Here is a 72,089-nt window from a genome sequence, read left to right as displayed (position 1 = left end):
GAGCAGATTGTCGCATAAGAGAGATTGGGTAGAATGGGCCTTTATTCCATGGGGTTTAGAAGAATGGGTGGTGATCTGCTTGAAAAATGTAAAGTTCTTTGAGTATTTGCCATGGTAGATGCCGAGAGTCTCTACCCCCTGAGTGTGGTTCTGTGTAGGTCCGGGGGCTGGGGGCGGTCGGTGGATACAGCTCAGGATAAGGGGTCGGCCATTTCGCACTAAGATGGTGAAGGCTGTGTATCTTTGGAATTCCTCACCCCCGAGAGCTGTGGTGCTGAAAATATTCAGACAGAGGTCGATTGGATTTTTGGTACTGAGAGTTCCAGAAGATGGAGATAGTACAGGAAGGTGGAATTGAGGTCGAAGATCAGTAATATCTTATTTCATGGGGTGCAGGCTGGAGAGTTCGAATTACCTCCTCGTGCTCCTATTTCTTACGTTCTTATGTTAACTTGCAGTTGCATGGCGCCTTTAATGCAATACAACATTCCAATTTGTGTAAGACACTGTCGATCAACATAAGGAGATATTAGGAGAGGTGACAAAAAGATTGTTCAAAAGTGTTGGTTTTAAGGAGTGCGTTAAAGGAGAGAAAGAGAGAGCGAGATTTTCGGGCGGTGTGGTGGTGGGCGTGAACAGCTGAAGGCACGGACACCAATGGCAATTCGATCAAAGTCAGAAGGGGTGCGATTGTCTGCATAGAACAGGCCAAAATTGGAGGAATACAGAGAGCTAGGACGGCTTTAGGGCTGTAGGAAGTTGCAGAGAGAGGGACATTTTTAGGGGCTAGAGGGATTTCGAGAGATCGGGTGGGTTGCAGTGGCTTCTGGTGAAAAGCGAGATAGAGAGGTTTGGAGGGTAGCGAGATGTTACCGAGTTATGGATGGTTGTAGGTGCCGGAGGATGTTAAACAGGTAGGAAGTGGTTGTTGAGGGCTGGAAGAGGACACCGAGATAGGGATGGATGGAGTGACTGGAGGCGTTTACAGAGATAAGAATAGTTTTAGAGGCCGGAAGAGGTGACAGAAATAGGGAGGGTTGTAGGATCTGGAGGAGCAAACAGAGAAAGGGAGCTTTGTAAAGGCTGGAGGAGGTTTCAGAGATGCAGAGTGCTGCAGGGGCAGGACGAAGTTAAAGATATTTGGAGATTTGTAGGAGATGGAATAGGTTACCAAGAAAGGGAGGGTGGTAGGGATTGTAGGAGGTGACAGAGATTTGGGGAGTTGCAGGGGTAGGAGGGGTAGACAGAGGTATTGTGGCTTGTCGGGGCTCGAGGATCTTACAGAGATAGCAGCCTTGTAGGGCTGGATGATGTTACAAGGATATTGTGGCATATAGGACCTGAAGGAGGTTACAGCAATATGGAGGGGGTGAGTGATCCTGGAGGGATTTGAGCACGAGGATAACAATTTTTAAATTGAGTCATTGACACACGAAAATGAGAATACTGATCATTAGGATACTGCACAGCATATAGTTGGAGGAGTTGATGATTATGGAGAGTGCAAAGTGAGAGGCCAGTAAGCATAGAATTGGAAACGTCAAGTTTGTCGACAACAAAGAAATCGATGATGTCAACAGCAGATGAGCTGGGGCAAAGGAGAGGACGGGCACTGTAATGGAGGTAGAAGTAGACAGTCTATAAATGTTACTGCAAGTCAGGGACAGAGGTCAAATGAAAACTGAAAATTTCCACTCTGCTTTTATTTCCATTTCTCCTGCCAGGTGGGCAGCAAAGTTCAAGATCTCATGATCTAGTTTACGAAAGCACGCCTGAGAGAGGGACGGGTATGGGATGTGGAGGTAGATCCCGGGGGCAAGGGACCTGTTGGTGTGGAGGTGGGGACCCAGCCTGACTGAAACGATTAGTGGAATAGGGGGGAAGTAATTGGGAGGGGATATTTGTTCAAAATTTGTTCAATTTGTTCAAAAAAAAAGGATATGGAGATAAGCCAGTCAGTTTAACTTTGGTGGCGGGGAAACTTATCAAAAGTATAATTCGGGACAAAATATACAGTTGCATGGACAAAAGCATGTTACTTAAAGAAAGCCTAAGGGAAAATCATGTATAGCTAACTTGCTAGAGACTTTTGAGGAGGTAACAGAGAGGGTTGATGAGGGCAATGCAGTTGATGTGGTATAGATGGACTTTCAAAAGGCGTTTGATGCTGTACCTGCGACAGACTTGTGAGCAAAGTTATAGCTCATGGAATAAAAGGGCAGGGAGCCACGTTGATACTGAATTGGCTGAGTGATAGAAAACAAAGTGTAGTGGTTAATGGTTGCTTTCAGACTGAAGGAAGGTTTCTAGTGGTGTTCCTCAGGGATCAGTGTGGGGACCCTTGCTTTTCATGATATATATTAATGGCCTGGACATTGGTGTGCAGGGCACAATTTCAAAGTTTGCAGATGAAGTAAAACGTGGATGCATTGTGAACTGTGAGGAGGACAGCGTCGTACTTCAAAAGGAAATAGACAAGTTGGTGGAATGGACGGACGAGTGGCAGATGAAGTTCAATGCAAAGTATTGTGAAGTGATTCACTTTGGTAAGAAAAACATAGAGAGGCAATATAACTCTACAGTACAACTCTAAAGCGGTTGCAGGAACAGAGGGACCTGGGTGTATATATACTTAGGCATTGAAGCTAACAGGTTGAGAGTGTTGTTAATAAAGCATACAGAACTCAGGGCTTTATTAATCGTGCCATTGCGTACAAGAGCAAAGAAGTTATGTTGAGCACGAGTTCGACCTTAGCTTGAGCAATGCATCCAATTTTGGGCGCACTTTAGGAAGGATCTGAAGCCATTGGCGAGAGTACAGAAAAGATTTACGAGAATGGTTCCACAGATGAGGAACTTCAGTTGTGAAGATAGATTAGGGAAGGTTGGACTGTTTTCCTTGGAGAAGGGAAGGCTGGCAATGGTTTGATAAAGGCATTTAAGATCATGAGGGACCTGGTCGGAGTAGATAGGGAGAAACTAGTCACATTCCTGAGAGGATCTAGAACGAAAGGGCACAGATTTAAAGTATTTGTTAAGAGAAATAAAAGCACCATGAGGAAAACGTTTTCGTGCAGCGAGTGGTTAAGGTCTGCAATGCTCTGCCTGAGATTGTGGTGGAGTCAGGTTCAATTGAAACATTAAAAAAGTGAATTAGACTGTTATATGAAAAGGATGAATGTGCATGGTTATGGCAAGAAGGCAAGGGAATGGAATTAGGTGAATCGCTGTTTCCGAAAGCCAATGCAGACACGATGCACCAAATGGCTTCCTTCTGCGCAAGAACAATTCTGTGATTTTGTGTATAAGGGATAGGGCATCCTTAACAGTACCGTGTGTGTGTGTGTGTGTGTGTTTTCGTGTTTGTTTTTCAACGTCACTGATCACATCACTTAATCAGCAGTCTCGTCTCAGCCTACCAGCGTCTATCCATTTGCCGTGGTGCTGCCGTGACTCAATTGGTGGAAAACTTGCTTCTGAATCAGAAGGCTGTGCAATCAAATCCCAGTTACCTGCCTTTTCCGCGTAGATCTGCATATTTTCTTTTCAGATAATTATTTGGTTCCCTTTTGAAAGCCACGATTGTATCTTAATTCTTAAGCAGCTCATTCTACATCCTCATCACTTGCTGCATAAAAAGGTCTGTCATCATGTTAGAATTAGAATTAGAATTAGAATATTACAGCGCAGTACAGGCCCTTCGGCCCTCGATGTTGCGCCGATCATCTGACCTACACTATTCCATTTACATCCATATGTCTATCCAATGACCACTTAAATGCCCTGAAAGTTGGCGAGTCTACTACTGTCGCAGGCAGGGCGTTCCACGCCCCTACTACTCTCTGTGTAAAGAAACTACCTCTGACATCTGTCCTATATCTTTCACCCCTCAACTTAAAGCTATGTCCCCTCGTGTTTGCCATCCTCATCCGAGGAAAAAGACTCTCACTATCCACCCTATCTAACCCTCTGATTATCTTGTATGTCTCTATTAAGTCACCTCTCCTCCTCCTTCTCTCTAACGAAAACAACCCCAAGTCCCTCAGCCTTTCCTCGTAAGACCTTCCTTCCATACCAGGCAACATCCTAGTAAATCTCCTCTGCACCCTTTCCAAAGCTTCGACATCCTTCCTATAATGCGGTGACCAGAACTGCACGCAATACTCCAGGTGCGGCCTCACCAGAGTTTTGTACAGCTGCATCATGACCCCGTGGCTCTGAAACTCGATCCCCCTACTAATAAAGGCTAACACACCATATGCCTTCTTAACAGCCCTATTAACCTGGGTAGCAACTTTCAGGGATTTATGTACCTGGATACCAAGATCTCTCTGCTCATCTACACTACCAAGAATCTTCCCATTAGCCCAGTACTCTGCATTGCTGTTACTCCTTCCAAAGTGAATCACCTCACACTTCTCCGCATTAAACTCCATTTGCCATCTCTCAGCCCAGCTCTGCAGCCTATCTATGTCCCTCTGTACCCTACAACACCCTTCGACACTATCCACAACTCCACCGACCTTCGTGTCATCCGCAAATATACTAACCCACCCTTCTACACCCTCATCCAGGTCGTTTATAAAAATGACAAACAGCAGTGGCCCCAAAACAGAACCTTGCGGTACACCACTAGTAACTAAACTCCAGGATGAACATTTGCCATCAACCACCACCCTCTGTCTTCTTTCAGCTAGCCAATTTCTGATCCAAAGCTCTAAATCACCTTCAACCCCATACTTCCGTATTTTCTGCAATAGCCTACCGTGGGGAACCTTATCAAACGCCTTACTGAAATCCATATACACCACATCCACGGCTTTACCCTCATCCACCTGTTTGGTCACCTTCTCGAAAAACTCAATAAGGTTTGTGAGGCACGACCTACCTTTCACAAAACCGTGCTGACTATCGCAAATGAACTTATTCTTTTCAAGATGATTATAAATCCTGTCTCTTATAACCTTTTCCAACATTTTACCCACAACCGAAGTAAGGCTCACAGGTCTATAATTACCAGGGCTGTCTCTACTCCCCTTCTTGAACAAGGGGACAACATTTGCTATCCTCCAGTCCTCCGGCACTACTCCTGTCGACAATGACGACTTAAAGATCAACAACAACGGCTCTGCAATCTCCTCCCTGGCTTCCCAGAGAATCCTAGGATAAATCCCATCTGGCCCAGGGGACTTATCTATTTTCACTCTTTCCAAAATTGCTAACACCTCCTCCTTGTGAATCTCAATCCCATCTAGCCTAGTAGGCTGTATCTCAGTAATCTCCTCGGCAACATTTTCTTTCTCTACTGTAAATACTGATGAAAAATATTCATTTAACGCTTCCCCTATCTCCTCTGATTCCGCACACAACTTCCCACTACTATCCTTGATTGGCCCTGTTCTAACTCTTATCATTCGTTTATTCCTGATATACCTATAGAAAGCCTTAGGGTTTTCTTTGATCCTATCCGCCAATGACTTCTCGTGTCCTCTCCTTGCTCTTCTTAGCCCTCCCTTTAGATCCTTCCTGGCTAGCTTGTAACTCTCAAGCGCCCTAACTGAGCCTTCACGTCTCATCCTAACATAAGCCGCCCTCTTCCTCTTGACAAGCGCTTCAACTTCTTGAGTAAACCACGGCTCCCTCGCTCGACAACTTCCTCCCTGCCTGACAGGTACATACTTATCAAGGACACGCATTAGCTGCTCCTTGAATAAGCTCCACATTTCGTTTGTGCCCATCCCCTGCAGTTTCCTTCCCCACCCTACACATCCTAAATCTTGCCTAATCGCGTCATAATTTCCTTTCCCCCAGCTATAATTCTTGCCCTGCGGTATATACCTGTCCCTGCCCATCGCTAAGGTAAACCTAACCGAATTGTGATCACTATCGCCAAAGTGCTCACCTACATCTAAATCGAACACCTGGCCGGGTTCATTACCTAGTACCAAATCCAATGTGGCATCGCCCCTGGTTGGCCTGTCCACATACTGTGTCAGAAAACCCTCCTGCACACACTGGACAAAAACAGACCCATCTAAAGTACTCGAACTATAGTATTTCCAGTCAATATTTGGAAAGTTAAAGTCCCCCATAACCACTACCCTGTTACTCTCGCTCCTGTCAAGAATCATCTTCGCTATCCTTTCCTCTACATCTCTGGAACTATTCGGAGGTCTATAGAAAACTCCCAACAGGGTGACCTCTCCTCTCCTGTTTCTAACCTCGGCCCATACTACCTCAGTAGACGAGTCCTCAAACGTCCTTTCTGCCGCTGTAATACTTTCCTTGATTAACAATGCCACACCCCCCCCCCCCCTCTTTTACCCTCTTCTCTGTTCTTTCTGAAACATCTTTGGATCATTTGCCAGTCACCTGAAATCACCATCCTCTCGTGCTCGCCCCTTCCACTGGTGGGAATATTCTTTTCCCCATCGACCCTGACTATACTCCTCATAAGATTCAGCACCCCTATCAAATCTCGTCCCAACCTTCTCTACTCTAAGAAAAGCAACACCAGATTGGCCTAGCTATCCACTTAACTCAAGTCGCTCACCCCTGGAGCTATTCTCTTTTGCACCAACTCGAAAGCCTTCACCTCCTTCCTAAATTGGGGAACCCTGAAGTAGACACAATACTCCAGTTGGTGCTGAAGCATAGTTTCCTAAAAGGCTGTCATAAATTCTTTGGGAAAATAAAAGCAAAGTACTGCAGATGCTGGAAACATGGAAAAAAACAGAATGTGCTGGGAATACTCAGCAGATCAGGCAGCATCTGTGGAGAGAGAAGCAGAGTTAACATTTCATGTCTGTGACCTTTCATCAGAACTGACAAAGGTTAGAAAAGAATTAGGTTTTAAGCAAGTGAAGTGTGCGGGTTGTGGAGGGGGTTGTTGGATGTTGTTGGGGTGAAGAGAACAAAAGAGAAGGTGTGTGATATGGCAGGGGATAGGAGAGATTAAATAAAAAAGCTGTCGGAGACAAAGGCAAAGGGTGTGTCAATGCTTGTGGTGAAAGACAAAGCATTAGTCCACAGATAGTGTTAATAGCAGAATAATGAACAACTCTGTCCACATGAAAAACAGGCACTTGGTAAAAAAAATGACATAATATGAAATAAAATATAGAAATATAATTTTAAAAAAGGCCAGCCGCGCTCTGCTACTGCTCCTCGAGCTTGTATTGATGCTCACTGGAACACTGAAGCAAACCAAGGACAGAAATATGAGCAAGAGAGCGGGGGAGGTGGGGGGGGGGGGGGGGGGGTGGGTGGGGGTTGGCGGGCGTTGTGCTGGTGGTGAAATGACAAGCAACTGGAAGCTTGGGGTCATGGTTCTTATGTTCTTGTGTTCTGATGAAACTTCACAGACCTGAAATGTTAACTCAGCTTCTCCATCCTCAGACCTTCTCAGTATTTCCAGCACTTCCGGTTTTTTTTACTACTATTATAAATTATTTGCTTGTCAATATTGGGGATAGAACAACCCTGCCAGTGCAGTGCATGTGTTAGTGTGTGTGACAGGAGGCCCGGGGAAAGGTTAGTGTGTGTGGATTTGCTTTTCAATGACACTTTATCACCAGAATTCAGGCTTCTCATCTCAGCCTGCCACCTCCAGCCCCTGTCCACTGATGTCAACTATGGCTCAGTTGACACCATTCGCACCTCTGCTTCAGAAAACAGTCAGCTGAAGTCACAGTCCAGGACCTTGACATAGGAGTAAATTTTGACACTCCAGTGCAGTACCGAGAGAGCATTGCACTGCCAGAGGTTCCATCTTTTGGATGAGGCCTTTAACTGATTTACCGTTTGCCCATTGAAGTGAATGTAGGAATTCCATGACACTGATTTGATGAAAAGTAGGGGAAGTTTTCCCCTGTGCCTGGGATCCAACATTTATCCCTCAACCAACATCACAAAGGGAGATGATGTGGGTCATAATCACATTGCTGTGTGTGGGAGCTACGAGTTGTGCTCAAAATGACTGCCACTTTTCCTACATTAAAGCAGTGAGTACCCTTCAAAAATATACTTCATTATCTTTAAAGAGCTTTGAGACGTCCAGTGTTTGCAAAAGGTACTGTATTATTTCAAGTTTTTCTTCAGGGTTTCATGATTCCATAAAATAACCCAGAGGTCTCAGTGAAGCCTGTCACCCCATCTGCTGTGTGTCTCATGGTCCCCTGGTACATTTCACACTTCTCAGATTCGATATTAAAAGAGCTAAATTTAAACAGGAGGTCCTCCAAAGACACAACAAGAGATGTTGAGCTACATTTTAGAGCATGCACCTTCTTGTTTGGCCTCAGCTTCGGCAGAGAAAAAAATTTGCAGGGCGATTGGAAAAACAGGGGGGAGGGGCGGTGTTGGACTAGGTGAGTTGCTTTTCCAGATATCCAGCACGGACACAATAGCCTGAATGATCTCCTTTTGTGGTGTAACCATTAAAAAGGTTTGCCCATCCCATGATCTTTACTGTGCTTTGTCACATTTGCATTTTCCAGGCACTGTTTAAGCTTCCATAGTTTTGCGCTGTTTGCTGCAAATACCTATGATCCCGTGTGCCTGCGATGGGCATAGTCTAATACACTTACACAGACCAAATTTTCTATCTCCATTGAAAAATAGGACCTCCTCTCTCTGGTCCAGTTAACAGGAAGTCCCAGCAGGTGGGATTTTCTGACTGGAAATCACATTCCATCTCAGAATCCAAGTCAGATTTATGCACTAACATATTGCAGGGTGACCGACGAGATTGTCAGATTATCAGCGCCAAATTGTACAATTAACGGATGAATATGGCTTAAAAATTTGATTTCTGCTCTATCTGCCATCAAGGACTCCAAGGATCACTGGGTTAGAAACAAAGTTACGCTCCCTCTGCACTGTTTCCATAAAGCATTCAAAGGGCAGGTACAGCACGGGTAGATATAGATTGAAGTTCCCTCTGCACTGACCCATCATGAACTCTCAAGACAGGTACAGCACGGGGTTAGATACAGAATGAAGCTGCCTTTACACTTTCCCATCAAATGCTCTCAGAACAGCACGAGTTACATACAGAGTGAATCTCCATCTACTCTGGCCATCAAACACTCACAGGACAGGTACAGCATAATTGAAACTCGCTCCACACAGATTGATTCATCATCTGAATACACAAAGGACATAATAAGTGTTAAGTGCAATCGCCATTTTACATTCGTACACTTGTTCCACAAACTGACTCCAAACTGGCAGACATATCGGTTGTACACAGGGATATATATTACAGAGTCCGAGTCCACACTCTGTTGATCATCATTGTACACAGTGACACATGTTAGACACTCCAACTTCACACGGGGGAAGCATACACTGTATGCAGCGATACTTTTAACCGAATCCAACTGCATATTGGAAGATACCCATGTTGTACACGTGGGTACTTCTTACAGATCCCGATTCAACATGAGCAGAGACACACACTGCATACAGGAACACTTGTTACAGAATCCGACTCCACACAGGGAGAGATACACATTGCACACAGTGAAAACAAATATACGAAATGAAACGCAGATACATGGCTGGACATTAAAAATAAATCTGTTTTGGTCCCACGTTGGCTAGTGGGTCGGGCAGAACATGAAGCTGGACTGAGTTGCGATGCTTAAAAGTCTTCAGTTCTTCTCATGATTTAATCAGTTTAACAATCAGAGTAAAGGGATAGTTCAACACTTTCTCCAACTGCTCTCTAAACTTTGCCTGGGTCCCGGCTTAAATAATGGTGTTTGTGCATCAACTCTGGAGCTGGAGCATGAATCCTATATTTTGAACAAAATAAGGCCAATGTGCCAGATAACCCAAATCACTTATTCGATTCCACATGGAAACCATTGCAAATACTGACCATGACAGGATAATATTCCCCTAGATAACAAAGATAAGTAAAATGATGGATTTCCTTCAGCTATTCATCTCTGGATCTCTGGTACCCTCCACACTGCTGTGACCCTACATGTTCTGCTGGCCACTAAAATAAGATTGATAGTTAAAGCATTATCAGCAGATTCAGAATAAATTGTACACAAGGAGTGCGAATATAATGAAGCATTTCAATTGATCCCCACAACTCTAAATTACTATCAGGCAGATCTACATCACACATCGCGGGACAATGCTGCAAACAATACACCCCCAGATATATAAAATAACCAGAAATTGTTCATTAAACGGTTTATCACAGTCATTGTTCCCAGAACCAGAGCTGCCATTTTCTCTGTGCAATATTTAGTTTTCAGCTTCTGACAGCAAATAGCCAAAAATCGATCAAAGATGAAAGTGACAGCTAACCAGACAGAACAGTCTGTGGCTGCATAAAGCAGGATGGCGTGTATATTACGCACATGGATGGATTTCAGGAACAGACACTGCTCTCGGTAAAGAATCGGGATGTGGCTCAATATCAGTTGGAGGATAATGACCAGTAGATCTGCCGCTGTCATGGCCACCAGGTAGAGAGTGACACATTTGGCAAGCATACACCTTCCCCCAGAGAGGATTGCAATTGTCACTACATTAATTGTGATGGAATGGGAATAAGCACGAACTTATATATTTGGCTTGAAGCAAAAACAACAGTTTCATGGAGTTCGTTTTGAAACATGCAACTCATCACCAATATTCAATAATAATTTCGGATTTCTTACCTGTGCAGCCGATTACAGCGTTTAGTACAAGAATAATAGGTACTGCATTGTGGAATCAATACATGAATGGGAATAAATTTTTGAAAAGTAAGTTAACATATGTTTGGTCAATGAAAGCTGAAACCAAAGCACGACCTTGAAGACCAGTAGATTAAGTAACCCTACTTTGCCCAGGTCGTGAATGGTGATGAATGATTAAGCCATTTCCATCATAGCCCTGCTTTTGTATTTCCTTTCCCTTTCGAGAGTTACTATTGAATCAGCTTCTATCACGTTTTCAGAGAGTTCATAACAACTTGCTGCATGAACAGCATTCCTGTCATCTCCGCCCGGCTCTTTTCCCAATTGTTTCCAATCTGTTTCATTTTGTCACTGACAAGGCAGCCAAAAGATAAAAAATCAGTTTCTCCTAACTTACCGTCTCACACCCACACACCACACCCATCTCCCTCATAATTTTGAACACTTCGATTGAATCTCCCCTGAACATTCTCAGCTGTAAGGAGAACCGTCCTTGGCTCTCTTGTTTCCCCAAATTTATGCTGTCAATATCTTATATTCTCTTCACACTAGTGCAGGGAATTGCATATCTCCAAGAAAGGACAGTCTAACCACCTCCATCCGCAGTCAATGACAATTACATCGTGGAAACCTCCACCATCAACATCCTAGGGGGCACCATTGACAGAAACACAACTGCACCAGCCACATGAATGCTGGTCCAGTAAGATGAGAGAAAAACTATGCCCATTAGCTGATGGTGCAGGAACTAGGGCCAGAGGATGAACTGAGGAACAACATTTTTGTGCAGAGAGCGGTAATGACCTGGAACTCACTGCCTACGATGGTGCTGGAAGCAGGGATGATGAATGACTTCAAAAGGAAATTTGATGGGAACTTGAGGGAAATACATTTACAAGACTATGGTGATTGAACCGGGAAACAGGAATGATTGCATTGTTTTACAGAGAGCAGCAATGAAGTGATTGACCGCATGGCCTTCGTGGAATCATAGAAGGTTTGTGACTCCAAAAGAGGCCACTTGTCCAATCCTGTCTGTACTGGCCTAAAATCCATCCACCCATTCTAATTCCACCTTCAAGCATTTGGTCCCTAGCCCTGCAGATTATGACACTTGAGGTGCACGTCCAGACTCCTTTTGAGTGAGCTGAGGGTTTCTGCCTCAACTATCATTTCAAGCAGCAAATTCCAGACCGCCAACACCCGCTGGATGATTTTTTGCCCTCACCTCCCCTCTAATATTTCATTCTCTTCAAATATATGCCCACTTAGTCACTGACCTCGCTGATAAGGTAAATAGGCCCTTCACCTCCACTTTATCCAGGCCCCCAAAATGTTGTGCATTTCAATCATACCTCCCCTCAGTCTACTCTGTTCCAAGGAGAAGAAAAGCAGTCTATCCAGTCGTTCCTCTTCGCTGCATTTTTAATGTCCCAGCAACATCCTCAAAAACCTCCTCTATACCCTCTCTAATGCAATTACATCCATTCTGTAAAGAGGTGAGCAGAACTGCACACGGTATTCAAGTTGCGGTCTGAACAATGACTTATACAGTTCCAGCATAACTTCCCTGCTCTTTCTGTTTATGCTTCAGCTAATAAAGTAAAGTATTTCATTTACCTTCTTAACCACTTTATCAAGCTCTCCTGCTACATTCAGGGATCTGTGGACATTCACACTTATCAGTTGTCCCCATTAATTGTGCATCCCTTTGCCTTGTTTAACCTCCTCGAATGCATCACCTCACGCTTCTCCAGTTAAATTCCATTTGCCGCTGCTCATATGACCAGACCATCAATATCTACCTGCAGCCGACAGCTTTCCTCCTCGCAATCTACCTCACAACCAATGTTTGTGGCGTTTGCAAACTTCTTGATCCTGCCCCCTACATTTACCTCCAAATCCTTAATAGATACCACAATGAACAGGGCACCCGGTACTGAAGCCTGCAGAATGCCACTGGAAACAACACTCGAGTCTCAAAAACAGCTATCAACAATTACCCTTTGTTTCCTGCCACTGAGCCAATTTTGTATCCACGTTGCTGCATTTCCCTGGATCCCATGGGGTTTTATTTTTTTAACTAATCTGCCATGTGGGATCTTCTCAAAAGCCTTGCTAAAAGCGATGTAGACCGCATCAACTGCACTAACCTTATCTATCTTCCTTGTTAGTTCTTCAAAACATTCAATCAAGTAGATTGGAAAAGATCGTCCCTTAACAAATCCATGCTGACTATTCTTGATTAATCTGTGTCTTTCTAAGTGATAGTTTATCCTGTCTCTCAGAACTGATTCCAAAAAATTGCCTACCACTGAGGTTATACTGATTGGCCAGCACAGTGGCGCAGTGGTTAGCATCGCAGCCTCACAGCTCTAGCAATCCGGGTTCAATTCTGGGTACTGCCTGTGTGGAGTTTGCAAGTTCTCCCTGTGTCTGCGTGGGTTTTCTCTGGGTGCTCCGGTTTCCTCCCACATGCCAAAGACTTGCAGGTTGATAGGTAAATTGGCCATTAGCAATTGTCCCTAGTATAGGTAGGTGGTAGGGAAATATAGGGACAGGTGGGGATGTGGTAGGAATATGGAATTAGTGTAGGATTAGTATAAATGGGTGGTTGATGGTTGGCACAGACTCGATGGGCCGAAAGGCCTGTTTCAGTGCTGTATCTCTAAACTAAACTATTCGGCCTACCCCTCGCCCCATTTTTAAGCAGAGATACAACTTTAGCAGTTATCCGAATTTCCAGCAAAGAATATCAGAGCAGGGAGGGTATGATTGAGCTGTACAAAACGCTAATTAGGCACAGCCAGCAGTACTGTGTACAGTTCTGAGCACCACACTATAGGAAGGATATGATTGCATTGGAGAAGATGCAGAGGAGATTCACCAGGATGTTGCCTGGGCTGGAACATTGCAGCTATGAAGAGAGACTGAAAAGGCTAGTGTTGTTTTCCTTAGAGCAGAGAAGGCTGAGGGGGGATATGCTTGAGGTAGACAAAATTATGAGGGGCAGAGCGCAGTTGGAATCTGTAATGCACTGCCTGAAGAGGTTGTCGAGGCAGGAACCATCACAGCAGTTCAGAAGTATTCAGATGAGCACTTGAAATGCCATAGCATACAAGGCTACGGGCCAAGTGCTGGAAAATGGGATTAGAATAGGTGGGTACTTGATGGCAGACACAGACACGATGGACCGAAGGGCCTGTTTCTGTGCTGTATGGCTCTATGACTCGATGACTCTATGACACACCTGTGCCCAGGACTGGAAAATAATGGTTATAACTGCCGCCATTTCCTCTATTGCACTCCATCGATGAACCATCGCTTTTCTCAGTATTCAGAACTGAATACCTGTTGGAGAGTGAGATGCAATCAGGGGTCTCCTGTGTTGTTTCTTTTTGACTGCCAGGCAGTTACCCATCCACTCTCACCCTGCATACTGTTAAGCTGTGGCGTGACCACATCTATAAATGTGCTATCCATGTAGCTCTCATACTCACAGATGCTGCTGCAATTGACAACACTTCCTTCACAAATGGTTCTCCAGGATATGGGAAGCATCTTGGAAAACCCACATAGCACAGGAGGTGCATTGTCTAGGTAAAAGCGACACTGTCATTCCTTTATTTATTCGTTGACCCTTTGCTACTGCTAAAAGAAAATAAATATGGCCAATACTAAAACATCTTCAAACTATTAATAAAACCTTACTAGAACTAGAACTAGGTATTTACGTCAATTATTTTATTTTAGTTGTTACTTATTTTATGTTCTATTATATTTTACTTATTTTATTTCAAAGTGTTTGCTCGTTTCATAGATCTACCTTAGCTCTCGTGTCCTAAGCTAGCTACTAACACAGAACAGTAGACTCATCAGCTTCCCTTCTGCCTGTGTGCCTTACTTAATTATAAGGTAGTTACATCAATTTAAATTTTCAGTTTTTTTAATAATTTGTAGCTATTTACACACGCACCCTAAGAGTAGTGTACTAACCTAGTTATTTACAGATACTCCCTAACAGCAGTTACTCACCATCCAATCACACTACACCTTTCCTGTGATGTCACTTCAGTTTTTTCAAACACAGGCGCACCTGGACTCCTCTCCTCTGCTCTCTTCGAAGGCAAGTCCTGTCGGTCGCGATCCTCGGCCTTTGTTCAACTGCTTCCCACTCTGTGTTCCTACTGCAGTATCCGCTCCTGTCCGCTGCTCTCCCAGAAGGTGTCTCTATGACTCTATCTTCATGTTACAATGTAAATCATTTGATCACAAATAAACAGTTATACTGTATCATATATGAGTTGAAGTGTGTTGGGTTGTGTACCAAGTAAGCCCACGTTATGACTCAGCTCAACTACCCCTCTTATATTTATCGAATGTAAATTGTAGTAATCTAGCAAGGCATATAATATGGAAAATTTATTCATGTGATTAATATTACGGCATTCCATTTAAACATATTGTGATCCTGCTCACTTTCAGCATCTCCAACCGCTGGAGTGCTGGAAAATATATTAGAAGAAGTCAGATAAAGAGTCAAGGCTCTCTGCTCAGAGAATGTTCTGGTATAACAGGGGAGGTGGAAACAGAATTATTGGCATACAGTTGGTCCGGAGGTAATTGTACAACATTGCGTGAGCATATCCAAAAAATGTAATTCGTCTTAAAGTTATTTCTATGTTTTACAGCAACGAGCTTACTACATTACAAAGGCTCCTTTCAATGCATGCTTTTAAAAATTGAGTATGAAAATTATTATTTTTTTAATTCCAGGAATTCGGAGGCCTGCATTTGAAAAGATTACACTGTTTGGAAATATATTGCACATTTAAATGTATTGTGTGTGGAGATAAATTGGCGTGGACAGCATGGATTGTCCAGAGCACGCTCTGCGCCTGCTAATATCAGGTTTAAAAAATAGACATGGAAACCAGCATAACGTTGGAGAAATCAGCCCAAACTCTCAAACTGCAGTTTGCTGCTGCTTTATAGACCGACTTGGCGGGACCATCACCATATACTTCTCTGGAGCCCATTGAGGCAAAGGGCAACCTCTGTTTTTTAGTGCAACCGTGCATGACAGAGGTTGAGGTGCCATTGCAGCACTCAACAGCAGCGTCCGTCTCAGCGTCCACCGCTATTGCGATTGCAAAATCAGGGACATTACAACTTTATTCACCTGTGCATCAATTATCATGGCAAATTTGGCATTTAATTGCACTATCAATCCCCTTTTGCATTGATTATCCTGACCAATCTAACGATTAAACGTAATTTTATACACTGTGTCCTCATTATTATGACCATCTACACAGTTAACGTAACATTATTCCGCCGTGTCTGCATTGTCATTTCGAATTTATCAACTAACAGTAGATTTGTAACCCATAATTCGCTATCAACAAAAAAAAAATGACAATTCATGAGTGTTATCAGCCAGTGCGTTCATTAAATGCATTGGAACAATTAACTGCAATTTTATTCCCCTCTGTATTGGTTATGTGCTGAGTTGAAATTTAACTGCAACTTTATACTTTTGTGCACTTTCTCCAGCGAAGTGTAATAATTAACTACAAGTGTCTACTCCGTACATTATTTATCACGCCCAATCTAACAAGTAACTGTAACTTTACACCCTGTGCGTTGTTTATCATGCCTATTGTAACAAATAATTGCAACTTTATTCCCTGCTATCATTTCCAATTTCACCTTTAACTCAAATATTAGTTCCTTCAGCAGTTTTAATAAGCTCAATTTAACAATTTCTGTTAACTGCATATTAGTTATCAGCCCGATTTTAGCAATTATTCGTAGCTCTGTACACTGTGCATTCGTTAATACAAACGGTATAACAACTAATTGTATATGCAGTGCATTAGTTATCAACCCCAATATAATAATTAAGTATAATATAATATTCTATGTATTAGTTATCAACACCAATGTAAGTAAAAACTTGAAATAAGAACAAGAAACGCTGGAAATACTCAACAGGTCCGGCAGCATCTGTGGGAGAGAAGCCGAGTTAATGTTTCAAGTCAGTGACCTTTGAGACTCTGCATCTCTCTCCACAGATGCTGCCAGACTGGCTGATTATTTCCAGCGTTTCTTGTTTTTATTTCAGATTTCCAGCATCCGCAGTATTTTGCTTTTGTTTAAGTATAAACTTACTTTTATTGTCCTGTGTACTGATTATGAAGCCCAATTTAAGAATAACTTGCAATTTATTCCCCTCAGTAATGGTTAACACGCCCAATCAAAGTCAGCTTCATACATAGGCAAAAGCAAAGTACAGTGGATGCAGGAAATCTGAAAAATAAACCTTTCCAATGAAAGGTCATCAACCTGAAACGTTAACATTGTCTGCCTCCAGAGATTCTGCCAGATTTGCGATAGTCAGCACGGTTTTGTGAAAGGTAGGTCGTGCCTCACAAACCTTATTGAGTTTTTCGAGAAGGTGACCAAACAGGTGGATGAGGGTAAAGCCGTGGATGTGGTGTATATGGATTTCAGTAAGGCGTTTGATAAGGTTCCCCACGGTAGGCTATTGCAGAAAATACGGAAGTATGGGGTTGAAGGTGATTTAGAGCTTTGGATCAGAAATTGGCTAGCTGAAAGAAGACAGAGGGTGGTGGTTGATGGCAAATGTTCATCCTGGAGTTTAGTTACTAGTGGTGTACCGCAAGGTTCTGTTTTGGGGCCACTGCTGTTTGTCATTTTTATAAACGACCTGGATGAGGGTGTAGAAGGGTGGGTTAGTAAATTTGCGGATGACACGAAGGTCGGTGGAGTTGTGGATAGTGTCGAAGGGTGTTGTAGGGTACAGAGGGACATAGATAGGCTGCAGAGCTGGGCTGAGAGATGGCAAATGGAGTTTAATGCGGAGAAGTGTGAGGTGATTCACTTTGGAAGGAGTAACAGCAATGCAGAGTACTGGGCTAATGGGAAGATTCTTGGTAGTGTAGATGAGCAGAGAGATCTTGGTATCCAGGTACATAAATCCCTGAAAGTTGCTACCCAGGTTAATAGGGCTGTTAAGAAGGCATATGGTGTGTTAGCCTTTATTAGTAGGGGGATCGAGTTTCGGAGCCACGGGGTCATGATGCAGCTGTACAAAACTCTGGTGAGGCCGCACCTGGAGTATTGCGTGCAATTCTGGTCACCGCATTATAGGAAGGATGTCGAAGCTTTGGAAAGGGTGCAGAGGAGATTTACTAGGATGTTGCCTGGTATGGAAGGAAGGTCTTACGAGGAAAGGCTGAGGGACTTGGGGTTGTTTTCGTTAGAGAGAAGGAGGAGGAGAGGTGACTTAATAGAGACATACAAGATAATCAGAGGGTTAGATAGGGTGGATAGTGAGAGTCTTTTTCCTCGGATGAGGATGGCAAACACGAGGGGACATAGCTTTAAGTTGAGGGGTGAAAGATATAGGACAGATGTCAGAGGTAGTTTCTTTACGCAGAGAGTAGTAGGGGCGTGGAACGCCCTGCCTGCAACAGTAGTAGACTCGCCAACTTTAAGGGCATTTAAGTGGTCATTGGATAGACATATGGATGTAAATGGAATAGTGTAGGTCAGATGATCGGCGCAACATCGAGGGCCGAAGGGCCTGTACTGCGCTGTAATATTCTAATCTGCTGGGTATTTCCAGCAGTTTCTGTTTTTTGTTTTTTTATACATGTGTATTGGTTATCCTATGCAATGTAGTAGTTATCTTTAACTTTATCACCCTGTGCATTGTTATGAAACTCATTATATATATTTACCAACGGTATTACAAAACTATGAGCTTTTGGCTCCAATTGAACAGCGAACTATAATGTTGTCATTCGGTGTAATCTTAACAAACCGAATATAAAAACTAAACACACCATTTTACTCTGCGTACTAGTAATCATATCCAAATTACAATTGCCTATAACTTTTTCGCCTCGTGTATTGGTTTCACATTCAATTTGACAATTACCTGGAGCTTTATTTACCAGCATATTGGTTATCAATACCAACTACAAAGAATTAAATGCCAATGTATCCTTCGAATTATGAACATGCGAACATATGAATTAGGAGCTGAGTAGGCCACTCGGCCCCTCGAGCCTGCTCCACCGTTCAACAAGACTGATCTGATTGTGACTTCGACGCCACATTCACGCCTACCTCCAATAACCATTCACCCCCTTTCTTAGCAAGCATCTATCTACCTCTGCCTTCAAAAGAAACCAAAGACTCTGCTTCCACCGCTTTTTGAGGAAGAGAGTTCCAAAGTCTCACGACACTCTTGGAGAAAGGAAAACCATTCTCCTCTTCTCTGTCTTAAATGGTGGACCCTAAATTTTTAAACATAGACACCCTAGTTCTAGATTTTCCCACAAGTGGAAACATCCTTTCCACATCCATCCTGTCAAGGCCCCTCACGAACTTTCATGTTTCAATCAAGTTGCTTCTTACTCTTCTAAACTCCAACGGATCTAAACTCCTGTATCTCTAATCTAATCTACAGGTGGGGATGTTTGGTAGGAATATGGGATTAGTGTAGGATTAGTATAAATGGGTGGCTGATGGTCGGCACAGACTCGTTGGGCCGAAGGGCCTGTTTCAGTGCTGTATCTCTAATCTAATCTAATCATGGATACAAGCCTAGCTTGCCTAACCTTTCCTCATAAGAACACCCGCCCATTCCAGGTATTAGTCTAGTAAATCTTCTAACCGCTTCCAACTCATTTACATCCTTCCTTAAATAAGGACACCAATGCTGTACACAATACTCCAGGTGTGGTCTCACCAATGCCCTGTATTGCTGAAGCATAACCTCGCTGCGTTTGTACTCAATTCCCCTCGCAATAAACGATAATATTCTATTAGCTTTTCTAATCACTTGCTGTACCTGCATGCTACCCTTTTTGCGATTCATGCACTAGGACACCCAGATGCCTCGGCATCTCAGAGCTCTGCAAGCTCTCAACATTTCGAAAATATTCATATCTTTTATTCTTCCTTCCAAAATGGACAGTTCCACATTTCCCACATTATAGTCCATTTGCCAGATCTTTGCCCACTCATTAAACCTATCAATTTTCCTGTTTAGCCTCCTTATGTCCTCTTCACAACTGACTTTCCTACCTATATTTGTGACATCAGCAAATTTAGCAACCATACCTTCGGTCCCTTCATCTCATTTATTTATATAAATTGTAAATAGTTGAGACCCCAGAACTGATCCCTGTGGCACACCACTCGTTACATCTTGCGAATTGTATGCAAGACCAATATAACAATTAACTGTTACTTTTTAAAATGCGTATGGGTTCTCAAGGCCAATATAACAAGTAAGTCTAGATTTATACTTTGGTATGTTAGCTATAAAAGTTAATATAAAAATTACATATGGTTTTATATCCCTGTGTCTTGATGATCAGGTCGCATTCAAAATTTATCTATTACTTTATACAATATGTATTAGTTATCATGTCGCACTGAATAATTGGCTGTATCCTTACTACCATATGTAATCGCCATCGATCCCAAGTTAACTATACATTGCAACTTTATTCCCCAGTGCATTAGTTATCAACCTCATTGCTATTATTACCGATGCAGCTGGTTCCTAAGTGGGTTATGAAAACTTCATAGTTCCACTCAAACTCCAAGCTCTTCTTCAGCCATGGGGGGATGTGCTGAAACCTGGCACTGGGCAAGCAGCACAACCTCTGGAACTCCCGGTTGTGGCTGCAGAGAACAGTATCTGTCCCTGTCAATACTGTCACATCTTATCACCACATTCCTTTACACTTAGGTAACTTGAGTGGCCACCTGCACCATGTTGATATGGCCAGTTTACTCATTCACCCTGCAGAATTTTCCCTCATCCACACAGGCAGCAAGAACATCGTAGCTGTTAGATAAGATCAAACATCGAGGTGCCTCCAGTACTGCACCTGGGGTCCCATTACTTGCCTGACTCACAGTCAGACCCTCCAGCCCATTCCTCACTCACCAGACCTGTACCCCTTTCAAACCAAAGGGGTGTGATGGCATCCTGTAACTATGTGTCCAGATAACACACCCTCTCCCTGAAGCCCCACAATGTCTATAGCTCAGACTGCAGCTCAATCTCTCTGAGAATATGTTGAGATTCCTTAAGATGTGGACACTTATTAAAATTACATTTGCCTGGGATCGCAATTTCTTCACAAGCTCACACCTACTTGAAATGTGGCACTTCACCTGCCCTGCCATGTCTATATAACCTGGTGGCATTTCTTTAATTAATTCACCTATGCGCTTTATCAGTTTATTAAAATTATAAAATCAGGTGAAGTATTTTTGTGTGTTTCTTCTTTCTTTTGGGCCTCCTTATCTCGAGAGACAATGGATACGCGCCTGGAGGTGGTCAGTGGTTTGTGAAGCAGCGCCTGGAGTGGCTATAAAGGCCAATTCTGGAGTGACAGGCTCTTCCACAGGTGCTGCAGAGAAATTTGTTTGTTGGGGCTGTTGCACAGTTGGCTCTCCCCTTGCGCCTCTGTCTTTTTTCCTGCCAACTACTGTGTGTACATCATACAAAACAGAAGTGCTATTCCACACTCAACCAGCGAAATTACAACCCATCATAGATCAATATCGATTTTGGAAGTCTCAACAAGGTTGATTAATTCAGATATCTGAGCAGCGATATTTCAAATGATACCTCCATTCGCGAAGATATTGGCAATTGCTTGTCCAAAGCCAACAGCTCTTTTGGTGACCTCTCTAAATGAGTCTGGAAAAATCATCAATTGCGCACTTACACGAAAATCTAGGTGTACAGAGTTGGTTTCATCACTAACCTTTTGTATGGCTCAGATTATTGGGTCTGCTACAGTCAACAAATTAAGGTTTTTCAACGCTTCCATCAGCATTGCTTACGTTCCATCATGAATATCAAATGTCAGTTATACATTACAAACATTGAGGTCCTTGGAAGAGCAAATTTGCCAAGCATTGACGGCATTTTCCTACAAATACAGTTGTGTTGGACAGGGCATGGACGATACCAGAACGCCAAAAGCAGTGCTATACAGAGAAATGTGCCTCAGTGAGTGGTATCAACGTGCTCAGCGAATATGCTTCAACGACCAGCTGATGAAACAATTCTCATTGGATGACATTAAACAAAAGATGCGGAATGCAGAAGATGCTGACAGGAACAGCTGTTGATCAAAAATACAGGAATGTTACGTGCAGGTATGTGTCCTTAAGACACGAAGCTGTAGGAGAGAAATGTAAAAAAACAGAAGGCTGCTGCTTCTACCCGGGCTGCCCCAGGTCAAGAATTCCTGTGCCTGAAATGCTCAGGAGCCCAAAGCTCTAGAATTGGGCTGTTTAGCCACGAGCAAGTGTGCTAAGATCCATAGAGCCAAATCTTACATTGAACTTCGTCTGCGAAGAGCTAGCCATTACATATCATAACATATACAAGCAAACGCTTTTTAAACTAATTATTTGATCTAGATTAAGTTATTAAATCAAATATTTCCCTTAACACAAACCATTACGAGGCAAAGAAAAACCGTTTTCCCATTTGTACTGAATGTCAATCAACATATTCCAAACTTTTACAGTCTGTTGTGATGCACTCCATTTATTCCCATTCTATGTTATGCACTGGGGAGCCTTGTTCAGTTCTGGTCACCACGTTACAGGAAGGATGTGATAGCACAAGAGAGGGCACACTGGATATTTCCGAGAATGTATACAGGGCTGGAAACTTTTGGCAGTGAGGAAAGGTTGGTTACACTGCGATTGTTTACGTTGGAACCCAGAAGGCTGAGGGGAGATTTAATTTAGGTAGAGACAATTATGGCGAGCCTTGAGAGACTGGATAGGAAGGACCTAGTTTCATTAGCAGACAAGTCAATAACGAAGGGCCATAGATTTGAAGTATCTTAGAATCATAAAATTGTTGCAGCGCAACAGGAGGCAATTCAACATTTCATGTCCGTGCTTGCTGTCCACAAGAGCACATCATCTAGCCCCGTTACCCGGACGTTTCCATGTCGCCATGCAGTCATTTGCCCCTTAGGTGATTATAAAATAACGTTTTGAAAGTCACGATTGAATCTGCGTCCGCCATACTCTCAGACAGTGCTATTTAGATCCAAAACAGTTGTCCAGAAAAAAAAAGCTTTTGTGTTTCCCTCATGTCGCTGTTGCTTCTTTTGCCATTCACCTGAAATTGTTTTCCTCTGGTTCTTGATCTTTCTGCCAATGGGACCAGTTTCTCCCCACCGACACTGTCCAGGCACCTAATGATTTTGAACAGCTTTATCATATCTCTATCAACCTTCTCCACTTTAAAGAGAGCCACCCCAGCTTTCTTATGATTTGTTCTTGGGATTTGAGTGTCGCTGGTAAGGCTAGCCTATGTTGCCAATCCTTGAATGCCCTTGGGCTGGTGATGGGGAACTGCCCAATTAAACCACTGCAGTCCACCTGGTGTAGGTGCGCCTACAATGCTGTTAGGGAGAGAGATCTGTATTTTAACCCAGCGACAGTAAAATAATGGCAATAATGTTCCAACTCAGGATTGTATATGAATTTTCAGGTGCTGGTGTTCCCATGCATCTGCTGCCCTTGTTCTTCAAGGTGGTAGAGAGCGCGGGTTTGGAAGGTGCTATTGAGTTTCTGAACACCTCTTGCATACGGTACACACTTCAACCACTGTGCACCGGTGGTGGAGGGACTGAAAGTTTAAGGTGGTGGATGGGGTGCCAATCAAGCAGGTTGATTTTCCTTGAATGATGTCGAGCTTCTTGAGTGTTAACGGAGCTATTCTCATCCAGGCAAATAGAGAGTATTCCAGCACGCTCCTGACATGTGCGTGGTATATAGTAGACAGGCTTTGGGGAGTCTAGAGGTGAGTTACTCACGACAGAATTCACAGCCCTTGACCTGCCCTTGTAGCTGTAATATTTTCATTGGCTTGACCAGTTAATCTTCTGTCAAGCAACGGGATGTTGATGGTCATTGATTCAGTGATTGCAATGCCGTTGAATGTCAAGGGAACTTCGTTAGATTTCCTGTTGTTGGAGGTGATCATTGGTTGGCACTTATTTGGCACGAATGTTACTTGCAACTTATCAACATGAAAGCATGAATGTTGTCCAGATCTTGCCGCATACTGGTGCACACTGCTTCAGCATCTGAGTAGTTGTGAATGGTTTAGAATGCTGTGCAATTATCAGTCATCATCTCCACCTCTGACATTAATTTGGAAGGAATATCATTTATAATGCAGATAAATATGGTGTGGGCTACACTACATCGAGCAAGTCCGGCAATGATGCCCTTGGAATGAGATGATTAAGCCTCAATAGCCACAAACATCTCCTTTTGTGCCAGGTATGACTCCAAGCAATGGAGGAAAGGGTAAGGCCTATCAGAGATGTACAAGGGAACTTACACGTGGATGAAGACGATGCAGGCAGGGTTCTTAATGAATTTTTTTGCCTCTGTCTTCACAAAGTAAAGGGAAGATGCAGACATTGTCGTAAAACAGGAGGAGTGTGAAATATTAAATACGATAATAATAATGAGAGAGGAGGTACGAGAGGGTCTGACATCCTTGAAGGTGGAAAAATTGTCAGGGCCAGATGGATTGCACCCCAGGTTGTTAAAGGAAGCCAGGTAGGCTATAGTGGATCATCTTAAAATCCTCACTGGATACAGGTGAGGTGCCAGAGGATTGGAAGTCTGCGAACGTTAGGCCAGGAATAGGCCAGTCAGTCTGACCTCAGTGGTGGGTAAATCATTAGAATGAATTCTGAGGGGCAGGATAAACTGCCACTTAGAAAGGCATGGATTAATCAGGGATAGTCAGCATGGATTTCGTAAGGGAATGCCGTGTTTTACTCACCTGATTGAGTTTTTTGAGGAGGTAAACAAGGAGGATTGATGAGCGTAGTGCAGGGGATGTGGTCTACATGTATTTTAGTAAGGCATTTGACAAGATCCCACATGGCAGACTGGTCAGTAAAATGAAAGCCCATGGTATACAGGAGAATGTGGCAGGTTAATCCAAAATTAGCTCAGTGACAGGAAACAAAAGATTGCAGTCGACGGATGTTTTTGTGATTTGAAAGCCGTTTCCAGTGGTGTTCCACAGGGCTCAGTGTTGGGTCCCTTGATATTTGTGGTATATATTAACGATTTGGACTTAAGTGTGGGAGGCATGATTGGGAAATTTTGCTGATGACACAAAAAATGGCAGTGTAGTTGATAGTGAAGATGATAGCTGCAGACTCCAGAATGATATCAATGGTTTGGTGGAGTGGGTGGGAAAATTAGCAAATGGAATGCAACCCAGAGAAGTGTGAAGTAGTGCATTTGGGGAGGGCAAACAAAGCTAGGTAATACACAATAAATGGGAGGATTTTGAGAGGGGTAGAAGAAGTAAGAAACCTCGAGTGCATGGTCCCAGGTTCCTGAAGGTGGCAGGACAGGTAGATAGAGTGTTGAAGAAGACATATGAAGTGCTTTCCTTTATTGGCCGAGGTATAGAATACAAAAGCAGGGATGTAACACTGGAACTGTTTAAAACGCTGGTTAGTTCAGAGCGGGAGTATTGTGTGCAGTTCAGGTCACCACATTACAGAAAGGACATAATTGCAATGGAGAAATTACAGAGGAAATTTTCAAGAATCTTGCCAGGGCTTGAAAGTAACAGCTATGAGGAAAGATTCGATCAGCTGTGTTTCTTTTCCTTGGAACAGAGGAAGCTGAGGGGTGACTTAATTGAGGCGTTCACAATTATAAGGGGCCGAGATAGCGTTGACAAGGTGACCTGGCGGAGAAGTCAGTTACCGGGGGAACAGATTTAAGGTGATTGGTAGCAGGATCAGATCGGACATGAGGAAAAGTTGTTTCACCCGGAGGGTGGTAGCTGTCTGGAATTTACTGCCAGGAACGATGGTGGAGGCAGAAACTCTCAACTCCTTTATAAGATACCTGGACATGCACATGAAGTATTGTAACCATCAAGGCTACGGACCAGGTGTTGGAAGGTAGGATTAGATTGGGCGGCTGGATTTTTCAGCTGGCGCAGACACGATGGGCTGAATGGCCTCCTTCTATAGTTCTATAGATAGTATTCCCTGTGGTTTCCATTGTCTTCAACTTTGTTAGGGCGGCCTGGTGCCAGACATGCTGACTTGGTATCAAGAGCAGTCACTCTCATCTTTCTTCCAGAAATCTGCTTCCTTGTCCACGTTTCAATCAAGACCATAATGATGTAAGGTGCTGAGTGGCCCTAGCGGAATCAAAACTGCGTTTCTGTGAACAGGTTGTTGCTGAGTAAATACCTCTTGATAGCGCTATCGAGCACACCTTCCATCTTCTTTGGCCTCCTTGTCTCGAGAGACAATGGGTAAGCGCCGGGTGGTGGTCAGTGGTTTGTGCAGCAGCGCCTGGAGTGGCGTAAAGGCCAATTCTAGAGTGACAGACTCTTCTACAGGTGCTGCAGATAAAATTGGTTGTCGGGGCTGTTTCACAGTTGGCTCTCTTCTTGCACTTCTGTCTTTTTTCTTGCCAACTGCTCAGTCTCTTCGACTCACCACGCTTTAGCCCCGCCTTTATGGTTGCCCGCCAGCTCTGGCGATCGCTGGCAACTGACTCCCACGACTTGTGATCAATGTCACAGGACTTCATGTCGCATTTGCAGACGTCTTTAAAGCGGAGACATGGACGGCCAGTGGGTCTGGTACCAGTGACGAGCTCGCTGTACAATGTGTCCTTGGGGATCCTGCCATCTTCCATGCGGCTCACATGGCCAAGCCATCTCAGGCACCGCTGGCTTAGTAGGGTGTATATGCTGGGGACGTTGGCCGCCTCAAGGAGTTCTGTGTTGGAGATACGGTCCTGCCACCTGATGCCAAGGATTCTCCGGAGGCAGCGAAGATGGAATGCATTGAGACGTCGCTCTTGGCTGATGTACATTGTCCAGGCCTCGCTGCCGTAGAGCAAGGTACTGAGGACACAGGCATTATACACTTGGACTTTTGTGTTCTGTGTCAGTGCGCCATTTTCCCACACTCTCTTGGCCAGTCTGGACCCATCACTTTCCTGACAAATGTGAGTGGATTGATGGAGCGACAATTGTCTGGAATATATTTGTCCTTCTTTTTGATGGCAAAATAAAGCTGTGCAATTTTCCACATTTTTGGATATGTGCCATTGTTGCAGTTGTACTGGAACAGTACTGATGCAACTAGTTCGGGAGCACAGGTTCTCAGCATCGAGCTTGGATGTTGTCAGGGCCCAGAGCCTTTGCTGCATGCAATTGCTTCAGTCATGTCTTGTTACCACAGAAAGTGAATCAAATTGTCTTAAGACTGGCATTTATTATGGTGGCGACCTCAGGAGGAGGCTGAGATGGATCATCCACTCGGCATTTCTGGCTGAAGGTGGTTGCACTTGCTTCAATCTTGTCTTTTGCACTGATGTGCTCCTATCTGCCATCGTTGAGGATGGGACCACAACTGGAAGCAGCAGGACAGTAGAGCTTTGATCTAATCCGCTTGTCGTGTGTTGGCTTAGTTCTATCAATAGCATACTGCTTCTGTTGGTTCAAATGTAGACCTGTGGTGTAGTTTCAGAAGGTTGGCTGATACTGCTCCAGGCATGCTGTCCTAAACTTCTCATTGAGCGAGGGATGGTCCACTGTCTAGATGGTAATGGTAGAGTGAGGGAGATGTCGATCCATGGCGTTACAGATTGTGATCGACTAAAATTCTGCTGCTGCTGATGGACCGCAGCACTTCATAGATGCACAGTTTTCAGCTGTTAGATCTGTTCTGAGTCCGTGCCATTTTGCATAGTGATGCTGCAATCTCTCCATCCATTTTAAGTCTCTCATCCCTGGAAGCTTTCTCCTAAAATGTTTTCTGCATCATCTGTAATGCGTTCACGTATTTTCTAAATTCTTGTGTACTGAATTGAAGACAATACTTCAGTTGATTGCAAATCAGTGATTTGCTAATAGTTCATCATAACGTCCTTGCATTTGTACTTTTGCCTACTATTTATACATCCCTGGATCGCTTATCATTTTCTGATCACTTGCTCAACCTATTGCACTGCTTTCAATGAAGTGAGCACATATATCCCCAGGTCCCATCTGTGCCATATATTTTGTATTGTGCCTTCTTATTCTTACTTGCGTTTCTTTGCATTAAGTTTCATCTGCCACATTTCTCTCCATACTTCCAGCATGCATAGATTAGATTAGATTAGAGATACAGCACTGAAACAGGCCCTTCGGCCCACCGAGTCTGTGCTGACCATCAACCACCCATTTTTATACTAATCCTACACTAATTCCATATTCCTACCAAACATCCCCACCTGTCCCTATATTTCCCTGCCACCTACCTGTACTAGTGACAATTTATAACTGCCAATTTACCTACCAACCTGCAAGTCTTTTGGCTTGTGGGAGGAAACCGGAGCACCCGGAGAAAACCCACGCAGACACAGGGAGAACTTGCAAACTCCACACAAGCAGTACCCAGAATCGAACACGGGTCCCTGGAGCTGTGAGGCTGCAGTGCTAACCACTGCGCCATTGTGCCGCCATATGTACTCTTGAAGTCGATCCATAACCTCCTCATATTTCACAATGCTTCTAAGTTGTGTGTCAACTCCACATTTTTTGATTGTGCCCTGTACACACAAGTCTAGGGCATGATTATGGATCATGAAGCGATGTGAGGAGCCACATAGTCTATCTTCCTGCAGGCTAAAAAGCAAGCGTTCATCACCACTCCCTGTTTCATTTGTCTCAGCTAACTTTTCAATTACGTTCCTGCTGTCCCTTTCATTTCACGGGCTTCAACTTTGCAGGAAAGTTTGTGCAATTGCACTTTATCAAAAGCCTTTTGAAAGTCCATGTAAACCGCAGCAACCACATTCTCTAACTTCATTTCGCTATCTCGTTGCTAGAGGCTCGTGAATCCTGGCTTAAGCCATGGTATCACTCTGGTTCATGAGGACGAGGTCGGTCCCAAGAACTACCTCAGCCCAAATGAGGATTGAATCTACGTTTTTGGCGTCATTCCGCACAATACTTATGTCATCCTGTCATCTGAGCTAACTGACCCCTATCAACCGCAGTACCTTCATCAAACCTTTCTGTTACCTCAGTAAAAACTCAATCAAGTTCACAAATATTCGTTTGGTAGTACAGAACTTGAGTATTTATGAAAATATAGACATGTTGTCGAAGCTATTCGTCTAGCACTCATCAGGACATTTGAGCAAGAGTACTGCTGTAAGAGAAAACAACAACTTTATAGTGTGTGAGAAGAGAGTACTGATTGGTTGGTAAGTGAACTCGGATTGGTAGAGGCGGTGCCATGGAGAATGCACCAGTTTATGGTGACTGTCAGTTCACTGCCAAGCTTTGTTTCAAATTTAAAGCAGACACCTCGACTCGGATTAGTCAAGCTACTGCTCTTAAGAATGAACCAGCAAATGGCTGTCACTTATTTTGTTTAGCTGAAACAGGTGCAATGTTTGTACATGTTCCTTATGCCTGCAAGGAACATGGCCCTGTGTATTAATATATGTAGCTTCCAGTATGTGCAAATGAGCCACACTGTGAGCCCTAATCACTATCTTAAATTGGTTACCACCATAATTCTTAGCACACTGAGGATTGTTTAGCAAATGTTGTCCAATTACGGAATCACATCTAATGTTGGACACTGTGTTTTGAGTTTTGCAAGCACGTGCCAGTAGGGTACGGCCTGTACCTTCTCATTGGGAACAGCAAAAGCGACATGTTGTTTGATATGATACGCCAGTCTTTGGAACGCACGGACTATTTACCTAGCATCACACTGGCATTGAAATTCATATATCAAATTACTCATTTGTGTGATAGGCAGAACGTCTTTTTGGCTTGATGGCAACATCCTGTTAGTGGCAAAGATCACACGTGTTGCTGCTGCAGAGTAGCATCGTGAAACAGATAGCTGCACCTTGCTCAATCTTTTGGAATATGTTCCCTTTCCAGGGTAATTTGAGGTAGACTGTATCCCAAAAGTTTGAGCTACAGGTGAAGCTAGCTTTTTCATGCCTTTCACCGCGATCAGGATGTTGTCATCAGGCCAAAAAGACTTCCCGCCTATAATACCAATGTGTAATTTGATATATGAATTTCAATGCCAGTGTGATGCTAAATATAAAGGCCGTACGTTCCAAAGACTGGTGCATCATATAAAACAACATATGCCTTCTGCTGTTCGCAATGGGCAACGTGCAGGCCGTACCCAACGAGCCCGTGCTTGCAAAACTCCAAACACAGTGTCCAACATTAGATTTGATTGCACGATTGGACAGCATTTGCTAAATAATCCTCAGTGTGCAAAGTATTATGGTGACAACCAATTTAAGATTTATTTGGAGATACAGCACTGAAGCAGGCCCTTCGGCCCACTGAGTCTGTGCCAGCCATCAACTACCCATTTATACTAATCCCATATTCCTACCACATCCTCACCTGTCCCCATATTCCCCTACCACCTACCTATACTAGGGGCAATTTATAATGGCCAATTCACCTATCAACCTGCAAGTCTTTGGCTGTGGAAGGAAATCGGAGCACCCGGCAAAAACCCACGCGGTCACAGGGAGAACTTGCAAACTCAGCACAGGCAGTACCCAGAATTGAATCCGGGTCACTAGAGCGGTGAGGCTGCAGTGCTAACCACTGCGCCACTGTGCATTGCAACAGTCATAGTCATTGTAACTGTAATAGTCATTAGGACTCACAGTGCATTTGTGCATACTGGAAGCTACATGTGTAAATACCCAGGTCCCTGTTTGTTGTAGACAGAACAAACATGTACAAACATTGCGCCTGTTTCAGTTAAACAAAATAAGTGACCGCCATTCGCTGGTTCATTCCTCAGGGCAATGCTTGGACCAATCAGAGTCAAGCTGTCTGTTTTAAATTTCGAACAAAGCTTGGCAGTGAACTGTCCATAAATTGTTGCATACTACATGGCAACGCCCCTGCCAATCAGAGTTCACTTGCCTACCAATCAGCACTCTCTTTATATACAGTATAAAGCTGTTGTTTTCCCTTACAATGGTATTCTTCTGGGTGTCCTGAAGAGGACAAGATGGAAAGCTTCGACAGCAGATCTCTATTTTCAGCAATACTCAATCAGGTTCGTTAAATACGATTTTCCTTTAAAACATCGTGCTGCCTTTCCTTAATTATTCCATACTTGACCAAGTGGCTGTTTTTTCCCTGGATTTTCAATTCTGAAATCTCTCCCACCACTCGACGTTAAGCTGACTGGTCTTAAGATAGTGGGATGACCATTACACTCCTATTTGAACAAGGGTATGACACTTGCAATTCTTCAGTCTTCTGGAACAACATCCTTCACCGCAGGGCCATCCTCCACCCACTATCCCCTCCCCCACACCTCTCCCCAAGCTCAGGGGCACTGGAAGGTTATGGCCAGTGCCTCCACAATTTGGGTTGAATGTGGCTTTATAAGCTGGCGGATCCGCATTGTTTGGACGGACAGTGAAAGATGGAGGTGTTGCATTCGTTTAAGGGGATGCGTCAGTCAGAGCGGCTGCGTAGGTTGGTGAAGCTGTGTTGGTTGGAGGGTCTGTATCGGTTCGAGGGACTGTGTTTGATGGAGGGGCTGTATCATTTGGAGGGGCTGTAACAGAATATCTATCAGTTGAGCAACAGAATCGGTTGGAAAGGCTGCATTCGTTGGACCGGCTGTATGAAGATATTCGGGGGGGTTGTGTCGATTAGTGAGGCTGTATTGGTTGGAGGTGCCCTATTGATTGGCAGGAGCGTATAATTTGGAGGCGCTCTATCTATTAGAGGGAATTGATCAGTTGGCCCAACTGCACTTGTTAGACTGTCTGTGTCAGTTTGAGGGGCTGTGTCGATTGGAATGTCTGCATTGATTGGAGGGGCTGTATTGGTTGGAGCTGCTGTATTGTTTCAAAGGGCGACATCATTTGAAGAATTTATAATTGTTGAAAAGTCTGGATTGGTTGAAGCTGCTGTATCATTTGTAGGGGATGTAGTAGTTGGTGGGTTTGTATTTGTTGAAGAGAGTATATCAGTTGGAGGTACTGTGTCGATTAAAGGGACTGTATTGCTTGCAAGAGCTCCATAGATTGAAGAGGCAGTATTGTTATAAGGTTCTCTACTTGAGGTGCTTCATTGCTTTAAAATGTTGGATTTTTGAAAGGTATATCTTGAACTCAGATCAGTTTGTGATGTTGAATTAATTTCAGATGCTGCATTTGTTGAATTCAGCAATGCACAGTCACAAGTAATACACTTTAATAACTCAACAGAATGTCTACCATCAAAGAGGGCACCCACATCCTAAATTGCATTTGAACAGCCTGAGAAAGACACACTCACATTTGGAATTTAATTTCTGATGGACGCCATTGCTGGGAGAATCCAAATTCCAACTTTTGTTATTTACTTATTATTTTCAGAATTGTCCAATTCAGTCTCAGTGGTAAAAATAACATTCTAGCACACGAGGGAACTAAATTGCTTTCGTAATGTTTGTCCAATTTTTTTTAAAAAACAAGTTGAACGATGCTGCAAGCTCCATGACCCCATGGAGATCCCACAGGGTATAAATGGAAGGATTAGAAAATGTGCTGCCTCAGATTTAATACAGGGAGATTTCCTGCAGCACAACAGGGACAGATCGTTTTGCATAGAAAATGCATCGACCAATTGACAGCATTGAGCAAATATATTACACAAACATTGCAATAATCGGTGTACCTGGTAAGTGATTATAGCCATTGAAGTTCTGAAACCCAGTGTGTGACCTTATTTCTGTTTTACTCTGTGACTTATAATGTTACATGGCAATCTACTGGTCACCGTTCAATAGAAGCCTGATCAGTAACATCGTTTCAAAGTATAGGAGGTCGAGATATGCACTGTCATTTGTATTTCTTTCTTATCTAACAAAATATGTCTGTTTAAGTCTCGTGACGATTTTAAATTAGCAAATTTCATGCAATGCCATGGAATATTGTCCCCACATTCAGTGCTGGCAACTGTCGTGGATATTTGTACAGGGGATAGTTGTCAGTGTAGAGTAATATTGAATATGGTCCACTAACGGAAGTGGAGCACCTGACCCCACTGTGCATGCATTACTGGGAATATTGTCATTGCAGAACTGTAGTGAGTGTTAGTCACTCACATGAGTGGAACACCCGACTCCAGTGATCATGTAATACTGGGAGTATCTGGCACTGTGGAATTGCAGTGCGTGTGCGTCATTAACTGGAATGAAACACCTTACCCCAGTGGTTATGTATTACCATGAATATCTGTCAGTGTAGAACTATACTGAGTGGATACACTAACTGGAATACTGAAATGAAAGAAGATGGTTCTATCTTCAAATAATTGTTTCAGCTGACTGATCTCTCCTTGCCATGGAGCTGCCTTTATGTTTTTCGGACGTAATCGATGGCAAATAGGATTATTTTTGCTGATGTTTGGTAACAAGGGTTCAAAGTGTAATGTATTGATTTTGTTCTATCTCTTATTGAGCTTCTCTGACAGAAGCAGAAAGTTCCTATTTATTGACAGTTAAAGTAGAATAGCATTGTTACATCAGTTAACTCCTCTGTAGATGGCACATTATTTCTCTGAGTATAGTTAATGAAAACACTTTAGTTGTGTTGTTGCTGATTAATCCCCTTCCGTCAACATGGTACTGAGGATCTGTGCGTCGTGAGTGTCAAAATTTATGAACTGTCCAAAACACAGGATGAATATTGGCTATTGTTATTGAATCGTCCATTTCTTCAACTCATTAAGGTTTGCTGACACAGTTTTGTCTAGTATTCAGAGACTTTATACATATAAACTGTAACCATCCTTGCCCTGAGCTCAGTGAGAAGTATCCCTGTGTGGGGATACACCTGTAAATGAGGAACATACATGTCAGATTTTGGTACGAAAGGGATCAGTCCAGGATCAGTTAATTATCATATTAGTAAACTGTTAATGATGAAATAAATAGTGAAGTTCTCTCTACTTTATGCTGGTTAAAAATTGTGCACCTTCTACAGTGCATCGATGTCAGTTTTGTAATATGGGGAGCAGAACTGTAAACAGCTCCCTAAGTGTTGTATAACCAAGGTGCTATGTGGGTTTAATTTTCATTGTTGGCTTTTTTCAATCCCCTTCCTGTAGATATGAACCCCAATGCTTGGTTTGCATTTTTGTGTGCCTGTTCACCTATGTTGCTACTTTAAATGATTGCCAAAAATCTACCCTTGACCTCTTTGCTGTTCTACCCGATTTGTACTCTTATGTTCCAAAGAGTATTTGGGAAGGTTAGACTCTTTTTTGGTCCAAATTCTGATCCTCTTGTTTTGCTATATTGAAATTAATTTACAATTTCAATGTCCATTTTCCAAGTCAATTTATTATTATTACAAATGCATTCAGGCATTTTATTACATTTTTGTTCTATATTAACGGTACTCTCAACTTGGATTTGTCTGCAAATTTTCAACTGATACTTCTGCTTCCAGGGTCCATATCCTTTATATAAATAGTGAACCACAGTGGTCCCAGCACTGAATCTGGTGGAGCTCCGTCTTCCCACCTTCAGTGAATCTGAGTAAATACCATTAACCCCGAGCCCTTGTTTTCTGTTTTTGTACCTAGCTTGTTGTGTATTCTGCTGCTTGTCTCCTTACTGCACTTGATCTGAATTTCGTCATAACTCTGCTGTCTGGTATCTAATTGAAGGGCTTTAGAAAATCATAGTATATTGCATCGACTGTATCTGTCTTAGGTTATCTTTCTGATCCTTATTCAAATAAGGTGTTTCTAGATGATTTGCTATTATATCTTTCCATAGTGATTCTATCATCCTTCCTCCCACTGACGTTGTGCTAAATGGTTTACAGATCTTTGAGCTTGTTCTATCTTTTGTTATAAATACATGAATATAATTAGCTTTTTGTCAGTCCCCAGGCACATTCCCTATCCTGGTGTCCTTGTATGTAAAATAATAGTGCCTCTGCAATGTCTTCCCTAACTTTTTTTTTCAGTATGCAATCCAGTATCACCAGAGGTTTTATACTTTCTTTGATTGATTTATTAAGGAACTCCTCAAATTTCACCTTAAATGTCTTGAAGCTTTTTTTGTTTCTTTTTGTTGAATTTGTTCACTATTATTTGTTCACTATTATTTGACAGTTTATTTCCTCTCTTCAGAGATCTCTCTCCATTCTTCAGGCTGTGAATCCTCATCTAGGTGTTCAATCTTCCCCGGCTGTCACACACCAAATGTGACATCTTTCCTTCTGAAGTCCGTTTACGTTTCTGCTCATTTCACCTGCCTGCTTTCCAGTCCAAAATTCAGTAAACCAGCTCTGATCTTTATAGTGGACGATATTCTGCTTAACGGACGCAATGAGGCTGTTGCCCAGTCACTTCCCCTCCACTATCACCTGCTGGTACATTCCAAAGGCCACATTTGGAATTGATTTGGTTTTGTTTCATTCACTCACCATTCCTGCTGGAGCTCCTGTCTTCATCCCTGTCTCTGGTCTCGGAATGAAAACTGTCCCATGTTCCTGATCATGAACCCTGTTGCAAGGTATAGTTGTGTGAACCCCGGGTTTAAAGAATGGGATGTTGCACTTCAAAGGGAGTTGCTACTGGAGTCCATATGAACCCTCGCTATGTTGTCTTTAGACAGGACACGTGGACATTCTTTGTTCTGTTTCTACTCAGGTCTCCTCCTTCACATATGTTTTAGATACTTAGAGGACGGTGTGGAAAATGAAAAATTCATAAATGCTAATTGCCAGCCCTCCCTTACCTTCCTCGAATTCTCTACCTCCATTTCAGTGGATTCGTTGTCTACTAATATCTACGATAGGTCCACGGACTTCACGGCTTCATTGATTATACTTCCTCCCAACAAACTTTCTGAAAACACACTGTTCCATTCTCCCAGTCTCCCGATCTTTGTTTTGACGATACTATTTCCCACACCGCTGCTTCTCAAGTATCTTCATTTTTCCTCAGCCGTGGTTTCCCATCCACTGTTGATAATAAGGCCACTGACTGTACACATCCTATTTCTGCACTGCTGTCATTACTCCCTCATTGCCATCACCAGAATAAAATTCCCCTTGTCCTGTCTTCCGCCGCACCAGCCTTCACATTCAACACATATGCTCCAACATTTCCAGCGAAGGCCAGCAGCAAATGTATCTTCTCCTCCCCCCTATGACCCCACCCCGTATGACACCTTAGTCCACTCCTCAATCACTATTCACACTCTCTCCCCTTCCCCCAGCACCTTCCTATGAAAACGCAGGGGATTTAATGCCAGTTCTTTTATCTCCTCCTTCTCACTGTCCATGACTGCAAACACTCCATGCAGGTAGAACAGAAATTTACTTGTACTTCTTACAATTTAATAGCTTCATCTGATGCTCATAATGCAGTCTACTGTATGTGAGAGAGTACCAACGTCAGGTTGGTTGTTTGCTTTGCCGAACTCCTCTGTTCATAGAACATAGAACATAGAACATAGAACATACAGCACAGAACAGGCCCTTCGGCCCACAATGTTGTGCCGATCCTTTGTCCTCTGTCAAGGACAATTTAATCTATACCCCATCATTCTCCTTTATCCATATACCTATCCAAAAGCCTTTTGAAAGTCCCTAAAGTTTCTGACTCAACAACTTGTTCAGTCCGAAATCATGACACTGAGCTCCCACTAACTTGTCATTTTAATTCTACGTACCACTCAAACTCTCACCTCTCTATCATCGAGCTCCTACAATCTCTCACCGAAGCTGAGAAATACTGCGTGTTTTTGGTTAACTATCTTATTGCCTGTTGGACTGAACACTGAGTTTAAACACTTCAGATAAGAACAACCATTCCCATTTTGTCGGACAACATGGGATGGTAATGGAGGATGGCTACACCAAAATAACTGGTAGTGAATGGGTTGTGGGTTGATGGTCGGGTGAGAGAATGGTCAATTCGATCTTGGTTTACTTTTTATTGAACAGTCACCAATTGTAATACTCCCTAACGCTCTAGATGGCACGCCTGCTTTGCTCTTCTTGGGGTTGAAATCATAACCTCGATAAGAACATGTGGGACACACATTGTTGTACCTGGACAGAGTGTTCTCTGATGTGAAACCATATTAATGGGCCGCTCTCCCTGCACTGGGAACTCCAGATAAAGCTCACCTCTATTATCATCCCAGCTGTGCTCCCTGTCGGTTCCCTGTTCAGTTACAGCTGAGATCATAGGATCTCGGTGCCTCAGCAGAACCTGCAGCTCAAAAATCCTTAACCTGCACGCAGAATGGTCAGCTTCCCTTGTGATCGAGCCAGCCATCATCTGGGGGGCTGCGGGGGTGGGGGGGGGGGGGGGCGCGGAGAGCGGCTTTTATGCCCTACTAAAGTGTTTCGATTTGCACCTCTAACTCTTGGCTTTGTTCCTTTATTTATTGGTCCAGATGAAGCTTGAGCTTAGACAAAATAACTGAGTGCCAAGGCTACCAATTGAGCAGGCACGAAACTGGTCATTCCCTGGTGGTGCAATTCAATGTGGTACGCATACATTCTGTTCCTCTGCCAGCCCCGTTCTTTTGTGAGGGTCATCAGCGGGTTGGTTGCAAGCCTCCCCTGGCAGAATACCTCTCTCTCCCTGCCCAGGAGATTCCTTTCTAAACTTTCCTTTCTATAATTTCCTTTCATAGCGAAGCCAACAGCAAAGCAATTTAACCTAATCATCACCTCGCTATTATTTGAACGGCCCAAGAACAAAAGAAGTCACTGCAATATCTGTTTACCCTAAGCAGGTCAAACTACCAAATCTGTTGGCTTCCCATGTTCTGACACATATGATCTCATAGACACTCCAATGATTTTTTTTGAGATACAGCACTGAAACAGGCCCATCGGCCCACTGAGTCTGTGCCGACCAACATTTATACTAACCCTACATTAATCCCATATTCCCTATCACCTCCCGACACGAGGGACAATTTACAATGTCCACTTTACCTATCACCTGCAAGTCTTTGGATGTGGGAGGAAACCGGAGCACCCGGTAAAAACCCACGCAGACACAGGGAGAACTTGCAAACTCCGCACCGGAAGTATTCAGAATCGAACCCCGGTCCCTGGAGCTGTGAGGCTGCAGTGCGAACCATTGCGCCACTGTGTTGGTGCCTGGTCAAATCGTGGCCTTGGCACCCAGTTATTTTGTCTAAGCTCGAGCTTCATCTGGATCTCTGGGAGAATTTATCTTTATATATCCACAGAGCAAGCTGTATAATTTCATTCATAACATTCAGCTAGATTTCTGCTGAATTTTTCAGCTTAAGCATTTTGTTCCTTTTGTCATCTTTCGGGCCAATGAAACATTTGATCAATGAAGGCCCAAGCCAAAATTTCTCAACATGCCACCTTTCACCTTCCTTCACAAATAGGATTAATAATAGTTCAGTATAAGACACACAGGGCTACGGGATTGATCTGGGGAGTGGGACTGACTGCAAGGCTCCGTGGAGAGTCGACATAGAATCGATAGGCTGAATGGACTCCTTCTGTGCTATGAATTAATCGATGACTATGATTCAATGTAACAATGAAAGGAAATACGTGTGCAGTCATTCCTAGTTATTTCAATTATTTATTAATTTATTTATTTTTATATTAGCAAGAAACCCTGATCTAGATGTTTCCCAGGCCCACACCTTTGATGAGAAGGAGGAATGCTGGACTGGTCATGCAATTTCACTCCGTTCCTTTCCAGTTCCTTTCTGGCCCCACCTGGAGTAACACCTAATAGATGTTTTCTTCTTGATGTGCGTATCCATTAGTATTGATTGAAACATAAGTCTCATATAGCTCTTGAATCTTACAGGAGGAAGTCTTTATTTAATGTTCTGAGTTGAGCCTCTTCCAGAATCCCATTGTGCTGCTTAAACCTATTTAACGTATTATATGCTAGGAGAGTTAGGTACATTATGTAAACTACTATTCAGTTGAAATACTGCAAGAGTCTGTGAGATAACATGAACCCAAGGTTAAGCCCAATATTCCACAGTTGTGTGTTGTCTCCTCGGCTATTGATTTCAATATAGAAATGTTTCAATGAGGAATTTAGACCTGACAAAAGCTCAATATAGACCTGAGTCAGAAATAGAATGTGGTACCCAAAGCGCGCCTAATAATTGTCTAACTCATATTAAACTGTCCATTCATAATTACTTTCTTCTCTGAATGGGTATCGATGTTTAACAATACATGTTGACTGATGGTTTTCAGTAACTGTGGCATGAAGCAAAATCTTGGGTATTCAAAATGGCAGGTCATGTTGTCTTGCTACAATTATACAGAGATTTGGTGACACAACACCTGGAGTAGTGTGTACAGTTGTCGTCTTCATATTTAAGGAAGGATATCCTTGCATTGGAGGTGGTGTAGCAAAGGTTCACTAGATGAGTTCATGGGATAAGAACAAAGAACAATACAGCACAGGAACAGGCCATTCGGCCCTCCAAGCTTGGGCCAATCATGGTGCCAGTCTAAACTAAATCATTCTGCACTTCTAGGGACCGCATCCCCCTATTCTCAACCTATTCATGCATTTGTCAAGATGACTCTTAAACGTCGCTATCGTACCTGCTTCTACTGCCTCCCCCGGCAGCACGTTCCAGGTACTCACCACTCTCTGTGTCAAAAACATGCCTCGCACATCCCCTCTAAACTTTGCCCCTCGCACCTTAAACCTACGTCCCCTAGTAACTGACTCTTACACCCTGGGAAAAAGCTTCTGACTGTCCACATGTCCATGACACTCTTTACTTTGTAAACCTCTATCATATCGCCCCTCCACCTCCGTCGTTCCAGTGAAAACAATCCGAGTTTATCCAACCTTTCCTCATAGCTAATATCCCCCAGACCAGGCAACATCCTGGTAAACCTCTTTTGTACCCTCTCCAAAGCCTCCACGTCTTTCTGGTAGTGTGACGACCAGAATTGTACGCAATATTCCAAGTGTGGCCAAACAAAGGTTCTGGACAGCTGCAGAATGACTTGCCAATTTTTATACTCTGTGCCTCGACTGATGAAGGCAAGCATGCCGTATGCCTTCTTGACTACCTTATCCACCTGCGTTGCCACTTTCAGTGATCTGTGGACATGTACGCCCAGATCTCTCTGCCTGTCAATACTCCTAAGGGTTCTGCCATTTACTGTATACTTCTCACCTGTATTAGACCTTCCAAAATGCATTACAGCACAGTATGTCTGGATTAAACACGATCTGCCATTTCTCCGCCCAAGTCTCCAACCGATCTCTATCCTGCTGCATATTCTGACAATCCTCATCACTATCCACAACTCCACCAACCTTTGTGTCATTCCAAACTTACTAATCAGCCCAGCTACATTTTCCTCCAAATCATTTATATATAGTACAAACAGCAAAGGTCCCAGCACTGATCCCAGCGGAACACCACTAGTCACATCCCTCCATTCAGAAAAGCACCCTTCCACTGCTACCCTCTGTCTTCTATGACCGAGCCAGATCTGTAGTCATCTTGCCAGCTCACCTCTAATCCCTTGTAACTTCACCTTTTGTACTAGTCTTCCATGAGGGACCTTGTCAAAGGCTTTACTGAAGTCCATGTAGTCAACATCCACGGCCCTTCCTTCATCAATCATCTTGATCACTTCCTCAAAAAACTCAATCAAGTTAGTGAGACACGACCTCCCCTTCATTAAACCATGCTGCCTCTCGCTAATAAGTCCATTTGTTTCCTAATGGGAGTAAATCCTGTCCGTAAGAACCCTCTCCAATAATTTCCCTACCACTGACGTAAGGCTGTAATTTCCTGGATTATCCTTGTTACCCTTCTTAAACAAAGGAACAACATTGGCTATTCTCCAGTCCTCTGGGACCTCACCTGTAGCCAATGAGGATACAAAGATTTCTGTTAAGGCCCCATCAATTTCTTACCTTGCCTCTCTCATTATTTTCGGGTAGATCCCATCAGGTCCTGGTGACTTATCTACCTTAACGTTTTTGAAGACGCCCAACACCTCCTCCTTTTTGATATTGACATGACCCAGACTATCTACACTCCCTTCCCTGGACTCATCATCCACCAAGTCCTTCTCTTTAGTTACTACTGATGCAAAGTACTCATTTAGTACCTCGCCCATTTCCTCTGGCTCCACGCATGGATTCCCTCCTCTGTCCTTGAGTGGGCCAACCCTTTCACTGGCTATCTTCTTGCCATTTTATACATCTAAGAAGCCTTAGGATTCTCCTTAATCCTGCTTGCCAATGACTTTTCAAGGCCCCTTTTAGCCCTCCTGAATCCTTGCTTAAGTTCCTTCTGACTTTCTTTATATTCCTCAAGGGCTTTGTCTGTTCCTAGCCTTCTAGCCCTTACGAATGCTTCCTTTTACTTTTTATCTTTTTGACTAGGCTCACAATATGCCTCATTATCCAAGGTTCCCGAAACTTGCTAAACTTATCCTTCATCCTCACAGGAACACGCCGGTCATGGATTCTAATCAACTGACGTTTGAAAGACTCGCACATGTCAGATGTTGATTTACCTTCAAACAGAATGTTCTCCTATACGGAGAGGCTGAGTAAATTGGGTCTATACTATCAGGAGTTTAGAAGAATGAGACGTGATCACATAGAAACAAACAATAGTCTGATGGGGCTGGGTAGGATGGACACTGACATGTTGCTTACCCCGGCTGGAAAATCAAGGCAGCACAGCCTCAGGATAAGGGGCTGATAATATTGACTGAGATATTTCTTCACTTATAGGATTGTGCATCTTTGGAATTATCTAGCGTCGAGGTTTGTGGATGCTCAATCGTTGAATATATTTAAAGATTTTTTGTCTCTCAGGGAATCAAGGGAGATGGGAAGTGGGTGGGAAAATGGAGTTGAGGCAAAAGATTATAATTATTGCATCGAATGTGGAGCAGACTCTAGGGGTGGCATGGTTTACTCCTGCTCCATTTAAAAAAAACATTCTTTTATGGGATTTGGGCATAGCTGGAAAGGCCAGTATTCGTTACCCAACCCTCATTGCCCTTGAAAACAGATTAGGTTGCTACGTCATTTCAGAGGGCAGTTAGTAGTCAACCGTGTTGCATTCATTCTAGAGTCACATGTCGGCCAGACCAGGTAAGGATGGGAGATTTCCATCGCTAGATAGATTTTTAGGACACCCGATGATACTTTTTGGCACTATTATTAAGATTATATTTCAATTCCTGATTTTTCTTGAAGTAATGAAGTAATTGAATTTAGATTTGAACTGGTATCTTCATGACATTAGCCTAGGCCTCTGGATTACCAGTTCAGTGACATTGCCATTATGCCACCATCTCTCTCTCCCATGTTCTTACGTTCTTGTGCCATAAGGCATGTCAGTCTCCGTGGTGGTGACACTGTATGGTCCTTCCCCTTGATAGCTATATGTGTTTGGATAGCATCAGCTTCCCTTATAATAACATTGACTGCGCATGTATTTTTATTGACGGGCCTTGATATGTCTATGATCTCATTTTGAGTACAGGCTCCTTTGTCGAAGACGCCGGTCCATACTTTTCCTTCATCCTTCATGATACTTCATTGGCCCTTCCAAGAACTCTTATACTATCTCCAGTGTTTTCTATATCTACGGTCTGAATCAAATCTCGCTTCTGCCTTCTGTGTTCAGTATTGTGGCCATAGTAGTTAAGGGTGAGTGTGTGATGGATGTGTGTTAGTTTATGTGGTGGGTACCTCGGATCCTGGTTTCCCATCACCTGACCGTTTACTTCCAACAAAGAATCTGAATAAGTTGTTGGAACATATGTTGATACATTTGGTTATATTTTTCCCGCACCACACGGGTATTGCGAGGATGGCTAAATTTAGAAGGACTGGGACGGTCTCGTAATGTAAGTAGTTGTGGAGGATATGTCAGTGGGACATGGAGCTTAAACTGGTGCACATTATTTTCACACATCAGGTGGCACTAGGCATATGGCGAGAGGGCTGGCGTCGGAGAATGAGCTCGAGGGAAGGTCTTACGAGGAAAGGCTGAAGGACTTGAGGTTGTTTTCGTTGGAGAGAAGGAGGAGAAGAGGTGACTTAATAGAGACATATAAGATAATCAGAGGGTTGGACAGGGTGGATAGTGAGAGCCTTTTTCCTTGGATGGTGATGGCAAACACGAGGGGACATAGCTTTAAGTTGAGGGGTGATAGATATAGGACAGATGTGAGAGGTAGTTTCTTTACACAGAGAGTAGTAGGAGCGTGGAACGCCCTGCCTGCAACAGTAGTAGACTCGCCAACTTTAAGGGCATTTAAGTGGTCATTGGATAGACATATGGATGAAAATGGAATAGTGTCGGTCAGATGGTTTCACAGGTCGGCGCAACATCGAGGGCTGAAGGGCCTGTACTGCGCTGTAATGTTCTATGTTCTATGTTCTGCAACCCGTATTCCCACAGTTTGATCACAGCATATCTCTTACTTCCAGTGCATACAGTTACCCGGAGCACTGCTGGTGAAGTATTGCACATATTCATCCCAGGACTTGGTGATAAATCCATAACAAGGAAATGGTTGTTTAGATATCCTGTAATGGCCTATCCACCCCTCTATCGGACATAATTCCCCGATGATTTCCTGATTTGGATCATGCACAATATTTCTCATAATATCTCCAGAAACCGAGCCAGCACCTCATCCTTGCTCCTCCCAATTCGCGGCGTAAATGACTGCCTTTTGCACATCATAGCAGTTTCTCAGTCCCTAATCTATTCTCCAAAACATTTCCTACTGTGTCTCCCCAGCATTTCTTTATTTTTTGTGGCGCATTCGACCCATATCCCGGCGGCCTCCCTCATCTGGGTAGATCTCACGAATGTTTGGGTAACATTGCATATTGAAAGTAAGCCCTCCCCCAACCCCCTCCCCTCCCCACCACCACCACCGCCACTCCAGGTAGCTCAATAGGAGATCACGTAGGAAATTTTCACATTTGATCTGGTGATAAATCACCCACCAGCTGGTGTTTCAATCCCACTGCATCATCCTGATTTGCTGGTCAGCATACCTGGCAGGCGCCATGATTCACACAGAAGGCACCATCACAACCATCGCATGATGGGTTTCTACCAGTGTCTCCCACGCTCTGTTGCCTTCAAGGCACAATTATTAAAACTACTGTAATGTTTTGAATCTACAACGCTGAATTGTGCATTTTATAACTGTCCTATTCAGGAAACAGAACATCTCCAGTGTATTACTTTTCAATGCCTTTTACTGATTGATGTAAGAACGTTTTCCCCATGTCCTTGTCTTCCAATTAACTATTTGGATCTGATACACAGCTGGGCTGGCTTGGTATATAACCAGGAAGGGCTCCCGCAATTTTGGGTTAAACAAGTGTTATTTTTGTCATATATCATGCCCATAACGGATAAGGTACTCAAAAAGTCGTACTTTTAACAAAAGTACTTTATTTCTGCCGTTTTGTTTTTTAGGGGGCTTTTCTATAACGCTTTGGTTGCTATAATAAACTCTACCAATTGTCAGAGCTAGGCATATCTATTACCCCGTTAGTATTGGTACTGAGTTAGGCAGTAACAGATGTCCCAATCTTCACATTATTCTCCGCAACATCGCCTGATAAGGACATTTTCCCGTGGTGGAGTGAGGTATCGATTGGATAGCCATCAAGCACAAGGGCAGCATTTTAACTAATTGTGTGAGGTGTTCTGCACAAGACTATTTGAAATCGTTACCAAGGTATGATTGCCCCATTCCACTAATTCAGATGGTTTTCAATAATTTGGTAAAGTCTTGTCTGTAAAATGCAAACCCTGATTGCTATCCATCTGAATAGGAATTTGCTGCATGCCGCACACATCACAGAGTACGATTAAGGATGCTGCCATAGCTGTGTTTGATGTACAGAAGTCTTCATACATTTGGTAAATTTGTCCATAATGACCAGACAATGCTGGTTCCCTGATGGGGCCAGATTAGGGGACCCATCAAATCTTTTGGATGTTGTTTTCACGGATCATTTGGAACCAGTACACGCTGAAAAAGGACTCTATTGGTGCCACGTTCCAGGTTATACTGAAACCTAACCAGAAATATAGCTGCTCTGCGGGAGATACCCTCCCTCATTCAGGCCAACAATGCTATCTTAAGGTTTTTATCAACAGCTGTCTCATCAAAATAATGACCACCTACAGTAAACATGTAAAAAGCTGCTTCTCCGTAACAGGAAGCACAGGAACCGTGAAAAGGGTCTAATGTTTGTTTAAACATTAATAAGGGAGACTTAGAATTTTTTTACTGCCCTCGGCTCATGAATATAGACCTTTTGGTGAGTCCATGCAGCTGGTTGGGGCAAGGGTTACTCCCCTCATGCCATACAAGGGTATCTGCACAGGGTGCTGTCATTCCTGGAACGAGAACAAATCATATTGCCATGAACAATCTTCCTCACTGGAAACAATCCCCAATGACTATGGAGCCAAGGATCGAAAGTGATCTGTCGTCTTATCTGCATTTGAAATGCCTATTGTGTGCGTATTTGAGCTCTTAGTGCTTGTTTTAATTTTTTCTAGAATACAGGTGTGTGCTCATTTATGTAGCCCATCCCAAAATTGCCGAAGAGCTCAGCATGGATCAGAGGTTTACTCTCAGAAGATCGACAGTTATTCTGATGGATAAGCGGCAAAGAGAACATAATAGTGGTAATAGTATAGGCACTATTGGACCGAATATGAACATTTTGTTTGGCGGTTTCGATTACTGTCACCAATATGCTATCACAGCAGTGATATCACATCCGTCGGGAGAACATGGTCGGGCTGGATGAGAAAAAAAAGCAGTTGCAGCCTTCTGTTCATTTGGAATTATGAGCCATCAATGTAAATTTTAGGAATGTCTGTCATCACAAACTTCTGGACTAGATGTGTCGTGAAGTTAAGGAGAGGGAGCAGACATTTAACGGCAATATTTGAGGTCGCAGAGTGGTGCATTTTGGATCACTCTCCAAGTGCTGCTACACTAGCAGCAATGTCCATTGGCTTAGCCGAGCAGGAGAATCCACCTTATCCCCAGGTCTCTGCAGCAAATTCAGTGCTGTGTGAGAGGAGTGTAAGATGATCATTGTCAAGTCTGTGATGAAGTCATGAAGGGTGAGTCAGATCCCGACTGCTGGCAAAAAGCAAACCCTGGAGGGTGGTGTTATCTTGGGAGGAGGTGTCCAATTGTGGGAAGTGCGTCCAATCCTGGGTGGAATGATATGATCCCGGGAGAGGTATGCAAACCCAGGAGGTCCAATCCCTGTAGGGGGTGTTCTGAAACAAGGACGGGTGATGTGATACTGGGAGGACGGGACCCATCGCGATAGGCAGATCTAATCCTCGGGGGAAGGGGGATCCGATTCCAAGAGATGGGGACAGATGTGGGAGTGTGGGTCTGATCCCGAGAGGTGGTGTCTGATCCTGGAAGGTGGTGCCTAATACCAGGGGGATCCGAGCTGGGGGTGGAGTTCGATTATGCCCCATTCAACCCCACAGAGGGTCCAATATCAGGGGTGTCTGATTACCCAACCCTCCAACCCCAGAGCCCAGAGGGTCTGATTAGCTCATCCCACACCCCGCCCGCCCCCCTCTCCCGCCCCCCCCACCCCTCGCGGCATCGCTGTGCTGGAGTTGTTCCAATTCCAAGAAGAGTCAGATCCCCAGTTGTCAGTTCCTTGGTAGTTCTGATCCGAGGGGTGGGTCCGGTCGCCAATCTTGGTTGCCTTTATCTGGGACGTGGGATCTTATTGGGAAAATTGGCCAGCCGAATTTAAACCTGTAAAACAGATTAAGTCAGAAACTTCAAGACTTATTAAAATATCTAAATTCACAACTCACCTCCTGGCAGCAACTGTTTGTCAGCCCTATTCCAATGTGTTGTACCTGGAAGTCGCTGGTTTTGGGTTGAGATTGAATTTTTAAAATTTAAACCTCTAACTGGATCCCAACCTATCCATATTTGGTCCTAAACTCCAGCCCTTACTGCATGGATCAGACACAGGAAACTTTTGACCAGTAATTTTCAGTCTCTGTTCGTTTCTCTCTCTTACAGTTAATTTATTGGCGATTGTGATCTTGTCCCGGGGGAAGTGCGGCCTCTCCACGTGCACCACTTACTACCTGGTGGCCATGGCAACGGCGGATCTACTGGTTATTATCACTGATGTTATATTGTCACGGATCAGTTATTATTATTTCCGGGGCTCTTTTCTGAACATCACCCCTGTATTTAGAGTCATCCTTGTCCTGGTTGGTGTAGCCACAGACTGTTCTGTTTGGTTCACAGTCACTTTCTCCTTTGATCGATTTGTGGCCATTTCTTGCCAGAAGCTGAAAACGCAATATTGTACCAAAAAAACAGTGGTTGTGATTCTCACAACAGCCTGCACCCTGCTTTGTTTTAAAAATGTTCCCTTTTACTTTACACTTGAACCTGGATGGATAATTGAGGATGTACCATGGAGTTGTAATGCAAAGCCAAGTTATTTTACTGAGCCCGGATGGGTGATATTTGACTGGTTTGATACGGTTTTAACCCCATTACTCCCATTCACTTTAATTCTGTTGCTCAACGCTCTGACAGTCAGGCACATTTTAATGGCCAATCGAATCCGTAAGGGATTGAGGGGTCAGAGCAAGGGAGAGAATAACCGTGACCCAGAGATGGAGAGCAGAAGGAAGTCTATGATTTTACTCTTCGCCATATCCGGCAGCTTCATACTTCTGTGGTTGACACGGGTAATAGAATTCCTATATTATAGCATTACAGGAACAAATCCCATAGATTCCAAGGGTTCTTTGTATATCTTTCGACAAGTTGGATTTATGCTGCAGATTTTAAGTTGCTGCACAAACACATTTATCTATGGAGTGACTCAGTCCAAGTTCAGAAAGCAGTTTAAGAGCCTGGTGAAATATCCGGTTACATCAATTATTCAATTAATTAATAAACAAAACAACTGAGTTCAACCGAGAAGTGGGTCCCAGTGATTCCTGTCCATGAATGAAATATTTATAACCAGATATTCGTCGACTGAATGGCACCAGTATTTGCTGGGGATCTGAAAATATCCCCAGAGGTGGGATGGAAAATAGGGGAAATGGCAGGACAGGAAGGAAAACATCAGCCACAGAATCCACTGCACCAGCAGCGCTTTGTTTCCCGAAGGGTGGGGCAGAACTGCGCCCTCTGTCGGGCAGGAGAGGATATAGCAGCCTCGGTCTCCACTGCTTCTCCGGGGTCTCAGTTGGCAGCTGCTCGAAGGAACCGGCTGTACCCCTTACTGGCTCCAATAAGAGCTGGTATTGTTAGCAATTCCCTCTCTTTAGTTTCTGTCCTTCGCTCCTGCAAACCTGCCCTCATCACCCCTCTCAGCAAAAAAAAAACATTGCCACTTCTGTCCTTGGACGAAACCGTACATTTCCAAGCGCCCTTTACTCTCCCAACCCCTTGACGTGCTGTCGCCTCTCAAATACTTGCCCATCTTTCTTGGAATTCCACGTGTACATCGTTCCAATCAGATGTGGGCCACTACCAGAGTTTCGCAATACCTCTTATCCAAGTCACAAATGGCATTGGCTGTTATTGTGACAAAGGCAAATTATCCCTGCTCTTCCTTTCGACCTGTCTGCAGCCCTGACCGAACTATCCTCCTCCAATGCCTCTCCATTGCCATCCAACTGAGTGGGACTGCATTCACTTATTTCTATTATAATCTATCTAATCTTTCCCAAACAATCACCACCAATGTCTCCACTTCTTGCTCTTGCATTGTTACCTCTGGTGTACACAAAGGATCCATTCTTAGCCCCCTCCTATTTCTCATCTATCTGATGACCTCGGCGACATGATCTGAAAGTGCAGCATTAGTTTTCACATATGTTTTCACGGCACTGAGCTCTACCTCACCACCCTTCCCTCTACTACCAAACTGTTGATACATTATCAGACTGCTTATCCAACATCCAGCACTTGATAAGCATAAACCTCCTCCTATTATGTATTGAGAAAACTGAAGCCATTGCTTTTGGTCGCTGTTCCAAACTTAGTTACCTAGAAATCGATACACTCCATCTCCCAGGTAAACAGTCTGGGACTTAATCAGATTGTTGTCAATCTTGAACCCATCATGAACTTCCGCGCACATACCCATGCCATCACTAAGACAGACTATTTCCACCACATAGCATCGCACACCTTCATCCCTTTCATCTGTTCATCTGCTGCTTAATTCCTCAACAATGCTTCTGTTACCTTGAGAATTGACAATTCCAATGCACTGCTGACTGACCTCCCACATTCTACACTCCATAAACTTGATGTCGCACAGAAATTTTCTGCCCGTTTCCTTACTCGTGCCAGGTCCCATTACCCCATAACCGTGCTCTTTCTGAGCAAAGTTTGCTCCCAGATAAACAATGTCTTCATATAAAATTTTTCCCAGTGTTTTCAAATCCCTCCATGCCCTCCCTACCCTCTATATTTGTCATCTCCTCCAGCCCTACAGCCGTTCCTATCTCTCTTAACAGCTCCAGGCCCTACAAACCTCCCTATGTCTGTTACCTCCTCCAGCCCACACGATGCTTCAAGATATCTGTGTTCCTCTAACTCTGGCTTCTTGTGCAACACCGGTAGTAATTGCTCCACAATTGGCGGCTGCACCTTCATTTGTCTGGGCCCTAAACCCCAGACTTTCTTCCTTAAATCTCTTCTCCCTTTTGATCCTTCTTTATGATGCTCCTTAAATCCTACCTTTTGATAAAGCTTTAGGTCCTAATATTTCTTCACATGACTTGGTGTCATGTTTTGCTATATAATACTCCTGTGAAGTGTCTTGGATTGTTTTATTACAACAACATAAATTTAGAACTATAAGTTGATGTTGTCGCCACTTTCTCAGTTTCTCTTTCCCAACCCTAAACCGAACCATAAACCGAACAATGACAATAACACCATCGCTAAACCTAAACATCACCCGACATCAAAAACTAACTCTCACACTACCCCCAACATTAATACTAACACTAACCATACCAAAGGCATAAATCTAACCCTAAACCTAACGCTATCACTAACCTTAAACCGAATGATAAATACAATCCTAAACCTAACCTTAACCGTAGTCTCAACTTTAACACTAACTCTAACTGCAACACTAACAGTCAACCTAACCCTAAATCAAAATCTAACCTGATAAATAGCCCTAACTATAATTCAAGCACTCAGCCTAACATTATCACTAACAATAACTGTAATCCTAATTTTAATCCTAATCCTAACTACAACACTAAACCTAGCCACAGCCTCAACCTCAATGGTAACACTGAACCTAACTCAAACCCTAACCTACTGGAGCAAAGAGAACACAGCAAGACCAGTGGCATCACAGAGCCGGAACAACAGCGAGGATTTATGTGCTTGAGGGATAACGAGAGTCGCTGTCGAGCATCAAGGAGGATGATAGCTTCCCGGATCGTACGTTCCAGGAGGTAGGCACCCCGAAGGCAGTGAGACTTCACAATAGTACATGGCTGGACATCCAGAAGAGTAAGAAGAGGCAGGAAGTGCACGAGTCTTCTGGGTGTGTACTATTCTCAATCCAGTATGCAGCATTGGAGACTGATGGAATGACAAATCCTTGAAGGAATTTAGTTCTGACCATGGCACCAATGAGGATGTGGCTGCACGGGAGGGAGTATCAAAGAGTAGAAACACATTCGTTATTGGAGATTCCATAGTTAGGGAAAGAGGCAGGTATTTCTGTAACTGTCATCGTGAGTCTTGCATGTGTGTTGGCTCACGTGTGCAAGCATGAATTACATGACAGAAAGAATGCAGAATATTTTCCGCGGGGGGGCAGTGAGTCAGAATTTACGATACTTGTCAAGACCAACCACATAGCAAGGGCAGGTATCGAGGTCCTCCAGTCATATTTTCAGGAGCTCGGGACAAAGTTTAAAACGTAGACAAAAAAGGTAGTAAACTCTGGATTGCTCCCAGTGTAATGCGCCAGAGAGAGGAGAAATGGGAAGATAGGGAGGATCAATATGTGGCTTGAGGCAAAGTACGAAGGACTTACGATTCTTGGGGCACTAGGGCTAATTCTTGGTAACTAGGAACCTCTTCAAAAGGGACAGGTTACACATCAACAGGACTGGAACCAGAGCTTATAAATAAAGGAAGAAATTAGAGTGTACAATGGATTGACACAATGTTAAGGAACAAAATTTAGGAGTGCTTTGATCAACATTGTGGTGTATGGATGCTGTTCGGGCTGATGGGGTGGTCTACAGTACTGTTCCCCAGTGTTTAGTACAAGGACCACTGCTGTATCCGATATGCATTAATGACTTAGACTTCAGTGAACTGGGTACAATTTTGACATTTTCACAAAAAATGAGCCTGGGACGATAGGGAGGAAGTTGCAATAGAATCCAGCAAGACATAGACTTGGTGGAAATAATGGGTGGGAACATGGCAGATGACTGATCTAATGCATTCTGCGGTGGCGAATCAAGAGAGAAAATACGAGATATATGTTAGTAGTTTAAAGGAAGTGCAAGAACAGACAGTCCTGAGCTGTTCATGCAAACATCTTTGAAGTTGGCACGACGGGTTCACAAGGCAATTAATAACGTTTCGTCAATCCTTAGATTTATGAATGGAGTAATTATCCTATTTGTTCGTGGGATGTGAGCTTCGCTGGTAAGGCCATCATTTATTGCCCATCCCTAATTGCCCTTGAGAAGGTGATGGTGAGCTGCCTTCTTGACTCTCTGCTGCCTATCTTGTCTAGGTATACCCACAGTGCTGTTAGGGAGAAAGGGTCAGGATTATGACCCAGAAGCAGTGAAAGAACGGCGATATCATTCCAATTCAGGGTGGTGTGTGCCTTTGAGGGGAACTTGCAGATGGTTGCCTTCTCTTGTGCCTGATGTCCTTGCTTTGCTAGTTAGTAGAGGTCACAGGTTTGGAAGGTGGGGAGCTGTTGCAGTGCATCTTGTAGATGGTACAAACTATCAACACAGTGAAGCTGTGGAGGTGATAGTGAATGTTGATTAAGCGGTTTGCTGTTTACTGAATGCCGTCGAGCTCCTTGAGAGTTGTTGGATCTGTGCTCATCCAAACAAGTGGAATCTATATTGTTACACTCCTGATTTTTTCCTTGAGGGTGTTCAACAGGCTTTGGGGAATCAGGAGTTGAGTAACAACAGGATATGGATGATGGGAGATACAGCGATGGCAACACCATTCTAAACAAGATTTAGAATCTTGTTGGAGAAAATTATGACTTGGCATTTGTGTAGCTCTGGTGCTGTTTGCCACTGAGCAGCATAATAGTAATGCTACTGCACTAGTAACCAAGAGGCCTAGACTAATGATCCGGGGACTAGATTTCAAATACCACCACGGCAGCTGGAAGAATTTAGGTTCATTTATTTGATAAACCTCGAATAAACAGTTGATCTCAGGAATAGTATCTATGAAACTACCAAATCGTTTAAGTAAAAAAAACCTTTTGGTTCAGAAATGTCCTTCACAGGATGAAATGTGATATCTTTACCCAATCTGGCTTATATGTGACTCTGGACCCACAGCAATATGGCTGAACTTTAACTAACATCTGAAACAACAGAGCAAGCTATGCAGTTGTTTAAAATCGCTGCAACAAAATCAAGTAAGAATAACATGAGATCGCCCATCCAGCGTAGTGGAAGCTGCAAAAGCCCTTTTGACCTTGCAAAGTTGTTCTTCATAACATCTGGGGACTTTTGCCTAAGTTGGGAGAGCTGTCCCTCAGACAGGTCAAGCAACAGCCTGACGTAGTGTGATGGGTTCCACCGTTTTGGGGAATGGTGGAGGAGCATGTACGAGCCTGTTATCGGAACAGATGAATTGTTGAATGTTCTGTTCGATGCACTGGACCTTGTTTCAAACATTGTGTTTTCTTTAGATGGAAACTAACTGAAGTGGAGATGAAGAGGATACAACTAATTGTTAAATAACGAGAGGTGAGATGAAGAGAGCTTTGTTACACAGACCGTTATTGGGAACTAGAATTCACGGATTTACATCGTGGCAGACGTATGTTCAATGAAAATACTTAAAATGAAATTGGAAAATTATTTGAAACGAAAACAAAAGAATTCTATGAAAAGAAGAAGTGTTTGTGAATCACTCGATAACTCATCAAAATCGATGGCACAGACACAATGGGCAGAATGGTCTATTTCTGCACAGTGCCATTCCAGTATTCTCTGAGCAAGAGACGAAGAGGAAGAGACAGTGCTAGAGCGAGAGAGAGAGAAAGGTAAATAGAGTAAGATAAGTAGTGCTAGAGAGAGAAAAGCATGAAGAGATAATGGGAATGTGGGTTCATATTATTCATGTACCTCGTAGTTTGTGGGATCAGCACATGACGAGTTAAAAAAAAAACTTTCAGTAATGATGAATAAAGATGCTTTGGGATGCAAACGTAAGGCCATTTGACAGGTTGATGGTACAGGAAGGTCTGTCATCAATGTCTTGAAGGCCTGGGACATGATGTTTTAATAATTGTGTTTGTCATCATAAAGCTATTCAAGTCCATAAGTGCCACAAGATCTAACGATGATAACAGAATCATTGGGAGAGGCAGAGATGAACAAAAGTCTATCTTCGTGGCTACATTGTGCATAAAATGTAAAGCTTAAAAGGTATAATTGGTATAATTGTTTTGAGTAAACCATAGTTTGTTACAGTCATGCAAGAATCATGAAGGGGGGAGGGGGACCTGAATTTTTATAGTGAATCGTGGGCTTAATAATAAAGAATCGCATAAATACTGCCGAGCTCTATATTTTGCCAAAGCATTCATGTTGGATTGTGTAACATGAGCCCGTTACATAAATGTGATGCTGAGTTGAAGAAAACTGATAGCTGTGTGCTCTGGTATTTAAAGTAATGAAACAAAATCGAACAGGAACACAGTCCAACACGGCACATAGAGAAAAAAATAGATAAACACTTGAAGGGGAAAGGCTTTCAGGGCTTTAGGAAAGTGAAAGAAAAACGGGACGAATTGGAACGATGAGGACAAAGAGCAATTACAGCCATAGAGTCAAGTATGGCACAGAAGGAGGTCATCCAGCCCATCGACTTTATGCAGCTCTCCACTGAGGAATCCAGTCAGTGCCATTCCCTGGCTCGATCTCGTTAGCCATGCACGTTCATTTTGTTTAAGTGACCATCCAATTTCCTTTTGAAATAACTGATTGCCTCTACTTCCAATACAAAGAACAAAGAACAAAGATAATTACAGCACAGGAACAGGCCCTTCGGCCCTCCAAGCCTGCGCCGATCCAGATCCTCTCTCTAAACATGTCGCCTATTTTCTAAGCTTCTGTATCTCTTTTCTTCCTGCCCATTCATGTATCTGTCTAGATACATCTTAAAAGACTCCATCGTGCCCGCATCTACCACCTCCGCTGGCAATGCGTTCCAGGTGCCCACCACCCTCTGCGTAAAGAACTTTCCACGCATATCCCCCCTAAACTTTTCCCCTTTCACTTTGAACTCGTGTCCTCTAGTAATTGAAACCCCCACTCTGGGAAAAAGCTTCTTGCTATCCACCCTGTCTATACCTCTCATGATTTTGTACACCTCAATCAGGTCCCCCCTCAACCTCCGTCTTTCTAATGAAAATAATCCTAATCTACTCAACCTCTCTTCATAGCTAGCGCCCTCCATACCAGGCAACATCCTGGTGAACCTCCTCTGCACCCTCTCCAAAGCATCCACATCCTTTTGATAATGTGGCGACCAGAACTGTACGCAGTATTCCAAATGTGGCCGAACCAAAGTCCTATACAACTGTAACATGACCTGCCAACTCTTGTACTCAATGACCCGTCCGATGAAGGAAAGCATGCCGTATGCCTTCTTGACCACTCTATTTACCTGCGTTGCCACCTTCAGGGAACAGTGGACCTGAACACCCAAATCTCTCTGGACATCAATTTTCCCCAGGACTTTTCCATTTACTGTATAGTTCACTCTTGAATTGGATCTTCCAAAATGCATCACCTCGCATTTGCCCTGATTGAACTCCATCTGCCATTTCTCTGCCCAACTCTCCAATCTATCTATATTCTGCTGTATTCTCTGACAGTCCCCTTCACTATCTGCTACTCCACCAATCTTAGTGTCGTCTGCAAATTTGCTAATCAGTCCACCTATACTTTCCTCCAAATCATTAATGCATATCACAAACAACAGTGGTCCCAGCACGGATCCCTGTGGAACACCACTGGTCACACGTCTCCATTTTGAGAAACTCCCTTCTACTGCTACTCTCTGTCTCCTGTTGCCCAGCCAGTTCTTTATCCATCTAGCTAGTACACCTTGGACCCCAAGCGCCTTCACTTTCTCCATCAGCCTGCCATGGGGAACCTTATCAAACGCCTTACTGAAGTCCATGTATATGACATCGACAGCCCTTCCGTCATCAATCAACTTTGTCACTTCCTCAAAGAATTCTATTAAGTTGGTAAGACATGACCTTCCCTGCACAAAACCATGTTGCCTATCACTGATGAGCCCATTTTCTTCCAAATGGGAATAGATCCTATCCCTCAGTATCTTCTCCAGCAGCTTCCCTACCACTGACGTCAGACTCACCGGTCTATAATTTCCTGGATTATCCCTGCTACCCTTCTTAAACAAGGGGACAACATTAGCAATTCTCCAGTCCTCCGGGACCTCACCCGTGTTTAAGGATGCTGCAAAGATATCTGTTAAGGCCCCAGCTATTTCCTCTCTCGCTTCCCTCAGTAACCTGGGATAGATCCCATCCGGACCTGGGGACTTGTCCACCTTAATGCCCTTTAGAATACCCAACACTTCCTCCCTCCTTATGCCGACTTGACCTAGAGTAATCAAACATCTGTTCCTAACCTCAACATCCGTCATGTCCCTCTCCTCGGTGAATACCGATGCAAAGTACTCGTTTAGAATCTCACCCATTTTCTCTGAGTCCAAGCATAACATTCCTCCTTTGTCCTTTAGTGGGCCATTCCTTTCTCTAGTTACCCTCTTTCTCCTTATATATGAATAAAAGGCTTTGGGATTTTCCTTAACCCTGTTTGCTAAAGATACACTTGTGGGCAGTGAGTTACAGGTCATTACCACCAGTGGCATAAAAACAAATAATCTTCCCTGGCATCTCTGACACAAAACGTTCAGTATCTGTCATCTAGTCCTTGCACAATTTGTGAACGGGCTAGTTTTTAATGTCTAACTTACCTAAGCCTGTCATAACCTTCTACATGGCTATCCAAGCATCCCTCAATCTCTTTGTTCCAGACTGTCCGGTATAACCTTGTAAATAAATTCCCCCGAACCCTAGAACGATTTTGTAATTTTCCTCTGTCCCCTCTCAAGCATCTTTACATTCTTTTTAAATAGTGACGACCAGAAATGGATGCAATAATCCAATTGGGGCCTAACCAAAGCTGTATAAATGTTCAGCATAACGTCCCTGCTTTTTTCGCTCGATGCCTCTATTTATGAAGGCCAGAATCCCATATTCTTTGCTCATCACTCCCTCAATATGTCCTGCCACTTCCAAAGTTTGAAGCATTTGCACCCCTAGGCACTGCTATTCCTGCACACGATTTCCAACTGTGCCATTATATTTATATTACCTCTCCTTATTCCTTCTGCCAAAATGCATCACCTCACACTTGTCCATATTATATTCCATCAGTCACCTGTCTGCTCATCGTCACTGATTACCACATCTCCATTTGGAATCATCAGCATATTTCGATACTCTACACTGTATTCCAAGCTCCAAGTCATTTTTACAGAACAAAAAAAAACTGGTCGAATCACTGACCCATGAGGAAATCCACTGTCTACCATGCATGCCATAATTAACACAAGGGTTAATATTAGATATTAGAATCAAGGCACTCCTTGATCGGGAAACAGTAGTGCTCAGTGAGTGGCAAGACTTGGTGTGAGGTAGGATAGCAAGGCAGAGTTTTGGATTGCCTTTAGTTTATGGAGTCTTGCAATTGCCAGACTGGCCAGGATACAATGTAAATAGAAACATAGAAACAAAGAAAATAGGAGCAGGAATAGGCCATTCGGCCCTTCGAGCTCGCTGCGCCATTCATTATGATCATGGCTAATCATCCAACTCAGTACCCTGCTCCCGCTTTCGGCCTGTATTCTTTGCTACCTTTAAACCAGAGAGCTATATCTAACTCCTGCTTGAAAACATACAATATTTTGGCCTCAACTGCTTTCTGTAGTAGCGAATTTCACAGGTTCACACTCTTTGGGTGAAGAAATTTCTCCTCATCTCAGTCCTGAAAGGTTTACCCCGTATCCTTAGACTATGAACCCTGGTTCTGGACTCCCCTACTATCGGGAATATCCTTCCAACATCTACCCTGTCAAGTCCTGTAATAATTTGTTAAATTTCTTTGAGATCCCCCCTCACTATTCTGAACTCCAGCGAATACAATCCTAACCGACTCAATCTCTCCTCATACGTCAGTCCCGCCATCCCAGGAATCAATCTGATAAACTTTCGCTGAACTCCCTCGATAGCAAGAACATCCTGCCTCAGATAAGGAGACCAAAACTGCACACAATATTCCAGGTGTGGCCTCACCAAGGCCCTGTATAATTGCAGCAAGACATCCCTGCTCCTGTACTCGAATTCTCTCACTATGAAGGCCAACATACCATTTGCTTTTTTTTACTGCCTGTTGGACCTGCATGCATACCTTCGGTGACTGGTGTATGAGAACATCCAGGTCTCATTGCAAGTCCTCTCTCTCAGTTTATAACCGTTCAGATAATAATCTGCCTTCCTGTTTTTGCTACCAAAGTGGATAACCTCACATTTATCCACATTATCCTGCATCTGCCTTGCATTTTCCCACTCACTCAACTTGTGAAAATCACTGTGAAGCCTCTCTGCGTCCTCCTCACAACTCACCCTCCCATCCAGTTTTCTGTCATCTGCAAATTTGGAGATATTATATTTAGTTCCCTCATCTAAATCATTAATATATATTGTGAATAGCTGGGATCTTAGCATAATCCCTGCATTACCCCACTAGTCACTGCCTGACATTCAGAAAAAGATCTATTTATCCCTATTCTTTGTTTCCCGTCTGCCAAACACTTTTCTATCCATCCCCAATCCCAGGTGCTTTAATTTTACATGCTAGTCTCTTATGTGGGACTTTATTGAAAGCCGTCTGAAAGTCCAAATAAACCATATCCACCGTCTTCCCCTTCTCAACTCCACCAGTTCCATCCTCGAAGAATTCTAGTAGATTTGTTAAGCATGATTTCCCAATCGCAAATCCTTGCTGACTCTATCCGATTCTACCACTGTTCTCCAAGCGCTCTGCAATAAAACCTTAGATAATGGACTCTCGAAATTTTCCAACAGCCAAGGTCAGGTTGACTGGTCTATAATTCCCTGCTTTCTTTCTACTTCACTTTTTAAAGAGTGGGGTTACATTAGCTACCCTCCAATGTGTAGGAACTGTTCCAGAGTCTATAGAATCTTGGAAGATGACCACCAATGCACCCACTATTTCTGGAGCCACTTCCTGAAGGACCCTGGGATGCAGACCATCAGGCCCTGGGGATTTATTGGCATTCAATCCCATCAAATTGAAATGACAAGTCTTGATGTAACAAATGCCTGGCTGACGTTTTAAGCAACAGTTGGCTCAGGTTGGAGAGAGGCGAAATTCCTGAAGTGAGAGTAAGCAGGATTGGCATGGAGAGGATATGGGGTCAGAACTCAGCTCAAAATCAAAGGGATAGCCAAGGTTGCAAACTGTCTGTATTCAGCTTCAGACGTTGGCCACGGAGGGGGTTGGAATCTATGAATCCACAAGGAAAGTTGTGACAGAGTCGGAATTCAATTGCTTCAGTCTTCCAAAAAAAAAAGTAAATGAAAGGAAGGACAATGAAATGTATGTTGCATAAATTATAGCTGCAGATCGAGAAATACCAGGGACACCGACAGCAGTAATGTAATAAAGTAAATTACAACAATATTAATACAGTTAACAATGATTGTTTGAATTAATAGGTGGATACAGAATCTTATCAGGAGCAGCTACAGCGGGATGGAGGGCGCAGTAAATGAGAAGAAGAGTAATGCAGCTAAATAAGAATTATGAATAAATAGGTTGCAGAGAGATTTTCCAGGGATATCAACAATAGTGAGAATGGGATAATATATATGTCCAATAATTCGAACAGCGAACTGGATTCGAATTTCTAATGATATTCTATCATAATTTGCAGAAAGATAATCAAATTCCCAGAAGACCCTCCTGTCCATTATTGTAACATTCCCTTTTATTCTTCTCAGACTCTGATCCATTATTGCAACATTCCAATCTATTGTTCACAGATTCTGATCTGTCGTCTCCCTCTCTCTGGAGCTGCTGACCTGTGTTACTGCTGCATGTGACGCTCACACTGACATTATGGGATAACAAAGTGAAAGGAGTCCCAAATGAAAAGAAGAGAGAAGCTCTCCATCGACACATTTAGGATTCATGGAGACTGATATTAATTGTATTGCCTGAACAAAAGCATTCAGTTAACCCTTTCGAATTCAACGTTTTTTGTAGGACATTTCCTCGGTCTGGATGGGATGTATGAGGGCTACTGAAAGAAGGAATGATGTGACTAGATAAGGCATTGGCCATAACCTTTCATTCCTCCTTGGATATGGGAGTGATGCGAAAGAACTGGGGTATAGAAATTCTATACCCTGTTTTGAAAAGGAAAAGTTGATGATCTTTGTAACGACAAGCCAGGAAGGTTAATTTATGTGGGGGACAAATTATGGCCTTCACCGAAGAAAAAATATTTAGAACATAGAACATAGAACAGTACAGCACAGTACAGGCCCTTCGGCCCACGATGTTGTGCCAACCTTTAACCTACTCTAGGATCAAACTAGCTACATACCCTTCATACATCCATGCACCTATCCAAGAGTCGCTTAAATATCCCCAATGTATCTGCTTCTACTACCACCGCTGGCAGTGCATTCCATGCACCCACCACTCTCTGTGTAAAGAACCTACCTCTGACACCTTCCTCCAATCAACTTAAAATTATGCCCCCTGGTGATAGCCCTTTCCGCCCTGGGAAAAAGTCTCTGGCTATCCACTCTATCTATGCCTCTCATCATCTTGTACCCCTCTATCAAGTCATATCTCATCCTTCTTCGCTCCAATGAGAAAAGCCCTAGCTCCCTCAACCTTTCTTCGAAAGACATGCCCTCCAGTCCAGGCAGCATCCTGGTAAATCTCCTCTGCACCATCTCTAAAGCTTCCACATCTTTCCTCTAATGAGGCAACCAGAACTGAACACAATATTCCAAGTGTGGTCGAACCAGGGCTTTATAGAGCTGCAGCATAACCTCGTGGCTCTTAAACTCAATCCCCCTGTTAATGAAAGCCAACACACCATACGCTTTCTTAACAACCCTATCAACGTGGGTGAAAACTTTGAGCGATCGATGGACATGGACTCCAAGATCCCTCTGTTCCTCCACACTACCAAGAATCCTGTCTTTAAGCCTGTATTCTGCATTCAAATTCGACCTTCCAAAATGAATGACTTCACACTTTTCCAAGTTGAACTCCATCTGCCACTTCTCAGCCCAGCTCTGCATCCTGTCAATGTCCCGTTGCAACCAACAACAACCTTCCACACTATCCACAACTCCAGCAACCTTCGTGTCATCGGCAAACTTGCTAACCCAGCCTTCCACTTCCTCATCCAAGTCATTTATAGAAATCACAAAGAGCAGAGGTCCCAGAACAGATCCCTGCGGAACACCACTGGTCACCGAGTTCCATGCTGAATACTTTCCATCTACTACCACCCTCTGTCTTCTATGAGCCAGCCAATTCTGTATCCAGACAGCCAACTTTCCCTGAATCCCATGCCTCCTTACTTTCTGAATGAGCCTACCATGGGGAACCTTATCAAACGCCTTGCTAAAATCCATATACACCACATCCACTGCTCTTCCTTCATCAATGTGTTTTGTCACATCTTCAAAGAATTCAATAAGGCTTGTGAGGCATGACCTGCCCCTCACAAAGCCATGCTGACTGTCTCTAATCAAAATATGCTTTCCAAATAATCATAAATCCTGTTTCTCAGAATCCTCTCCAATAATTTGCCCACCACCGATGTAAGACTGACTGGTCTATAATTCCCAGGGTTATCCCTATTCCCTTTACTGATTCAGGGAATAACATTTGCCACCCTCCAATCATCTGGTACTACTCCAGTGGACAGTGAGGACGCAAAGATAATCGCCAAACGCACTGCAATCTCTTCCCTCGCTTCCCGTAACATCATTGGGTATATTCCATCAGGCCCCAGAGACTTATCTGTCCTTATGTCTTTTAAAATTTCCAGCACATCCTCCCTCTTTACATCAACCTGTTCGAGCATATCAGCCTGTTTCATGCTGTCCTCACAAACGTCCAGGTCCTTCTCACTAGTGAATACTGAAGCAAAGTATTCATTTAGGACCTCCCCTACCTCCTTCGACTCCAGGCACAAGTTCCCTCCACTATCCCTGATCGGCCCTACCCTCACTCTGGCCATCCTCTTGTTCCTCACATAAGTGTAGAACACCTTGGGATTTTCCTTAATCCTACCCGCCAAGACTTTTTCATGTCCCCTTCTAGCTCTCCTAAGTCCATTCTTCAGTTCCTTCCTGGCTACCTTGTAACCCTCTGGAGCCCTGTCTGATCCTTGCTTCCTCAACCTTAAGTAAGCTTCCTTCTTCCTCTTGACTAGCTGTTCCACATCTCTTTTCATCCAAGGTTCCTTCACCCTACCATCCCTTCATTGCCTCATCCGGACAAACCTATCCAGCAGTCGCAGCAAGTGCTCCCTAAACAACCTCCACATTTTTGTCATACATTTCCCTGAGAACATCTGTTCCCAATTTATGCTCCCCAGTTCCTGCCTAATAGCATTGTAATTTCCCCTCCCCCAATTAAATATTTTCCCATCCCGTCTGCTTCTGTCCCTCTCCATGACTAGTGTTAAGGTCAGGGAGTTGTGATCACTATCACCGAAATGCTCTACCAACGAGAGATCTGCCACCTGGTTCGTTGCCAAGCATCAAATCCAACATAGCCTCCCCTCTAGTCGGTCTATCTACATATTGAGTCAGGAAACACCTGGACACACCTGACATAAACTGCTCCATCCAAACTATTTGCACTAAGGAGGTTTCAATCAATATTAGGGAAGTTGAAGTCACCCATGACAACAACCCTGTTACTTCGGCACCTTTCCAAAATGTGCCTCCCAATCTGTTCCTCCGTGTCTCTGTTGCTATTGGGGGGTCTATAGAAAACTCCCAATAAAGTGACTGCTCCTTTCCTGTTTCTGACTTCCACCCATAATGACTCAGTAGACAAACCCTCCTCGACGACCTCCCTTTCTGCAGCTGTGATACTATCCCTGATCAGCAATGCCACTCCTCCACCTCTTTTACCTCCCTCCCTATTCCTTTTGACACATCTAAACCCCGGAACATCCAACATCCATTCCTGCCGCTGTGATATCCAAGTCTCCAATATGGCCACAACATCGTAGCTCCAAGTACTGATCCATGCTCTACGTTCATCACCCTTATTCCTGACACTTCTTGTGTTAAAATAGACACACTTCAACCCATCATACTGGCCGCAAATTTGCCCTGTCAACTGTCTAACATTCCTCACAGACTCTCTGCACTCTGTATCTGCCTGTTCAACAGCTACCCCATCCACTGATCCGTACCTCCGGTTCTCATCCCCCTGCCAAACTAGTTTAAACCCTCCCGAAGAGCGCTAGCAAACCTCCCGCCAAGGATATTGGTGCCCCTCCTGTTCAGATGCAACCCGTCCTTCTTGTACACGTCCCACCTTCCCCAGAAGGTATCCCAATGATCCACATATCTGAAGCCCTCCCTCCTACACCAGCTCTGTAGCCATGTGTTCAGCTGCACTCACTCTCTGTTTCTGGCCTCACTAGCACGTGGCATCGGTATCAATCCTGAGATTACTACCCTGTTCGTCCTGCCTTTTAGCTTCCAACCTAACTCCCTATATTCGTTTTTCAGGTCCTCATCCCTTTTCCTCGCTATGTCATTGGTACCGATGTGTACCACGACTTCTAGCTGCTCCCCCTCCACCTTAAGAATCCTGTAGACTCGATCCGAGACTTCCCTGACCCTGGCACCCGGGAGGCAACATACCATCCGGGAGTCTCGATCGCGACGACAGAATCTCCTGTCTGTTCCTCTCACCATTGAATCTCCTGTCACTATCGCTCTCCTTTTCTCCCCACTTTCCTTCTGAGTCACAGAGCCAGGCTCAGTGCCAGAGCCCTGGCCTGTGTAGCTTTCCCCTGGTAGGTCCCCCCCACAACTGTATTCAAAATGGTGTACTTATTATTGAGGGGAACTGCCACAGTTGATCCCTGCACTGTGCACCTATCCCTTTCCCTCCCCTGATGGTCACCAAGCTACCTTTATCCTGTAAGTTAGGTGACACTACATCCCTATAACTGTTCTCTATCACCCCCTCAGCCGCCTGAATGATCCGAAGTGCATCCAGCTCCAGCTCCAGTTCCCTAACGCAGTCTGTGTGGAGCTAGAGTTGGGTGCACTTCTCACAGGTGAAGTCAGCAGGGACACAAGTGGTGACCCTTACCTCCCACATCCTGCAAGAGGAGCATGCAACTGCCCTAGCTTCCATCCCCTCTGCTCTAAACTGACACAGAGATTAAGTAAAAATAAAGGAAAACCTTACCTTACCAAACCCTCCACACAAGAGTCTTATTCTTTTGGTTAGAGGAGGAGGATGGGTGGGAGACACTGCGCGTGTAGTGTTTCGGGTTTAGCCACTGCCCGAATATATAAGTTCACTTACCCGTCCGCGTCCGCCGAATCGCTAGGTAAGCACTTTATACTGAAACTTACCTTCCCAGCTGTCCCCTGGCTCGCACTCTCACTGCAACCGCTGTTCAAAAAGAAGCTGCCGAATCGGTAGGTAAGTGCTTTATACTGAAACTTACCTTCCCAGCTGTCCCCTGGCTCGCACTCTCACTGCTACCGCTGTTCAAAAAGAAGCTGCCGAATCGCTAGGTAAGTGCTTTATACTGAAACTTACCTTCCCAGCTGTCCCCTGGCTCGCACTCTCACTGCTACCGCTGTTCAAAAAGAAGCTGCCGAATCGGTAGGTAAGTGCTTTATACTGAAACTTACCTTCCCAGCTGCCCACTGGCCCGCACTCTCACTGCTACCGCTGTTCAAAAAGAAGCTGCCGAATCGGTAGGTAAGTGCTTTATACTGAAACTTACCTTCCCAGCTGTCCCCTGGCTCGCACTCTCACTGCTACCACTGTTCAAAAAGAAGCTGCCGAATCGGTAGGTAAGTGCTTTATACTGAAACTTACTTTCCCAGCTGCCCCCTGGCCCGCACTCTCACTGCTACCGCTGCTTGATAAAACACAGCTTAATAAATGACAACTAGCCCTGGCTTGTTAAAGGAAAATCTTGTTTTACACACGCGATTGAGTTCTTTGAGGAATTAATGAAGAACGTTGATGAGAGTAGTGCTGTCCATGTTGTATATAAAGCCTTCACAATGCCTGTGATCAACTGTCATTTAATAGACGTATTTGCAAAATTGAAACCCATGGATTAAAGGGGCAGCTGCAGTGTGGAAATCAAGTTGGCTAAAGCAGAAAGTGGTGAACAGTTGTTCGCACTGGAGGGAGGTACAAACTGGTGCTCCCAAGGATAGCTTTCAGTACCACTGCTACTTTTGATAAATATGAAATAGAAATGTGAAGAACATAACTTCAAAGTTGGCAGAAGACATGGAACTCATGAATGTAGTAAACAATGAGGAGGTAAATAGTAGGTTGCAAGTGATCATAGACAGATCGATGATATTCGCAGACAAATGCAGAGGAAATTTAGTTCTGAGGAGTGTGAACAATGCTTTTAAGAATAAGAATGAGGAAAGGCAATATAAAGTAAAATGTACAATTTTAGAGTGAATTCAGGAACAGAGCAAATATGCATACATGGGCTTTTGAAGGTGGCAGGCCAGGCTGATGGCATTGCTTAAAACATGCAGGATTTATAAAGAGAGGCATAGAGTACAAAAAGAGGGAAGTATGCTCAAACTTTATAAATCACTGGTCAGGACTCAGCTGGCCTATGTTCTCCGGTTGTTGACATTGCACTTTGGAAGAATGTCAAAGCCTTGGAGAGGGTGCAGAGGTATTTTACTAGAATGATACCAGGGATGAGGGACGTCAGCTACATGGAAGGTCTAGAGAAGCAGAGATTGTTCTCCTTCGGGCCAAAAGGAGATAAATTAGAGGTATCGAAATTATGAAGCTTTTGAAAGAGTTAATCATGAAAGTCTAGATCCATTGGAGGAAGGATCAGCAACCAAAGAACAGTCTAGGAAGTTGATTGGCAAACGAACCAGAGCAGAGAGGAGGAGATTGTACTTTATTACGTCCTGAGTTGCTATGATGTGGAATTCGCGGTCTGAAAGGCTGGTGGAAGCAGATTTACTCGTAACTTTCAAAATTGAATAAGAAAAATACTGCACAACAGGGATGTGTTGGGCTACGCGAAAGGAACAGGAGAAAGTAAGAGATTGAATAGCTCTTTTGAAGAGTGGAACAAGCCCGACAGAGCAGATGGCCTCACATTGTGCTGTATTATTCTGTGAACTCTCCTGCGTACATCTAACATTCAGCTTCTCCGGAGCTAATCTTAAATCGATCTTCAATAATGTTAATACCAGGACAGCAAAGACAAGGGGCTGGTGAGCCAAGTTCTGTTGACAAATTGCTAACTCAGCATGAGGCCCCGCTCTGATCACAGACCTCATCTGCTATCAATCAATTAGCACAGAGATACAGACCCTTAGAAAATAGGCGACATGTTTAGATAGAGGATCTGGATCGGAGCAGGCTTGGAGGGCCGAAGGGACTGTTGCTGTTCTGTAATTTTCTTTGTTCTTTAATCAGTGAATTACAAAATTGCTGATTTTATTCCTACTTTCTAACTCTTAGTTCGCAGGATATGGGTGACTCGGGAAAAGGTGGTATTATTTGCCCATCCAAGTTACTCCTGAGAAAATGGTGGGCCTTCATCATGAAACGCTGCAGTCTGTGTGGTGAAGGTGCTCCCACAGTACTGAAGAAGAAAGGAATTTAAAGCGGCTAAATTGGATAGCCCCTAAAATTTGGCAAGGGGATCATGATGTGCAATTACCCTGAACCTGTTCAAAGTGATGAAGAAGGCCAACAAACTTCGGGCTGCCTGCTCATTTCCATGATTGTAGCTTGCAACAAAGAACTGAACTGGCCATTCAGTGGCTGCAAGCCTCAACAGGGAGTCCATGTTCCAGCAGCATTTGAAGCTAGCTTGCACTACCTAAAGTCCGACTGCAACTTTAAATTGCGAGGAGCATCCTGGCTATAGCAGAGGCTGAAATGGCTTGCACAATATTTGGATACATTTAGGAAGGAACAGCTTTGTTCCATATCGTTGGTGTTTGAGGTGAATCTGAAGAAAGAGATCTCTCTCTACAGAGGACCAAATGGCCCTCTAGACATTTGTTCAAAGGCAGTGTGAGCAAGTGGCCATGGCAGACAGTACCACCAATTTGGCACCGACGACCTAGATGCAGTACTGAAAGAGATTTAGCGACCTCACACTTGTGACCAAGTTCAGTGAATGCATCCTTGCATGCCACATCACACCAACTGCACGACTGGCCTTACATCCTGGTCCATGCACCGCTCCCTCTTCACTCACCTACCAACAATCTGTGTCAACCATGTCTCAAACCTCCAAATGTTTCACGTCACTATATAAACATTGCACTGCTGAGCAGGCAGCCTGAAGTTTGCCGGCTTCCTGCATCACTTTGAAAAGGTTCAGGGTATTTGCACATCTCACAGGTTGCACACTTCCCGTTATTTAACGTGGCAGGCACAAACACATTGCAATACATCCATTGACAAACCTCCATGTCTCATTTGTAGGACAAGGACGCCCATAATAGACCGAGTTGGCAGCAAACCGACAGTGTGCAGGCAAGCTGGCATGTTCTGACACCTCTGGAGGAGATGGTGTGAATGATAATCTGCGCGTTTGTTAGTGAGACCAATAACAGCAGCATTACAGAACACACTTGCAGTTAACTCAGTTGGTTGGCATGCAGTGCTAATAACATCAAGGTTATGTGTTTGGTCATTGTATGGATCATACCTTTTGTAATAGTGAGGACATGAAAAACATAACAGGAACAAAATTTGTTTTCCTGAAATTAATAGCACAGTGAGATGCGACGCAGTGATAAAAGAGCAAAATAAGACAAAGGGCACAGTGAAACTGGTGGTGGGAAAAAAATATATATATATAGTGGAGAGAGTGATACTGGCAGCAAGGATCAAAGAGCTCAGGACGTTCAGAATGAACCGACATTTGTGGGAAAACTCAGTGTGACATCACAGGAAAGCAAGGTAGTAACTGGGTGGAGAATATTTCTCTTTTTCTTTCTAAACTGGGAAATTCGGATAAATTTTGTGCTGAGAAATGAAAAATTTCAATCAGGTTGAGTATAAAAGTAAATTAATTTGTAAGAGTATGAGAAGTAAGCAGGGCTAGAGGCATGCATTAAAATTAACAGTTTAAACAGCTAATAACTCGATTCTGAATGAAGGAATGAAGATTTTGTTTCGATGATGGATGGATGGGAGCTGAGACCTGTTGTTTGCAATTCCTGCAGCATGTGGAAACTTCAGGGCACCGTACATGTCTTGGGAAACCACGTGCGTACCAAGTGTCACCAGCTGATTCAGCTCAAGCTCGGAATCTTCGCACTTGAGGAGCAGCTGGAATCACTTCGATGCATTAGGAAGCAGGAGAGTTTCCTGGATCGTACATTCCAGGAGGTGGTAACTCCACAGGCAGTGGAAAAATCAGCATAGTAAATGGGAGGACATCCCGAAGAGTAGAAAGAGGCAGGAGGAATAGGAGTGCTGGGGGTGGATCTCACTCGCAACACTATACTCAGCATTGGATACTTCAGGGATTGACGACACCTTGAAGCTGCAGTCCAGGCCATTGCATCAATGGGCATGGGACTGCACCAGAGGGAAGAATAAACAGAATCCAGATGCAATAGTAATTGCACAGTTAGGGGGAAAGACAGGCATTTCTGTAACCAACATCGTCAGTCATGCGTGTGTTGCCTGGTGCCAGGGTAAAGGACGTCACGGAGAATATTCTGCAGGGGGAAGGGAGTGAAACAATATTTGCGACACACATCGTAAAAAATGACATAGAAAGGGCAGGTATTGAGGTCCCATGGTCAGATTTCCAAGAGCTAGGGAGGAAGCTAAATGCAGGACCTAAAAGGTAGTAATCTCTGAATTAGTCCCAGTGCCACGTGCTATCGAGAGCAGAAATAGGAAGGTAGGGAAGGTCAGCTTCAGATTATTAGAATATTGCTTCCAGTTCTAGAGCAGCATGCACCTATTCAAAGGGACGGGTTGCACTTCAACTGGAATGCGACCTATGTCCTCGCAAGGAGGTTCACTAGTTTGGTTGGGGAGGATTTAAACAGTAGGATGGACACCAGCATATTGAAGTAGAAGAGTGGAATATGGTGCAAAAAATGCACATGTTAGAACTGGAAGCTGAGAAGTCTCCAGGTCCTCATGATCTTAATCCTTGGGTTTTAAAAGAAGTGTCTGCGATGATAGTGGATGCATAGTGGTGGCACAGTGGCGCAGTGGTTAGCACCGCAGCCTCGCAGGGGATGTGGTAGGAATATGGGATTAGTGTAGGATTAGTATAAATGGGTGGTTGATGGTCGGCACAGACTCGGTGGGCCGAAGGGCCTGTTTCAGTGCTGTATCTCTAAACTAAACTAAATTAGTTTTAATGTTCCAAAATGCCCCAGATTCAGATTGGAAAATAGCAAATGTAACTGCGCTATTCAAGAAAGGAGGAAGAAAGAAAACAGAAAACTGCAGGCTAGTTATCTTAACATCTGTCATAGGGAAATCGCTAGAATCTACTATCAAGAAGGTTATAGCAGGTCATTTAGAAAATCTCAATGCAACCAGACAGAGTCAACATGGTTTTGTGAACGGCAAATCGTGTTTCCCACATTTATTGGAGTTATTTGAGGAAGTAACAAGCAGCGTGGATAAAGGGGCACCTGTGGATGTCATGAACTTGGACTTCCAGAAAACATTTGACAAGGTACATCAAAGGTTACTAAACAAAATAAGAGCTCATGGTGTAGGGGTAACACATAAACATGAACATAGGATTGATTAGCTAACAGGAAACAGAAAGTAGGTGTAAATTGGTCGTTTGCATCTTGGCAAGCTACAACTAGTGGAGTGCCACAGAGATCAGTGCTGGGCCTCAAATATTTACAATCTATATTAATTACTTGGAAGAAGGGACCCAATGTATAGTTGCTAAATTTGCTGACGACACAAACATAGATAGGAAAGTAAGTTGTGTAGAGGACAAAACGCGTCTTCAAAAGGATATAGATAGGTTAAGTGAGCGGGCAAAGACCTGACAAATGGAATATAATGTGGGAAAGTGTGAACTTGTCCACTTTGACAGGAAAAATAAAACACAACATATTATTTTCATGGAAAGAGATTGCAGAACTCTGAGATGCCGAGGGATCTTGGTGTCCTCGTACACGAAACACAAAAAGTTAGTATAAAAGCAAAATACTGCGGATGCTGGAAACCTGAAACAAAAACAAGAAATGCTGGATTCACTCAGCAGGTCTGGCAGCATCTGTGGAAAGAGAAGCAGAGTTAACGTTTCGGGTCAGTGACCCTTCTTCGGAACTGACAAATATTAGAAAAGTCACAGATTATAAACAAGTGAGGTGGGGGTTGGGCAAGAGATAACAAAGGAGAAGGTGCAGATTGGACCAGGCCACATAGCTGACCAAAAGGTCACGGAGCAAAGGCAAACAATATGTTAATGGTGTGTTGAAAGACAAAGCATTAGTACAGATTAGGTGTGAATATACTGAATATAGAATATCAGCAAGTGCAAACCTGAAGAAAAACAACCTGAAAAAAACAGTGGGTAAGCAAACTGAACAAACTAAGATGAAATGAAATAAATGCAAAAAATGTAAAAAGGAATGCAAAAAAAAGGAAGAAAAATTAACTAAAAATGACTAAAAATGAAAGTAAAGTGGGGGGCTGTCATGCTCTGAAATTATTGAACTCAATGTTCAGTCCGGCAGGCTGTAGTGTGCCTAATCGGTAGATGAGATGCTGTTCCTCGAGCTTGCATTGATGTTCACTGGAACACTGCAGCAATCCCAGGACAGAGATGTGAGCATGAGAGCAGGGGGGAGTGTTGAAATGGCAAGCAACCGGAAGCTCCTGCGATTGCAAGGGAAGGTGCCCTGGGACGGGGACGAGGTGGTGGGGGTAATGGAGGAGTGGACCAGGGTGTCGCGGAGGGAACGATCCCTTCGGAATGCTGACAGGGGAAGGGAGGGGAAGATGCGACTGGTAGTGGCATCACGCTGGAGGTGGCGAAAATGGCGGAGGATGATCCTTTGGATATGGAGGCTGGTGGGATGAAAAGTGAGGACAAGGGGAACCCTGTCACGGTTCTGGGAGGAGGTGTAACACCTGCCCATTTACCTCCTCTCTCCTCACTATCCCAGGCCCCAAACACTCCTTTCAGGTGAAGCAGCGATTTACTTGTACTTCTTTCAATGTAGTATACTGTATTCGCTGCTCACAGTGTGGTCTCCTCTACATTGGGGAGACCAAGCGCAGACTGGGTGACCGCTTTGCGGAACATCTCCGCTCAGTCCGCAAGCAGGACCCTGAGCTTCCGGTTGCTTGCCATTTCAACACTCCCCCCTGCTCTCATGCTCACATCTCTGTCCTGGGATTGCTGCATTGTTCCAGTGAACATCAACGCAAGCTCGAGGAACAGCATCTCATCTACCGATTAGGCACACTACAGCCTGCCGGACTGAACATTGAGTTCAATAATTTCAGAGCATGACAGCCCCCCACTTTACTTTCATTTTTAGTCATTTTTAGTTAATTTTTCTTCCTTTTTTTTGCATTCCTTTTTACATTTTTTGCATTTATTTCATTTCATCTTAGTTTGTTCAGTTTGCTTACCCACTGTTTTTTTCAGGTTGTTTTTCTTCAGGTTTGCACTTGCTGATGTTCTATATTCAGTATATTCACACCTAATCTGTACTAATGCTTTGTCTTTCAACACACCATTAACATATTGTTTGCCTTTGCTCCGTGACCTTTTGGTCAGCTATGTGGCCTGGTCCAATCTGCACCTTCTCCTTTGTTATCTCTTGCCCAACCCCCACCTCACTTGTTTATAATCTGTGACTTTTCTAATATTTGTCAGTTCCGAAGAAGGGTCACTGACCCGAAACGTTAACTCTGCTTCTCTTTCCACAGATGCTGCCAGACCTGCTGAGTGAATCCAGCATTTCTTGTTTTTGTTACAAAAAGTTAGTATGCAGGTACAGTAAGTGATTAACAAGGCAAATGCAATGCTGTTGTTTACTGCAATGGGAATGGAATATAAAAGTAAAGATGTTTTGCTACTGCTGTTGAGGTTACTGGCGCGAACTCAGAAAGAGTATTGTGTACAATTTTGGTCACCTTACTTAAGAAAGGATATAATTGTATTGGAAGCAGTTCAGAGAAGGTTCACTTGACTGATTCCTGGAATGAGAGGGTTAACTTATGCGCAAACGTTGGACAGGTTGTTTCTGTATTCATTGGCGTTTAGAACGATGAGAGGTGATCTTTTGGAAACATATAAGATCCTAAGGGGACTTTACAGGGTGGATGTTGAAAAGAAGTTGTTTTCTCTTGTGGGCGAGACTAAAAGTAGGCGTCACAGCTTAATAAAATAAGGGGTCTTCCATTTAAGACAGAGATGAGGAGAATTTATTTATTTTTCTCTCAGTGGATCGTGATTCTGTGGAACTGTTACATACAGACATACAACCATAACAACTAGGAGCAGAAG

General features: G+C 43.6%; 1 protein-coding gene across 1 annotated transcript; it reads left to right on the top strand.

Annotated features, from left to right (window-relative positions):
- The first annotated feature begins 42,843 nt into the window (after nt 1–42,843).
- On the top strand, nt 42,844–47,878 carry LOC137373411 (probable G-protein coupled receptor 139). The gene is made up of 3 exons (XM_068038227.1): nt 42,844–42,946; nt 45,452–45,580; nt 46,968–47,878. The coding sequence occupies exons 1-3, from the start codon at nt 42,844–42,846 to the stop codon at nt 47,876–47,878; spliced, it is 1,143 nt and encodes a 380-aa protein (XP_067894328.1).
- The last annotated feature ends 24,211 nt before the right edge of the window (nt 47,879–72,089 follow it).

This window comes from Heterodontus francisci, chromosome 9, assembly GCF_036365525.1.
Source record: "Heterodontus francisci isolate sHetFra1 chromosome 9, sHetFra1.hap1, whole genome shotgun sequence".
Lineage (NCBI taxonomy): Eukaryota > Metazoa > Chordata > Chondrichthyes > Heterodontiformes > Heterodontidae > Heterodontus > Heterodontus francisci.
The sequence above is the reverse complement of the archived record's forward strand: the minus strand, read 5'-3'. Positions and strand labels throughout refer to the sequence as shown.

What these genes read in the sequence shown, in the direction of transcription:
- LOC137373411 (XM_068038227.1), top strand. Translation starts at nt 42,844, where the DNA reads ATGGCGAGAGGGCTGGCGTCGGAGAATGAGCTCGAGGGAAGGTCTTAC. An exon ending in GGAGAGAAGGAGGAGAAGAG is followed by an intron (nt 42,947 to 45,451) that starts GTGACTTAATAG and finishes AATTTTTTCTAG; the next exon opens with AATACAGGTGTGTGCTCATT. An exon ending in GCAAAGAGAACATAATAGTG is followed by an intron (nt 45,581 to 46,967) that starts GTAATAGTATAG and finishes TCTCTCTTACAG; the next exon opens with TTAATTTATTGGCGATTGTG.